The 72089-nt window shown below is 42.9% G+C and overlaps 1 long non-coding RNA gene across 1 annotated transcript; it reads right to left on the bottom strand.

Annotated features, from left to right (window-relative positions):
* Window positions 1-4566: 4566 nt before the first annotated feature.
* Window positions 4567-56845, bottom strand: LOC131752683 (uncharacterized). Its single transcript, XR_010840049.1, has 3 exons — window positions 56767-56845; window positions 48299-48401; window positions 4567-4939 (listed from the first exon to the last, which is right to left on the bottom strand). It is a non-coding gene; the product is annotated as an uncharacterized lncRNA (long non-coding RNA).
* Between the last annotated feature and the right edge of the window lie 15244 nt (window positions 56846-72089).

The raw sequence follows: 72089 nt of genomic DNA on the forward strand, positions 1-72089 counted from the left end.
GGATACACAGGGGTGTGTGGGAAGGGGTGGGGCTCCCATGCTCTCCAGGTGCCACCCTCCCAGCACCTGCACATGTTCACCCAACTTGGGAGCTCTCTGAACTCCTTACTTTGGGGATTTTATGGAGGTTTCATCACATAGGCACAATCCATCATTAACTCCATTTTCAGCCCTTCTCCCTTGTCGAGAGAATGGAGGCAGGGCTGGAAATTCCAAGCTTCTAAATCATAGCTCGGTCTTTCTGGTGACCAGCCCTCATCCAGGAACCCACCCAAAGTCACCTCATTAGAACAAAATACACTCCCATCACTGAGGAATTCCAAGGGTTTCAGGAGCCCTGTGTCAGGAACCAGGCACAGAGGCCAACACCCATTTTCCATGATCTCACAGTCACGTTCCAGGAGCGGGGGAGCTGGCGTCATAGCTTAATAATGGGATGAGGTGCGGAGGGCAGCAGGGTTCATGACTGTCCTGTTTCGTGTTCATATCACAGCCTCGGGCTTCCCTCCGGCCCCTCCGGCCTTAGCCATGAGCATCAATCCTAACGGCACGAGCCTACTGTGATCAGAGTCAGCTCATTTCATCTGTAACTTACCACCCTTTGGATTTTATAAAATGAATTTCCATTTGACAGCAGCCTGGACAGCATCATCAGCACTTTATTTTATTTGTAAACCTAAACTGCCAGTATGCATATTGCTGTCCACTTATTATGAATCATGGGCTTACTTCATTCCCTGAATATATTATTGTAGAGCTCCTTGTAAGCTAGAATCATGTTTTAAATCTTTTTATTTTGCTTGCTGGACACAAATAACGGGTCTTAAGAAATTAATTGGTTGGCAGTGTCAATGTGTACATTGCATTTAGTAAAATCCATATAGAGAGTAAAAACTCAGAAAATAAATAATATAGCTCGATTGCTATCACATCAGCAAGGAAAAAAGGTAGAGGCAAATATAATGAAAATGTTTTAGGCCTTTAAAAATTCAATTCCTGCTGCACGGCCAAAATGTTATGGGATTTAAGTAGCGGGGGTGAGTTTTCATTTTTCATAGACGTTTTAGCCCTATACTGATGCCTTTATTACCTCATGTCTGAATATGTAGCACTTTTAATTTTGGCAATGACGACAGGTTTTACAATAGCTGCAGGCTCCAGATTAAACACTGAAAATTCATTTGAGTTTTGCTATTGGAATGAGTTCAACCAAATGAGGTTTACCTTTGAATGCATGTGAAATGTCGGAGCAGTAATTTGTCATCATTGCTTCTCTTGGTTGTCACATTTGGACCACTTAAAGATACACTGTAAATATCAAATTCAGAAATGAATGGTGCGATGCAGAGTGTAATCGGCTGGGTTGGGGTGTGCTTTTTCTGGAATGGAATCAGGAGGCTTTGAGCTGAGGGCGTCAATGTGCTGAGCGAAGAGGTGGTTACAGCAGATAACAGTGCAGGCATTTTCCAGAGACCTGGGATTTGGAGCCACGTGGAAATCTAATTTAATGATTAACGTGCCTTCAGGCAGTGTCTATGCCTTTTAAATACCCCTTATCACATTACATGGTTCAACTTTTAAACAATTAACTTTCTACCTGCCTGTACTTAATAATACATAATTTGGAATGTAAATGCATTCCATCCTCATGTCAAAGCCGAGAGAGATATTATTTTTTTCTGTTCAACTGGTGAGGACATCGGTAGTAAGGCAATTTATAAAAGTTACTCGAGACTACATATAGCAGATGCATAGGTAGAACTAGATTCCAGAACCATTGCCACATTTTCTAGAAACCTGCCTGACTATGGCTCATGTCTAGCTCATCCCCCTGCTGTGTGGACACAGAGAGAACCAAGGGCTCCCATCCTACAAGGTTCGATTTGCAGAAACCCAGTGGCATTTGTGCCTGGTGGGCTGTGCACTGGCCGCCCTTCCAGAGGGAAAGTGAGGGAAAAGCCACGGGCACTGAACTGTGCTCTCTGACCCCCGAGCTCCTCCCACCACAGAAAGACTGTCCCCAACATGAACATCGCGCCTCCCCCGCCCCTCAGAGACCGCAGCATGATTTCACAGCCGGCTGGACGGTCCTTCACTGCATCCCGATGAAAATGGACCAATTCCTCGACAACCCAGGTTGTGCTCTAGCGTAATGACCAGCCTGTCACACACGCATCGATCAGCACTTCTGAGAACCACACTTTTGTGGAATATGTGTCAACCTTGTCGGTGCAGGCAGAATTCTCAGCCTCCAGGAACGGAGAACAAAGAGGGGCAGCAAGTCCCACTAGGGCAATGCTGGCACACTGCACATCAGTTTCCACTGCCAAACGGAAACGGTGCTCTCCAAAACCGAAAAACGTAACAGGAACATTCTCACGTAACGGTTAATTTTCATGAATTAATTAAAAAAAAAAAAAAAAAAAAGAGCAATTGGTGAAAACCAATGAAAAGGACCCAGACCCATAAAGCTGCTGCAATCATGGCCACAAAGAGCACTTTCAAATCGTCAAAGAACATTAGAATTAATGCCCAATTAATTCTCATCACATTCACACAAGGTAGGTTTTATAAAGATGCAAAGCAGAGAAATTAAGAGACACGCCCAAGACATGCCCGGGAATCATCGTGCAAGTCTCAACCTCTCTAAATCCCAGGCATAGGTGTGCATGCCCCTCCTGAGCTTGGGAGAAGATGAAAGCCCATTAAAGGTGATTACAACACGAATACCTGATGTTTCAGATATTTGTCATAAACTCGCAAATAAAATCCGTCACCCATAAAGAGGGGTTATTGCAGTAAGCCTCTGACAATGATCTGTTTGCCTCGGGTGATGCTAGATAGCATGCCTTTGACACTCTGGGTTTTTAGCAGCTTGTGAAATACAATAACCTTCCTCCAGTGAACGGACGGGAGTGTGATTATTTATACACATGCAAGTTTAGGCCCAAAGCAGGAAGGCAGCCCACCTGCTAAGGATGTCAGACTCAGGTGGGTCTTCCTGACGGCCAGGCATTCAGTGCTTGCTGGCAGTCCGTTAAGGGTACTGAGGGTGGCAAGGGTGAGCCGTCTTTATCAATGGATTATGAGGCAGAAAAGGGTGGCACTTCTTTATTGGCATTTGCCAGTTTCAGAGAAACTCAGAGAAAGCAGGGTGTTTTATGAAACCACAAAGGAGAGAAGGTGACTGGAACGAGGTAGTTTGTTAGGAGGAACATAGGTGGGAGTCTTTAAGGATCACCAGGAAAGGCCATCCATACCTGCCTCCACACCCCACATCCCCCACCCGGCTCGTGGCAGGAGGGCATATGGTGCCTGTTGCTTTCCTGGCCCTCGGCCAGAACAGGAGCCCTAAAGCCCCATCTTTCAGGATTTGAAATTTCCTGCTGGTGTGCCAGCCACTTTATTGCTGTGTTTCTAAAAGGCAGAATTCGAACAAAACCAACTGAGTGACTCCCCATCTTCCCTCCTTTTATATCAAGGTGACTAGAGAGGGACCGTAAAGTTGGGGCTGTCACAGTCGGTTCTGCCTCGCTTGTCCTGCCCGAACCATTCCACCCTCTAAACTGGTGAAACCCCCGAACTGCCATAGACGCTGCTGCTCCCGGGCTTTGGGGAGAAAGTGGGCACAGTGCCCAGGGGGCCGGAACGCTGCCTCCTTGAGTAGAAGAGATATTTCAGTTTTGTCGTAGTTCGTTCAAGCTGCAATAACAGAACACGGTACACTGGGTGGCTTATGAACAACAGACGTTTATTCTCAGATCAAGGCTCTGGTAGGTTCAGGATCTGCCAAAGACCCGATTCCTGGTTCACAGACGGCATCTTCTCTCTGTGTCCTTAAATGGAGGAAGGGGTGAGGGGCTCTCTGGGGTCTCCATTATACGGGCACTGATCCCACCATGGGAGCTCCATCCTCATGACCTCATCATCTCCTGACACCATCACTTTGGGGGTTAGGTTTCAACATGAACTTTTGGGGGACGTGAACGTTCAGACCATAGCAAGTTTCTCGTGGGTCCTGTAGATGCCATGGATAATAGCTAGAATGTAAGCTGTCATTCAGGCCCCTGACAGGGTGTGGGTAGACCATACCTGCTGGGCCGACTGGGGAGGTGGGAAAGATTCTGGAGAATTTCTCAGGGTAAAATGAGACAAAAATGCACATCTAAATAAAATAATACAGTAAAATAAGAGAGGGAGAGAGAGGAGAGCCAGCATTTGTACACACTTTAAGAAAAAAATGAACTTAACGCCTGCATGTAACTCAGCTGAGACTTAAACTTGCAGCAAACACCATTTATTCACAATGATTAAGATTTTGAAGGATGGCATATATTGTTCTGGGAACAGCTAGGGTGGCAAATTATGAAGCAGCTCTTAAAATCCAGGCCCTTTGCTGGAAGTTGGGATATAAAGTTGCTTGCAATAGAGGAGCGGGCACAGGAGAAGGGACGGCTTGGGAGCTTATGTGAGGAGGTCATGGGAACCATGTCCCCTTCCGTAACCCCAAGTCCGAGACGCCACATTTCCCTCTCCAGCTCTGTCTTTTCACTTGAACTCCAGCCACTGACGCAGTCAGTTCTGCTGTCACACGACATATGTGTCCTAATCCTTGCGGCACGTGTCAAATCGGGCAGGCAAAACACAAGGCTTCTGGGGCAATGGGGTGAGGCCCAACTCTCAAACGAGTCATCAGTGACGCATAAAGAAGCTAGAAAACTCATCAAATGTTAGCAGTTTTGCACAGGCTAAATGGCTGAGGATGCATGACTACAGTAAATCAGGAGCTTTATTCTGAAGACGACACGTCCTCTGCTTTTGGAAGTGGGTGTCTCGAGGCTGCAGCCACGACTTAAGGTGAGGTGGGGGGAGTGAAGTCCGCGCTGTATGCATCCTGGGTGGTTCAGTTCAGCTGCCTGCAGTTTTCCGAGATCGCATCCTGTTTTTGGTGGACAAAATTGTCCATAAGAAAACGTGAAATCTGAGAATTCCTGTTGTGCCCCAATTATTCCCTGATGTATCAATTGCACTGGAACAAACCTGCGTTCTCCAGACATTATTACTTGTTTCTGCCAACTCAAAATCTCCTTTGGTTGTTTAATAGCCCTTTGGGGTGTTGAAGATGCTAAACAGAGCTGATTCTCCCCAACCGCTTTCCTGTCCACCCACACGCGTGATCCTGCAGGCCATCACTACAGAGGAAAGATTACGATCGTTCACACAGTTCCTCAGCCTCAAACCTGCTGTTTGTTGGTCCACATTTTTCTCTTTCTCATTCCCTACATCCTCATACCGCATGTCAGCAAGTCTTGTTGGGCCCTCATTCAAAGTATTCTTTGAATACATTCCCCCAATAGATATGATCACATAGTACATACACTGTGTTTATATCCATTTGTGTTTGAATATATCCCCCAACCTCTTGTCAGGACTGTAGCTTCTCTCTGGCCATGTTCTCCTCGCAGCTGTCAGAGAGTTCTATTAAAACATGAACCAGAATATCCCATTCCCATGCAAAATTATCTCATGGTTTCACATACACTAAGAATAAAATCCAAATTCCTTTCAACAGCCTAAGGCGCCCAATGGGTCTGGCTCCTCCGCCTGCCTCTCTGACTTCACATTTTCTTGTGCTTTCATATTTTGAGAGGATATCAAGCTCATTCCCACCTCTGGACCTGGGGAATATTTTTCTCTGGATTGGCTGATATTTCCTTATATTTTCAGGTGTCTAGTTTTTTTTTTTTTTTTTTTCCAATTACTCAGAATTTGCTCTGTGAGAAGCAAGGGTGCTGAGCGCAAGCACATTGGAAAGATGCTAGATTCCAAGGATGAGAAGTCACACGACTTGAACGCAGAGATTTCCACAAAGCAAAGCTGTGAGTGAGATGAAAATCTCCCCATCACCATTTCTACCTCCAATTCCATCTCCATCTCAGCCCCATCCTTAGTTAACAATTCTGTGTGTGCCCAGTCCCATTCCACTGTCACAGCCAACTAACTTAATGACCCTTACTAAAAGCTCATAGGTTAATATCTCACCCTAGACACATATGTGGAAAGATAATGCCTTCCAATAGTCTGGCACATTCCACCCCATGAGGACACAGCAAGAAGATGCCTTCTCTGAACCAAGTGGGTTCTCACCAGACGTGGAGTCTGCTTGATCTTGGACCTCCAGCCTCCAGAACTGGGAGAAATACATGTCTACTGTTTGTAAGGCACCCAGTCTGTGGTACTTTGTTATCACAGCCCGAACAGCCCAAGACACAGCCTTATTTGTATCAAAAGCACTAAGTCTGGCTTCCACATGCAGGACAGCAGGAGCTCGGCTGTGACAAGGACAGATAAACAGAGCCTGCACCAACGTGCTACATGCCAAGAGGACGAGTGAGGATCTAGAGCAGCCTCAGCACCTCTGCCTGGTCAGGGTGTCAGGGCCAGCCAGGAGGCTGATGCTTTCCATGGAGCCTGTGTGGACGTCATCCTGAGTCACGCAGGAATCTGCTGACTGTGCTGTTACTTCCTGCATCTTCCCATCACAGCATCCAAACATAGCAGCATAACGGTGGAGTCAGAGGCAGCATGGACTCCTTGGCTTTCTTGGAAATCAGAGCCAACTGTTAACTGAATGAGGTAACAGCAGCCATAGTTTTTCAAGCACTCATATTTGCACAGTAGTTGCCCTCTGAGGATGTAGAATGTGGATGCATTTTAATGTGCCTCATGCGATGAGGGGTGGATTCTGTAGTCTAGGAAACGTGCCTGGGGTTTTACCCATCTTGAAGTGGTCCATCTCTGTATGTCCTCCCCGTTTTATAGATCAAATTCAGTCCACCTGGGTTGAGTAAATGCGTAGAAAACAAAGCCATACGGTGGTTTGTTAAAAATTTCCCCCCCTGGAAATTTGTCAAACCAGGTGTGCATAACGACTTGTATTAATCACAATTACTGACTTTTCCTGTAGACTCATTGTTAAATTCCTTGCTCTTCACAGGAATTGGGTAACTAGGTATTGTTTTCTTGTTCCTTTTCTCCAATCTGACTGTTTCCACTCCCACTGATATTTGCAGATGGATCCTTGCCGCCATAGAAAAAGCACTGTACTAGTACAAGAAAGCACATTCATCCCATTTCTGAATTTAGCTAACTGTGGGGCAATAAATAAGCAACTTGACTCTTCTGACTGTAATTCCTTCAACTGTGAAATAGAAAAAAAATGTGGAATAACATTCTTTCTAATTTCACTTGCAGCTCTGACATTCTGTGTGTTTTTTTTTTTTCTCTGCCTGTATGCCTAACACTTTACTATTTTAAAATTTCAATCATGATCATAATTCTCCTCTTTCCCAACTTCTCCTCACTCACCCTAAGTCAGATGAGCCAAAACAGGGGTACAGCCCTCCTCCAGTAATTTGAAAAGAGTTAACCAAACATGGAAGCATTACCTTGTGCTTCTGGGGATGCTTTCCCTCCTATTAGATTTTCTATTTTAAGATTGTTTGTCTAACTGTACTGGTGTAATAGACCTGTCATCCTAGAATTAACTTAAGCCTGGTGGGACCTATTTTATGTTTCAGCCTCTTATCTTTTTTGGTGAACTAACTGCATACTAATCATGACACATTGTTTCCCAGACCTTCCTATCCCCAGAACAGAATAAATCAGTTACAGCCATTTCCAAAGGAAACATCACCATTGACGGAACCGTCTTTGCTAAGCAGAAATGCTCACGGGCGTATTTTCACCGCATTTGTTGGCTCTTGGGTACATCAAATAATTATTTGTTTTAATAAAAGTTCAAGATATGCTTGTATAAGAAGTACTGTGAAGGAGGTATAGATGACAGATCATATAATCAGAATAGCACATAGTTTTAATGTCACTATTATGAAAATGATGCTTTACCTGTAATGAATCACAGTGGAGACACTCTTGGTGAAATACAAAGCTCTTTCTCATTCACCAGGTGTCAGTATTTCAATCCTTTAAGGAAAGTGTTCAATGCACATCATATTAGGCACCGCGTAGCCCATCAACCGAAGCCGGTGCGTGATAAAATGACACAGGGCAGACCAAGTGCCAAACCACTATTAACAACTCGTATCTGTATAACTGGATTCTGGGAATTTGCCTAGCAGCCCTCCACTCATTAAAAAAGAAAAACCCCAAAACTGACTTATTTCTTCAGTACCCCTTGAGTTGCCTTGCTCAACTTTCATTTAAAATTCTGAATTCCAGCTGGAGGACACTCAAGGAAATGAGCCTTTGGGATGAATACAATTAAAACATGAAGAGACGAAATTATACTACAAATTGCTGAATATTACAGGCTGACTATACAAAAAATTATGGCACAAATAAGCATAGCAGATTACCAAAAGACAGGAAAAGCACGCTTTTCTTGAATTTGCATTGTTCCTTGTACTTAAAATGCCCACGATTTAGACCTTGAGAACTTTACATTATCTTGATATAAAGTGATGAGGTTTGGGTCCTAATTTAGGATTGGTTTATACTGCATTGAGAAAATATGATTGGCTTTAAATGGAACTGTTACTGAAACAATACAGCGCAGTATCATTATAATCAGAGAGGCTCTCGTACTGAATGGGAGGACTCCTTGGTACAAGGCATCTATTGATTTTTTCTGTTAGGAATATTAAAGAGTTCTTGGCAAATTTTTGCTTAGAACACAGAAGTAATACTTCTTCAGAGAGTAGAGGGAGGGGGCAAGGGTATTTCCAGAACAGGAGGGGTCTGGACGCGACTTGAAACACGAATGGTGGGCTTGCCAGGTGATCAAGGAGAGGGCGGCTAGTCTAGACAAGAGGGAGTAGTTTGCACTAAGTCATGGGTGTGGGAAGCAGCAGTCTGGGTCCTGGAACTGAAAATAGTTTGATATTATCAGAGTACAAGGTGTAAGGGAGTGTGGAGATGAAATGGCAGGTACAGAATAATGGCCAGTCAGATCATACTTTTAAGGAATTTAGGTGGAGACAAGATAGAGCTTACTATCCTAGTGAGAGTCCACAGTCTTCTATTTCTAGATATACCTGCCGTTTATCAATATGGCAATCGATAATTGGAGTCCATAGTGATGTTCACTGACAGATCTGAGAATACTTTCCAGAAGGTTAAAGACAAGTGCTTGATTCCCCCACCTTTTGTGAATGTTTCCTGGTGACTTGATATTACTTTCGGGTGAAGACAACTTCCCCCGGTCTTTCCCTTGCATCGACCAGAAAAAAAGAGAGTTTAAGGCATTTGTATGTGTAGACCAGATGGCTGTATTGACATAGACAGGGAGTGGGCTTCACAGACTATTGGCTCTGAAGTCTTCACCATTATCACTGAAAGGATATAGATCAATCATTCGAAGTACCTTTATCAAATTTGGCCAGTGTTACCCAACATTTAACCGAATGAGTATAGTTAGTAGCTTTATATAGGGACACAGCCACTGAGTGATTCTGACATGCATTTTGCAACCAGTGGATCCTAGAAGGATCCACTTAAAATTAAGTGTCTACAGTGAATTCCTGTGGTCTTCCTTGTCAATTTTTGTTTGCATTGTAAAACTCAGGATGATTCTCTGTCACACCCTCTTAAAATAATCACTGCCCCTTTGCTTGGCTATGGACTAGAACTCTGCATCCTTGGGGGTCCATCAGTCTGTAAGCAAGAGGGGTCCCCATGTTGCTTCTCCAGGACTCAGGCCTCCGTCCCTTTGCCCCCTTGCATAAGTCAGGCATTCAGCTACCTACAGAGCCCTATAGTCCTGTCAGGCACCTCTGCTTTCCTAAGAGACTGTAAATCCAATTAAGGCACATGCTTCTACATTAAGCCAGGGCCAGAGAATAGCTGCATTCTGGGTATTTTCATGGACTCTAACCTGTAGCTGACTGATGCACATTATTTATTAAGAGGTTCACCTAAGAAAGATTCATTGAAAGAAATTCATGGAAAATGGCCTCAGGCATCTAGTCCATCCTGAAATCCAGGATACTCCATGTTAGACTGGGAGGGAGCCGCATTACAGGACAGGACCTTTCACCCTGCCGGTGGCTCTGCACCCCTGACCTCCACCCACAGCTTTTCCTATAAAACTGTGCTTTGGCATCCTGCCCTTGCCGTACCTTGAGGGGCAGGATGAAAATCCCTGCTGTGTTTCTGGGGAGCCTGTTCTTGTGAATAATGTTTTCTATATTGTGTGCTGTCCTTTCTAGGGAGACCAGTTGGGAAAATGTTCCAGTGAACTAGAAATAGATATGTCTCTCCTAAGTGAAAAATTTTCTTTTCCCTTATGTAATCTCCAAATCATTTGACTATCATGCTTCTTATTTGTCTTCATTACAATTTCTAGTCCAATCTGTGGCTCTCCAATATCACGGGCTGGACTTAGGCCATTATGGCATACATTTTATGTACTTCCTTCAACATTTTCTCTCCAAACCATATTTTCCATTGTCCAAATATCATCACTCACTTTAAAAAATAACATTTAATCCTTATATAATGCATATATCTTTATCTTAAATTTGCTACGCAACACTGCATTTGATTTAATTAATACATAAAATGTTATTTGTATACATACAAATAATATATAATAAATGATAGTATAAAATAATGAATTTATTTTATATTACTATATACTTGTGAATATTATTTAATTTTTATTATTGTATTATATTATTTTATTATTTATATATTAATAAGAATATATTCAGTGATATAATAAACTGCCAGTGATATTTGCTATGTAGAATGGTCTCACCATTGAAATTGAATTGAGACTTTTCTGAACCCACTTTTCTTTACTTATATGGATGACTGAGTTTAAGTTGAACAGAAAAAAGTTAACCAGACACCTAGCCGTAATGACTACTGACAAAACCACCCTATGTCATTCCTAAAATTCCAAATTAAGAGAAGATAAAACCAAATGATACAGGCTTAACATTTGAAAATGGAGATCATGGGAAAGGCTGCTGGTCATTTAAATATTTTTTCTGAGATGAAAGGAAGGAAGAAATAAAGGAAGGAAGGAAGGGAGGGAGGGAGGGAGGAGGAAGGCAGGCAGGAAAGATGGATATGGATGATAGATAGATATGTCAGGTAGATAGATTTGTATATATTTACTATATATTTTTCATTCTTCCGTGTCTGTTCCACCAATCAGAGAAAAGCAAATACTCCACAATTTTAAAGTCTTACATACACGATCACACGTGTTCAAATACATACTGCAATTTTGGGGAGCACCAAATTAAAGGTTGGGGGCCTAATCCAAAATGAAAGAAATGGAAATATATTAACTGTCTCAGACGGTGTTTTAGATGTCCTCCAAAGCTTAAGGCATAGAAATCATTATATAGTTTCATCCTAAAGTTTAGTTTAGACACCTAGAAACAACAGGGTGTGAAGTTTTGGGGTTCCATGTGTGTATCACATTGATGGCTCCCCATGCATCAAAAAATGGAGACTGCATTCAGAACAGTGAGAATACTGTGGACTCTGGTGGAATTCTCTTTCATGTCCCAGCTGACTCACTTCACTCACATCCATTCCCCCCCCCCCCCCTTAATAATCATCTGCAGTAAAGATACAGAAGATTCTGCCCACGACCTTGGAGGCATTACATACAGGGAAATAACGTCACCAGGTCCTGGAGTGACTGGGAGAGTTGACCGGTGTGCTTCCTCCCTCATGCACGTTTGTACCATTTGCTTAGATGAGGTGAATCGACTCACCCAGGGGTTGGTATTATACTCCTAGAGACAGTCCACAAGGTAGCACTGCAGGAGGAACTGAAACCATGGAAGAGTTTGCCATCCATTTGAGCAGGCCAACAAACACACAAGAACTATTCAAAGATAATGTAAAAAGTGCCAAAGAATAGGAAGTATTTATATCATCAGATGCTGGCTAAGTCTGAGAGTTCAAAAATAGACTATTTGGACCTGGAGCAGTGAATAATCATAAAGTAATCATAATTACAACTCTTTGTCAACAGCCACCAAGACCACCAAGTCTGGTCCAGAAGAACTCTCTTAGCATAGACCACTAACACCCAAAGACCATATATCCCCATGAGCATGAGATTACTACGGTAAAGTAGACAAAATAAGATAACTTGATCAAATACCAAATATCTTTGGCTTTCTTAATCTCATGTGTCTCAATCACTTGTTTCATATTATGAAGAAAAATAAAAGTTTAATCCAGGTTTTGGAAAATATGTTTTATGGAGCATTCATTGAAAAAAAAATTAATAAATACTACTTTAAAGTTCTTTTGCTAATTACTTCGGAACAAAGTTAAACTGTTTTCCTTACAGTAAGATTTCTCAGAGTCCTTCATATGTTAATTACATCATTAATCTTTTAAAGGAAGGAAGAAGTTTTCATTGTTTCTCTAAGATAGTTAACCAACCAACACTGTTTTTCAAATTATATTAACGCCTCTTGGGAATAATGATTCATACAAGCTTTGATAAACACTGCTTTAAAGTCAGGATCATAGCTCCTACAATCATACACCTGGTCAGCTGGAGGGAGCGGATGAGATGGTTTAATGCAAACTCCTCATTTTTAAGATAAAGGAACTAAATGTATGACCCAAGCCCAGGACGATCAGATACACAGATTGGGAGCCTGGCTTTTCCATATGAATGTGGTCTTTGGCAAATTACTTGACTTCTGCTAACCCAAGTTTTCTCCCCATACAGCAGTGACAGTGACATGATTGTGTTGGTGCATAAGGCCCTCAAAACAGTTCCTGGAGTGCACAGTTTGCCATCAGGTGCTGGTTCCTTCTCGTCCCCATTGTCCCCACATGGCAGAGCCAAGGAGAGAGTCCAAATACCCTCACCTGTGTTCTTCTAGCTGCTAGATTGTAATTCACATTTGAGTACACTTAGAGTTCATAGTTTAAAACTAGGCGCTGGCTTGTTTGTCTTTCTTTCGGAGATAGTGATGCCCACTCAATTGTCCCCCGACACCTGCCACCTTTATACACAGAAGATGACAGATGGATGGGATCTTTCCCTATGCTCCTTGAGAGCTGAATCTCGCCTGGCCCGGGACCATCTCACAAAGAGGCTGGCATATTGTGCCATGAATGCCCTTTGGACAGAAATGTCTCTTTCTTACTAACTGGCTGCAGTTTCTTATAAACGCCAAGATTAATATTCCTCTCCAAGGGTGTAATGAACCATTTCCCTCTGAGTTAAAGCATTTGTAGGATCTGAGAAGAGTTTCCGGTGACATTAGTTATTAACACCTGTAGGGGAGAAAACAAACTTCCTTCTACCCTCTTAGCCCTTGTGATTGGCCTAAAAATGAAACTGACATAAGACAGATTAACAAGAGAAAAGCATACAAATTTAGCTAATATTTTTACAAGTACATGGGAGTCCTCAGAAGGAAAATGAACACAGAAGAAGCCATTAGGCCCCCAAACGTATGTGCCTTTTACACAAAGAATGATAAATTATGGGGATGTGACAAGGCAAAGAGACTTGGGGTAGGGCCAGTAAACTGTGGGACAAGGATTAGGAGATATGGGGGGCCAGGTGAATGAAAGATTGGGCTTATTTTCGTAGGTTGCACAGATCCATTCTGGAATGGACAAGACTGTTCTGCTCTTCCTGGTCCAGGGAGGACACCCTTCTCCTGGGAAATTTGAGGACCTGCTTTACGGTAGAAAGAGGAGGTCAGAGAGCCCTGCCTGCACTTGTTGTTTCTCAAATACCTTCAAGGCAAAATAATCAATATGCCGATTCCACATATTTTGGGGGTAGCGTTTACACCCATTGTCAGTTTATAGCTGCCCCAAGCTCTGGGGGTGTGGGGTGGTGAAGGATATAGTTCAGGAGCCTTGGCCTATTTGGGGAGCAGGAACTGCCCTCCAAGGGTGGGGTGGTGGAGTGTCCTGGGCAGTCGAACTGCTGCTCTTAGAGAGATTGTGCTGAGAGCTGGGAAGGTTTAAGAAGCAGTGACATGACCCTAAAAAGATCTCACAGAGATCCAGTGGAATAAAGATCTGGATGGGTTTTATTAACTGTCGCATGTCAGACAGTTTGAAAAAGCAGGAAATACATTTGCCTTGAATTGGTAGAAGGAGACATTACATGATGGATGTTACACTAGGTAAAGAGAAAGTCTTAAAAATACTCCCCAAAGCCACATTATTTTTGATTTTTTGGTCAAAAGATGATGTAACAGTGTCTTGAGAGAGCCACAGATGTTCGCAGAATGTAACGAAAGTCAGATAGGCTCGTGGTTCTCATGGAGGAATATTCCGGCTCACATTCTGTGCTCTGTCATCTAATGACAGGGGCTAGGATCTAGCATGCTGCAACAGAAGCAAGCAGGCAACAATAACGACAACAAAAGCACAAAGATCGAATCGTCATGCACACTTCGGATTCGTTGAGGTGGGGGCTTTGGGCTACGGGATGTTGTCTTAGCTTGGGCCGCCCTGGCAAGATACCAAGGATGGGGGTTCAACTCTTCACGGCAAAGACAAATCTGGGGGTTTATACTGACAAGCAGAGTGGAGGGGCCGGTGGATGGATGTGACTAAGAGGGGACATGGGGGTCGGGGGGATTCTTGTTAAACCAGCTCAGCAGGATTCTTGTTGAAGGCAGGCCATAGGGACCAGGCATCCAGGGTGGGGAATGAGGGATATGATTAGATACAGGGGGTGATCAGATGCCGGGGCTGGAGGGATTCTTGATAAAGTGACTTAGCAGAATTCTTGCTAAGGCCCAGCAGGGATGGGGGCCAAGGTGGAGGCCCAGCTGAGAAGAGGCCCAGAGGCCCTGACGCTCCTCTCCTTTGGTCCAGGAGAGGGTCTGTATCATGCCTGAGCTTGGGATGAAAACTTGACCCGGAGGTCCCAGGCTGCCCTCCTGATGCTGAAAAAACTGAAAGGTCCCCAGAACTTGAGTCCCTGATAATAATACTGGGCCAAGGGACTCCTCACCCAAAGACCTCTCCAGATGACCTGCTTTGCACTTTTTTTTTTTCTAACTTTTAATCTTCTACCTAAAGTAGATTTTGAACAACTCTGAGTAGGTTCAAACCCATCTTTCCTGCGAGTCCCCCTCTTCCTCCCCCCATCTTCATGCCTGAATTAAGACATCCAGCTCTTGGGTCTGTTATCTGAGCAAAAAGACTTGCCAATTTTAAAAGGTTATGACCTTTTAACAGCCATTTCTGCTGTTTTCTGCACACTTTCTAGTTTCTCGCCCGCTTCCCCTGGATTCGATGCTTGATTTGGACACAATTCAGTCTTCCCTCCTTCTAAAGACAGCTGCTGAATGAATGCTTCAAACTTAAATTCTGCCTTTAGCTTACACTTCTCCTGCTTCCTTAAAAAAATTTTCTAGAAAGCATATACAATATATCCTGTGGTGGACTAACCTGTTTTTTTTTCCCCCTTAATCCTTTGACCTGCAGCAGAAAATTGCTTCCAAGTGAGAAATTTCCAAAATAGTTACATTTAAAATACATTTGTTTCAGAAAAGGCACTGAAAAACCCCAAATCATCAGGAGAAGACTCCCTCTGGTTTAAATCTTTTGGTGACTAAAGCAATTTGCCTCAAAGGACTTTTAAAGCAGATCTTACACAACCTAAGGACCCTAGATAAGTCAGGGTGGAGAAGGCAGTGAGCTTCCTGTTCGGTTTTGGTCCCTCCCTGCCGATGTACTGAGTGGTTTACACACTACACTTCATCAATTCTCCCAACCATTCTGGAATAGTCCCATTTTACAGAAGAGAAAATGGAGGCTATGAAATGTGACCCAAGCTGTTCAGGGTCACCCAGCAAATAAGACAAGAGGCTGTCGTCCAGGGACAGAAGCAGTGCTTCGGAAGGGCAGCTGCCAACACTGTGCACTCTGTGTTACTGGGAGATGCGGAGTTACGGTAGGATTCTGGAAACTGGGGTTTGGGGAAATGGGGGATCTCAGAAATCACTGAGTCCCGAGGTTTTCAAACTATGAGTACAGAACCCGGAGGCCTCAGTTTACAAATGGAAAAGGGTCTGCAGCACAATTCATGTGAAAACTATTGACTTCTCCACAAACTCACACTTTCCAGGTGGGGAGACAAGGTCAGAAAGGCTCCTGGGATGCTTCTGGTCACACAGCCACGCAGCTGTGGAGGGAGACTTCGGGGCTGATGCTCTTGCCACCACACTAAGATGGTACACGATTCATTAAAAATATGTTTGAGATCAGTTTGGTTTCCAGATTTTTGAGCTTCTAGTTAAAAAAAAAAAAAAGAGGAAAGCGTGATGTGCTAATCATTTCTCCAACGGCAAAATCCCCTGGAGGCAACCACGGACACTGAGATAAAAAGTGCCCCTCAGTCTCAGGGCCACTCAACAGAACGGTGGACTGGGTCCTACCAGGAGGACACCTGGTGGGCCTTCCGCTGCTACAGGAAGCCCTCAGCACTGCCAGGCACTGGGGTACAGTAGCTGGCAGGTGAAAATAACCGTTCAAAGTTCACCAAGGGAAAAACTGGAACCCAATGCAAAGTAAAATCCTGTTCTGGCCTATTTAGAGAAAAATACAATGTCTCAAGGACTTTCAGTGAAAAGCAGGGAATCGTGGAGAGCAACTAGGGAGAGGAAAACTCCAAGATAATCAGAAACCCTCTTTTGCATGCGGATTTTAGAGTAAAATCAACAGCTTTAATTGGCTCCAGATGTTAATAGGTAGCCAGGGGCATATTATGGAGCACAGATGAAGAGAGCTCCGTGTTCTGTAATAGAAATATTTTGCTTCAAGTGTTGAACTGCTGTAAGCACAGCTGCAGATGTGTAATGGCTAATGGTTTTCCTTTGCTTGTCCTGGGGCTGCCCCTTCAGCTCTATCTGTTACAGAGGACTTTTCCTCCTCTTGGTGTGTTTTAAAATCTAGGAGGGGACAGATCCAATTATTTTTTTGTTTGTTTTGGGGTTTTTTTTGTGGTTCGCGGGCCTCTCACTGTTTTGGCCTCTCCCGTTGCGGAGCACAGGCTCTGGACGCGCAGGCTCAGCGGCCATGGCTCACGGGCCCAGCCTCTCCGCAGCATGTGGGATCCTCCCGGACCGGGCCACGAACCCGCGCGTCCCCTGCATCGGCAGGTGGACTCCCAACCACTGCGCCACCAGGGAAGCCCCTAGATCCAATTTTAAAGATGTTTCCTTGGGTCAGCTTTAGAGACAAGTAAGCAAGGTAGGGCTGGAGGGCCCACCTGGGCCTGCAACGGGGAAGGAGGCGGCCAAAAAAAGTGCCTCAACAGGCCTGAGGGGCCCTGTTCCCTGCCCCATCAGCTGTCTGTCTCCTCTGCTGCTGGCAGCTGATCCCAGCCCCCTGCGGGGACACAGCCTTTGCCCAAATCCGAATTTCTCTCAGACTGACCTTGGAAGTCAATTGCTATGGACGGGCTACTTGAGAGCCAGTTAATGACTTACTCCTCCCAAAGTAATTTTCATCCGCATAAGAAGTTTTCCCAAAACCATAAATCCTTTCATACCTGCAAAAGAATAAGTCTATAGTGTTGGAATTTCCCCCATCTGTGAGAGGGAGAGAAAGAGAGATTTGGGGAACAGCTAGCTTCCACAGGGCCTCTTCTCAAGGTCGGCGTATTGTCCCAAGAAGTCCCGTGTCGTGCAGTTGTGCAGCAGGTGCCCATGGGGAGAGCGTCCTGCTGCCGGGGCCCCAGGCGCACCGCCCAGGGACCAACGTGTGTACAGCCCTGCTGTGCCCTTGGAGCTGATGCCCAAGTACCGCTCTGCCAGTACCCTTTCAGAAGGCGTGGCTTTCACCCCCCGTGGGAAAAGAGCTGTATCCCACAGTCCTTATCTACAGCGATACTTTCCCCCTCACTGTTCCTAAGCAGCTCGCAGGCAGGGCTCGCTTCCCCACCAGCCGTGGTCCTGAGCCAGCAGCCCTGCACGTGGAGGGGTCCAGAACACGCCAACCACCCCCCAAATACGCTGATTTGACGTATTGAGTTAAAGGTTCTTGAAAAACAGCAGGTGCAAGCAGGGCCCTCTGACCTCGTTCTTCCTGAAAGCAGGAGCTGAAACTGCCGAGTGAAGGGGCACCTCCTGTACCGGGAGGAAGAAAGCCCAGAGAAGCAGCCAAGCTTGGCAAATGAACCCCATCTTCGCAGTGACTAAGTCACTGTCAACTGCCCTGGCCTGGACCCGTTTCCCTTGTCAGGTTTTCACAATTACTACTCTTCGTCCAACCTGGCATAGAAGCGTTCAGCTCTAACTGCTTCTTTGGGTCTTCATTTCCTTGTGAAGGCTCCTGTATCCAGTAAAACATATTCAATAAATGTGTAGGCTTTTCTCTTGTTCATGTGTGTTTTGTTAATGAAGCCCCATCTAAGGACCAAGAAGGGTAAAAAGAAACAATTTTTTTTTCCTTCCCTACAAATGGTTAGGGTGGAACCCTTTCCCTCAGCTCTGCCCCAAAGGGCATCACATCATAGCAGCCGTTCCCTTGATTTTGCACCATCCATGAGTGAAGGGGAGAGACCCTGTTTGGTGTCCCCGGTGGCAGGACTTCACCCGCAGGGTGGCTGGGCTCAGTCTGATGCCCTCCAGCTCCTCTCCAAGCTCCCCTTCATTTACTCTGACAGCACACATTGGAGTCCTCACGTCCCCCCTCACACCCGCGTCTAATCCACAGCAAATTCCGCCTAACTTCCAGAACACGTCCACGGTCTGCCTACTTCTCCCCATCTCTGCCGGCACTGCTCCGGTCCACGCCACTGCAACGTCTTGTCGGGATCACTGCACGGCCTCCCAGCTGGGCTCTGGTTACGCCCTTGGTCCCCACAGTCTAATCAGTGAGTTCAGAGATGCCAGTTCTCTACCCGAAATATCCCATGGCTGCAAGCCCCCTGCTTCCCCTAAGACCGCATCTCCACCGACATCCTCACTGGCTCCCGCACTTTGGACTTGCTCTTCTCTCTGTCCACCTGGAACGTTTTCTCCTGGGATTCACTCTGCTCAGGACTTTGCTCAAATGTTATTTCCTCTCTGGGTCCTTCTCCTCCTCACCCTTGTTTAAAAGGGGCCCCTCCGCCCAGCAGGAACCCGGCAGCAACCTCTATCCTCCTTCTGCTTTTTTTCCCCTGTAGCACTTACTTTCATCTAATTTCTTATACGTTCCATTCATCTACATCATTTCTGACTTTAGGTACCAAAATGAGCACCCTAGAAAGGCAGGGATTTCTGGGTGTTTTGCACTGCTTTATCCCCACTGCCCAGGAAAATATGATACTGAGTCAACATTCAGTGACAATTTATCCACCAACTGGTTGAATGAAAGGGCCAGCAAAGCCAAGCTCTCGGCCCTTTTCCCTGTGGGCCAGCTCCCCAGTTCCTGTCTGTGTACCTGGGTCTCCCTCTGGCAGAAGCCTCCACGTGGGTGCAGCCTGGTCCTGTGCCCTTGAGGAATATGCCCGCTCCGTCCACCCCAAGGAACCTCCTGCCTTCCATGGCCCGTCCATGATTGAAAGCAGCCATCCGGAGCACTTCATCTTCCATGCAGGCAATTGTATCAATATAAATCTCCATCATTATCAGAAAAAGACATTAGGAGGAGGACATTCTGTTTCCTGAATTACCCAGGATTAGATTTTAAAAGTTCATTTATTATTAAACCAAGCTACCATAAGACAGGACTGGCTTATGGAACACTAAATGATTCAAAAAGACTGTTAACCCATGCATCCTTTAAAAAACTCAAAATTAAAAACACTGTGAAACTCTTTTCAAAGAAATGAAAGAGGAGTATAGATGCCATATGCTTAAAACATTGGAATTAATTTATGACTTTTTAAGGTGAAGGTCCTCTGTATAAAGGCATATATTGGGGGTAACTGCAAAAATCTCTGAAACGCAGTTGTGTTTATCTACCCTCAATGACTAAACGTGCTGGAAGCTTGCCCACAAGGAAAGGGAGCAACCAATTATCCGTTCCTCCTGCCGGGCAAGATTATAGATCACTCTTCAGGGCATGGGTGCCTGTTACAGGCTGTGATGCCACTGGCTTTAACACATAAAACTCAGCAGTGTGTCTAGTAAGGCCTGCCTGTCACAGGACAGCTGGGCATCCTTATATGACTGAAGGAAGCCCAGTTGTTCTAAAGAGAGAGACAGAGACACTAAATATGGTTGGACTATAAAAGGAAATGGCCTTTTAGCAGTGACCCTACAGGGCCTACACCAGCATACTGAAGGCATGTTGATAGCACCATCAAGCAGAGGCACGGGGACGGCGTACAGAGTCAAAGTGAAGACACTTGGCCGACACGGAGAAGGCTGCCTCTCACACCGAGCCTGGGCCTCAGCGCAGGCAGGCGCCCGCCCTCCCTGCCCTCCGCTCCTCTGACTTCACGTGACCTGGGGTCTCATCACCTAAGCAACCTCCACCAGCACAAACCAGACCTCCACAAGCTTAAACTAGCATTAGAAAGTGAAGTCTCCAAGCCGCCTCCATCTGAAATGTTGCAGCTGGAAGGAAGCAACCTCACCTCTCAACTGAATCCAATCTTTAAAATCCCATGAAATGCTTAATTTGGTGAGACCCATTTGTGTATGTAGCCACACCCTTGGATTGAGAGAAAATGGCACAAAACAGAATGGCAGCTTCAGCTCTCTAGAACAGTTTGGGCATAGGGCTCCTGCACAAACAGAATTAATATTGACCAGGGCGCTGCTTGAATCCAAAAGAAGCCGACCAGATTCTGAAATTACTGATCTTTAGAAATGTTTTAAAATATTTCCTTCATATCATTTATGATTTAATATTCCACCATAGCTACCAGTTCAACGGTAGACTGAGTCCTTAAGGGATCATACAAACCTCGGGAATTCCCTGGTGGTGCAATGGTTAGGAATCCGCCTGCCAATGCAGGGGACATGGGTTTGGGCCCTGGTCAGGGAGGATCCCACATGTCATGGAGCAACTAGGCCCGTGTGCCGCAACTGCTGAGTCTGCACTCTAGAGCCCACGAGACACAACTACTGAGCCCAAGTGCCACAACTACTGAAGCCCACGCACCTAGAGCCTGTGCTCCACAACAAGAGAGGCCACTGCAATGAGAAGTCCGCTCACCACAACTAGAGAGGGCCAGCGCGCAGCAACAAAGACCCAATGCAGCCAAAAATAAATAACTAAATTTATAAAATACTTAAAAAAGAAAGATTATACAAACCTGGAGAGGCTTTCAGGAATCATGTCCAATAATGAGAGAGATGATAAATAGATAGGATGGATAGGAAAATACATACCTACAGAGGACGGATGGATGGTTGGATGGATGGACAGTTGGACGAACGTACTGGATGTATAGATGATAGACAGATGGATAGATAGATAGATAGATAGATAGATAGATAGACAGGCATAGATGGATAGGTAGGTAAGTGGGTAGGTAGGTAGAACATAAAGGAGAAACATTTACCTGCCAGACCTACAAGGATGTCAGACACCCACCTGCACTATCATCCTCCAAGCGGAAATTCTCACTCTCTCTTTGCACGTCTCCTGTATATTTACAATTCTGTGCCTGACCCCTGTCCTTCCTTTTCCCAGAACGCCTTGCCCTTTCACCGGTTCCCTGAACTTCACGTTTTACAGTCTTCTCGTTCTTCAAGACCCAGCTCAATACAAGTCTTTCTCTTCACCTGCAAGCAAAATTATTTATCTTTTTTCTGCTCCTTAATACTCTGCAAATATTTCTATCACGGCAATGAGCATACATTAAATATTCACTTACAATTATAAATTAAATTTTGTATCTTTAGGAGATGTACTGAATGAAGCACAATATTAGGTTAACGATTTAATAGGTATGATCGTGCCGTCTTTGATCATCTTGCCCACACCTGTTCCCTGGGTACCAGCTTAACGACACAGCCGCCTCTGTGCACTATACGTGCTTGTTCCTGGAAAACCTCAAGTCACCTGTGTCTATGTAACTTGTTTTAAATTCATTCGGTAACCATCATTAAACAGTCATTATATGGTGCTGTATTTTGTATATTTTTGGACAGACTGAAAAGCAAAGATTATTTTATTCACTTTTTAGCTTCAAAAAGCCTGGCATAGAGTGAGTGCCCCATGTGTTTGACGTGCACCACGAAAACTTGAAGATCATTTGCGGATCTGAGAACTCAGCTTGACCTAAGACAACCCAGGAGTTATCTGGCTGTCCTTGAAATGCCCTCCTCTGTTTGATAGCAAAAGCAATTTTCCACATCCCTTGAAATACTGTTTGATAGTGTCTTAAATCTCTCTCTCTCTCTCTCTCTCTCTCTCTCTCTGTCTATATATATATATACCAATTATTTAATACTGCTATTACTATTAAAGAGCTAAATGGTGACTTACTCTCTAAAACATGCAAATGTAAGAGCCTTCTATGTAGTTCAATAATATAGGTGTATCTGGGGGGATTCTATGAGACTCGTCACAGTAACTGCATTATTTCAAGTTTCTAGTAACAAAGAACTCGCTTGCATGCCACCTGTATGTCAGGTTGAAATTCCTCAAAAGCCAACGGGTTATCTGGATATCTATGTTAAATCACCTGAGAGATGTTTAGACTGCATTTTGCCTAAAGACATAGCTCAAGAAGAAAACTGCTTGGGAAAGTTCTAAACAAGGTATTCAAGAATCTGGGAAATTGGACCCTCCTTCCAAGCCCCGCAGATGGTCCTGCCGGGAGACTGGTGCCCGCCAGCCACTGCACCCCCCTCTTCAGGAGTGAGGGGCTCACGTTCCTTTGGATGGGGACGCGGAGGGGTAGGAGAGCTGGCACGTCCCGGTTGTGCAGAATTCCTCCTGGGCCTAGCTGGCAAGTAGCCTCCACTCACTCCTACAGAAGGCATCTGTTATGTGTCAGCTGCGAGCCCCGGAGAGTTCATCTTCAAGTTAAAGTCTGGGAGACGTGAAAAGAGAGAATCCCCAAGACAGAGCAATTTGGCCCAAGTTTTGAGACAAGAATTGGCATGTAAGGTATGCGTAGCTGAGTGTCAGGAAGTGACTCAGAGATAACGGCCGTGCTGCTTATGAAAGGTCTGAACCCTGGATGGAGGCAGGAAGCCGCAGAATATTCTAAGACTCCGTGCCAATGGGAAGTGCTGCTGGGGCCGTGACCCATGGAACAGCCTTTCCAAAGTGGTCTCCGTTCTTGGGCAAGTCTAGAAGTAAGCGTTCCCACTCATGCTCTGCGGTTGAGAGTGAAAACTATCGGGCCAGATCATCTGTTTTTAACCTGGAGCTGCACAGCGCTTGTGTAGTGAGGGTTCAGAAGCTGCTTTTCTGCTCTGTTCCATTTCGTCTCCCCATTTGATCGTCTTTCCTTGAAAAGGAGGAGAGGGCATTGGCTTTATGTAGGCGTGGGCATGCTTGTGTGTTTGCACGTGTGTACAGAACAGTCTGGGTGGTGCTCTCCTGCATGTGCAGGGCAATGGGGAGAGCCTGGACCCAGCTGCTGGGAGGCAAAGAACACGGAGTCAGGCCGACTATGAATGTCCCCCAAACAGCTCCGCGTGTCTTTTCTCACCAAATCCAGTGGCCAGTTGTGTCCAGCTGTCAATCAAAGAAGTCGGTAAGGAGCCACCTGTGGTCATCGACTCAAGGTAGTTATGTTATTTAAAGGAAATAGTCATAGAATATATTTCATTAAAATTTTAAATGACCCGAGTCATAGCAGTAATAATGACAATAATCCTAGCTCACTTCTACTGAGCTTTTATTTTGCTCCTGGCATGTTTCCAAGCTTCTTACATTTCTCAGTCCATCAACCTCTCAATAACCCGATATGAGTTTTTTAAGGCTGCTGTAACAAAATCCCACAGACTGGATGACTTAACAACAGAAACTTATCATCTCTGAGTTCCGAGGCTTGAAGTCCGAGATCATGGCGTCAGCAGGGTGGGGTCCTTCTGAGGCTGCCAGGGGGAACCTGTTCCTGGCCTCTCCCCCAACTTCTGGTGGTTTGCTGGCAACCCTTGTGGTCCTTGGCTTGTAGACACATCATCCCAATCTTCGCCTCCATCTTCGTTTGGGGTCTCCTGTCTGTGTCTGTTTCCAAGTTTCCCCCTTTTATAATGACACTGGTCATAATTGGATCAGAGGTCACCCTACTGACCTCATTTTAACGTGATGACCTCTGCAAAGACCCTGTCTCCAAATAAGGTCACATTCTGAGGACTTTGACGTATGAATTTTTTGCGGGGGACACTATTCAACCCATAACAAACATTATGAGATAAATTCTAAAATTGTTCCCAGTTTGCAGATGTGGAAACTGAGGCACAGAGAAGTTATGCAACTTTCCCCAGTTAACAGATAATGAAGTGGCAGAGCTGTCCACCAATCCAGCTAAATTATACACTGAGTACTACTCTCTCCAAACCCCCTGTTGGTCCCGGGATTAGGATTTTAGAAAACTGGCTAAGAGAGTAAAGGTTTATCTTAACTAAATTTCTCATCTTTTGAGCTCAAAGTTAGAGAGAAAAAAGCTGAGGCTGTTTGAAGACTTTGAACTTAATGAAACATTGGTCTCATTTAATATTATTTTTAAGTTCTCTTACTGTACCCCATAGTAACTACTTTAAAATGGTTAAATTTGAATAGGGATTCCTATTTTGGGTTTGTGTATGACTTAAGATTTCTTATAGAATTGAATATCGTCTCAGTAATAAGGCTGTGGTTTCTCCCTCTCTCTCTGTCTCTCCCTCCCTCCTCTCGGTTTTTCTTTATTTCTTTCTAGAGTATCTTAAAATGTAAAAGTCGGGCCAATTTCATATATTCTAGTTCTGGGGCTTAGACATAATTAACAGATGCACAAATTTGCTGTTTCACTAGTTCATTTATGCCAACTTGGGATGAACACAGGAAAAAATGAAACAATAAGAAACACTAGGGAGTGTCTTTCAAGTTGTGCATGAGAAGCTGTACTCTGTGTGCCTTTCAAACAACTGATGTTAGGGATAAATTCTCCTGCTGTGTCTGTAATTCCCAAGGAGAAGAAAGAGCCTGCTGACTCTTCCTGAGTTTTTTTATTTTTTTATATGTTGTTCTGAGTCTCATTCAGTAATCCACGGTCGGTCCAGGGTCAAGAAGAAACCGACTTCCTGCCAATCCTCGGAGTGCTTTCCGTTTTTCCCCTTTTCTGTGACCTCCTTGTCGTTTACTGCATTTTAAGCACATCTTACCCACTCTGAGCTATTCTGCTAAGATGCAAAGCTTGTCTGAGGAAGCAAGCAGGCTTTGCTTTGCAAATAAACCGGAGTACCTAGCGCCTGCGTTCTGTTGGATGTTCTCTAAAATGGGAGATTCTATTTTTAGACTGTGTGGTGAGAGCCACCCATTCCATCTCTATTAGATGCCAGAGACAAATTACAGAGTTATTTTGAGGGATGCAAAGACAGTCCCAGAGATCAGCATGAGAGGCATTGCAGGAAAGCTTCTGATTTCAAATCTCAGCTTGAGCATTTGCTGTGCTGGTCTCAAGTCCTTCATTTTTCCAGCCGCTGAGGGGAGATGAAATCTTTCCACCATCAACTGTTTCTCTCATTCATATTCTCAAATCCGGAGGCAGACACTGAGACAATGGACTTGAGCAAACCTGCCTTCCACAGGCTGAGCTGCTTTTTCCAGCCAGATTCACAGCTCTGAGATCCTATTAATAGGTTTCACATAAGCGATCCTGCACTAAAAAGACAGCACCGCCTTAGCACCATCCTTTAGTTGGTTATAATTTGGGCTTTTATCCTGCCCCTGCCCCACCCATGTGTCCATATCACATATTCACCCAGGTCATTTCCTTATTCCTCCAACCTTTTTTTTCTCAATCATATCTTATCTGATTACATGCAATTCAGTTATTCAACAGAATTCACTGTGTTCATAAACATCTTCATTGTTTGCACAGAGTGGAACAGGAAGCAAAATGGATCACATACTTCTTACAAGCTCATAAGAAGCAGTTGATTTATTCTAATGTACAGTCTCTTTCCAATGGGAGCAACCATCTTTTTCCAATTACCAACTTAATTGCAGTGACTCACAAAATGGGAACTTTATATAGATATGAATTAGAATTATTTTAAAGGATTATCATAATCGTGTATTTTGTAATAAAAATGTTGACATATTTAAGAGTGGTTCACTGGATACAAAACAGATCTAATTGCATATCCTTAACTAATAATCTCATTAAACATGGTTATTTTAATGTTTCCCCCTAAAGTTACAGGCAGTTGTGGATGGTCAGATTTAATCATCGAATGTTCTTTTCTTGAATAGGATGTAAACTGTGTCTGTCTTTTGCCTACTGGTAAGCCCCTAAACAGCACCCATTAGAATCTAAAATTTCATGTTAATGATGTTATTCATTAACATACATCTTTTAAATGAATGCCATTTTAGATATGCAAATACATGGGTTAGCTCCAGGACAGAGTCAAGAACACACATCTTGATAGCCAACTGAATGGTCCATTCCACTAGAAAGTGTCATGAAAATCCTCTCAAGCTAGTGCACACCTCAGTCAGAATTTAAGGAAACGTTTTATCCCTTACTCCTCCTCCAGCCTGAGTCAGCTCACACAGAAAGACAACAATGCCATCCTGCATGGTGGGGTCCAGCTGCTCCACTCAACAACTCCTGGAATAACTGATGATTGTTGGCATTGGACCAAGAAGAAGGAAGGGAAAAAAACCAGTTAGAGGTGCTCTTAATCAACTTTACGGTTTTGCCCGATCTTTAAATATGCATTTTGGTTTTCTTTCATGTTGATAAAATGGACAGTGTCTGCAAAAGAAAAAAAAAAAAACTCATCCATCTTTCTCCCTAAGATGAATCTTTGTGAGCTTTTATATTTTGCCCTCCCTAAGAAAGGAGAACCAAATAGGCATAAGATACATTTTCATTATGTGTTTTAAACACCACATTTCACATTTTTCACGATCAAAATAACCATCTTCCAAACATGGGTGATATTAAAGATTCAAAAAAATAAAAATGTAGTGTTTGAATTTGCCAAATTTTAGAAGTTGTGTTAAGATTCACTTGTAATTTCCTAGTATTTCACTTTGATGCTGGGAGTGCGGGGATGCCTGAATTCAGCAGGGTGTTCTCCGTGCTTCATGAGTGGAGACAGTCGTAGGGGAAGGCAACTTGCCAATATTATGCAGCAAACCGACAATAAATCCACGACTGAATCTTCCCTCAAACATTTATGGAAAACGTCTTCTGGAGGAATCCCTGCCTAAGTGCACATGTTTCTGATGCACAGACAGCTGCAATTGTCGTGGGGGCATGTTCCCTGTCATGCTCAGGGGCCTTCGTGCACAAAACCAGGCTCTGTCTTACAATCAGAAGCTTCTCTATCCAGTGCCGCCAGCTGGCATTCTCTAAGTCATTAGCTTTTCTGGGTCAAACACATCTCATTGACTTGGAAGCACCTTGGCCATCAGAGATCAGTCCCCTTCAACTGTGCTCCATCATTACAAGCTTTCCTGGGTCATTATTTTCTGACCCTTGACCCGTGAGTCTGTGCAATTGTGATAGAGAGGAACTTTGCTACCAATATCAGGTGATTTATTTATATTGTCCTCCGGGTCAAGAGAGAAATGATCGTTTCCTGGTTAACCTTTGGATTTTTAAGCATGCGATTTACGTCTGATGTTTTTGTTTATGCAGTTGAGGCCTTGAGCTGGATGCTTCTGTGGGTCTGTGCCGAACCCACTTGTGAGTTGGAGGAAGAGGTCTGTAGCTGGTGCTGCCCTTGTCCTGATGCCCGTGCTGGAGTTCAGGGTAAACACCAGGACCTCCCAGCTTAGGAATGGCGTGAGGGAGCTCACCTGTGCTTTCTTCTACTGGGGGCTCAGTCAACAAGAAGGAGGGAGGCCCTTGAAAGTCTACACACAGACCACCCGTGCCCGCGGTGAGAGTAAAGCGGTGCCAAAAGTTCTCACCATGAGGGAAAATACATTTTGTCTTTTTCTTTCCGTTTTTAATAACTGTACAAGGTGATGGATGTTAACTAAACTTCTTGTAGTAATCATGTCCCAATATATGTAAATCAAATCATTATGCTGTACACTGTAAATTTATACAGTGATGTTTGTCAATTACATATCACTAAACAAAGAAAAAATATATATACATGATTTCTATCTTTAAAAAAAAAAAGCAATGGAGGAGGACTGCTTGTTAGTACTCTGCCTCCCTCTCTCATTTTCCCGCCACACACATCTCAGGGTGAGACAGTGCTACGCTCCGGCCTTGCCTGGGTCCCCAGGCCAAGCAGCTGGCCGCTCAGGAGAGCCTCACAGGTATGGTGGCTGTGAGGTGCCTATGCAGTCACTGCCTTGAGCCCAAGGCCACTGTCCACTTGGTTGCTTCCAAAAAGCCCCTTATTGCTTGGCATGTCGTGTAGAGATTGAAACTGAATTTTATCAGCTACGAAACGAAACCAGCTTTGTTTCAATCTTGATAACCCCCAAAGGGACTGGCAGCAATGAATTAATGTCTTTAAGCCTTCAAGTTCACTTTTACTTAGATTTTCCGTTTTAAACTGTTCTCAAAACCCTATTTTTTCCCTCCATTTCTCTATAAGAATATTACTTCTTCTATTGATCCATTTTCCCCTGAAACATAATATGGAGGGGACTGATATTTAATCATAGGGCGGATGTTGTAAGAATTATTTAGTTAATATTAGTAAAGATATTCAAAGATAAGATATCCATTTGAGTACTAAGCATGCCTCAATTATTATGCATGATTATCTTTAATATGTTTTCAATTGACACTTTACAGGTGTCTACTGGAGGCACACAAACCCGTATTTGTAGGCAGTTTTGTTGTAATCCCAAAGGGAGACATAATCTTTCACTCTTGTTTGCTGGAAGTATTGAAAGTCAATGCAAACTCCCTATCTCTTTTCTAGGCGTCTTGGAGAAGAGAGAAGCTCATACAAGCTGTGTGCTTTCCTGGGAGAATTTTTCCAGGGAAAATGACAGGGATGTAAGCTTTCCTTAACAACTAACTCATAAAAGTTGAGTGAAACCAGTGCCTCTCTCCTTCCTCTTGGACCCACTGAGTATCTTAATTAATGTGTGCCCCCAGTGAATGTACAGGTAAAATGCTGCCTGTTGAGAAGCTTTAGTTTAATACAACAAACTGTATTGTTATATATCAGCTCGTATTACTGTGAGGTCTCTAAACAGCAACAGCCATCATTGGTTATAAAATAGCATATGGAACAGGACTGCAAGGCATTGATTTTGGTGGGAAGGAGACAGGTAATGATACTACTTACCGCCAGGAGTCATTTTAGAGAGGTGTGGGCAAGGAAGAGAGAGAAACCAGGTAAAAAAAATATACAGGAAGAGTGAACAGAGGTTGTGATTGCAGATGTTTATTTCCTTCTTTATCTGTTCAGGAAGAGATTATTGAGTGCTTATGTTGTATCCTGCACTATGTTAGGTTCTGAAAAATAAAAAGAGAAAGAGAGAACTAAGTCCCTAATATTAAGGAGTCCGCCTACTGGTCATTGGGACAGATGTAGAAACCCAGTGGCCAAGTTGAAATAATATAGGATCATATACAGACCATGGCAGGTTAACAGAAAAGTTGAGAGGAAGGAAGGAAGGAAGGAAGAAAGGAAGGGCAACTTCCCAGGGGGCCACTGTGATGTTTGTGCCAAAAGGAAGCAGAAAGGGTCTCTAGCTTGGTTAGGAAAATGCTGTGCTGAATTTGAACGTGTGAGACATGAAAGTGAGACATTCTTCTAGAAATACTAAATTGACACTAAAATATCGATACTCAGGTGTGGGTGGATGATCCGGATTAGAGATTTCACTCAAACGGTAGTTGAAGCAATGAGCGTGCATATACTTCCCAAGTGGGAAAGGTACAAAGATAACAGCTGTAGGCAAAGGGTTATCAGATGCTGGGCAGTGGGGAGAATGCACTTTTAAGTACCAGAAGTAAAGGCTTGGTGGGGACATGGGGCAGGCTTCACATGTAAACGGGAGCAAACAGGGCATATCTGATTACAAATCCTCTTCCTCCATGTGCGGAAAATTCAGTGTATTTTTTTAAGTGCGTAACTAAAACTGACTCTGGTTGATTAACTGGGTTACAAAGCTCCTACCAAAGGTATGAAAAATCATTATGATTTTTGACAGCTTCCTTGGGTAGCAAGGCTACGTTCCTTAATCACAGACTCCTTTTGCCAGAAACATCCTATAAATTCTTTGGAATCACCTGACGAGAAGGGACAGGCATGCATTCATCACAACTAATGAAGAGAGTGATTCAAACCCTGGTGATGGTGGGTCCACAGCTCCACATATGAAGAATATCATATTTAAAGCCAAAATAGAAGGGAAGCTTTGTGTTTTTTTTTTAGTTCATATATATATATTTTTTTGTCAAAGCAAGCAAACACATGCACTTTGATGCAAATATACTTGTTAGGTATTGCTTATCTATAAAGTTGAAACTACAATTGTAAGTTTAAAGTAGACTTCAGAAGGGATGAAACAAAGATGGAAAACTCAAAGGCAATGAAATTTTATCAACTGTCCTCAGAAAAGACTTTTTTTTTAAATCCCAGAAAATAAGTTGGTCTGTTCCTGCAAATGAGCTTTTGTAGAGCATATATGATTCATTTATTTATTCTAAATACATTGAGACTGTCTGCCTTTTTAATGCTTTATCTTTGTTTTTATTCAGCTTTCAGAGAGCATTAACAATATTTTACGCATTCATGTGTGGATCAAAAATCAATTGATTAAATGTACATCTGAGGAAATATACTAATTTCTGCTTGAAATGAATAAAAATACTCACTTTGCTCCATTTTATTCTTTGTTTCCTGAGAAAAATCAGGTACTCAGAAAAAAACCCATATGTTAACTATTTGCTTAGGATATGTAATGATTGTAGCTTCAATGCAAAAAAAAAATCCAAAATTCCATGGGAACAAGAAACTTGACTGACCTATTCTCAGTGCCTAGTATGTAGTAGATGCTCAATAAATACTTTTGAAACAGTAAATTTTTAAATGAATGAACAAATAACATGATATACTGATTGATTCTGAGCTTTCTGTCTGAGTGCATGTCTGTATGCAACATTTCCTATGGTGGCCAAAGCTTTTCTTAATCATTCATAATTCAACTAGGCTAAAGAGAATAACACAAGGCAAACACATCGTTACTCACCAAATTGCACAACAGCACCACTAGAGGCACCCTAATGACCCGGGGCTTCATGACATTATCAAGCTCCACTCTCTAAGATGGGTTTTCAGTAAACGGGATTATTATTGTGAAAAGTTAAGGAGGGACTGAACAAGGTTTTCCAATATCTACTTAGACATAAGCCCAAGCAGGGATGAGAGACATGCCCGATTTGGCACAGATCATGGCATTAAAGGAGAAGCTTGGGGCAGTCAAGATCTTTTCTTGGCACTAGAAATTTGAGAGTAAAAAGGATACAATTATCAAAAAAGTGCATGTTGTATCCATACCTTAAAGAAGAAAAGTTGATTGAACTGAAGCTGGATTAAACTACACTGACATTCCTCTTATTCATAATTTTTTTGGCTTTTTGTTTTCAATAATGTCTCAGACTAGTCATTTTATTTACTTTTAAAGAAAATTGTCCATCAATCATGGCCTAAGTTTTTAAATGTATTACCATCTGCCACTCGCCCTCCTTTGACGTAACCAACATCAAAACCTCATTTCACTATTAGGTTCTACCAGAAAAAAAGAAGAAGCAAATAAAAATATGTTAGATTTCCAGATGTTACCCAAAATTCCAAGTAGAGGAAGATATTTTATAAACAAACACTAAGCTACAGAATCCATCTAAGGAAACATCAGCATTTTTGTTAGTGTGGCAACAGTTCATGGAGAAGTTACCATGGATATGGCATAAATATCACATATACAATGCACCATTTAATTAACAGAAGAGCCCCCAATATTTCATATTATTTTCAATTGAGTCTTGAATTTGAAAAATTTTGTCATGTGAGACAATATATGTAGGATGAACTCTAGAATCCATCAAAGGGAAATGATTAAACAGAAACAGTAAATTGGAAGAAAACTGACAAATTCATCTAGAATATGTACCAGAAACCAAAGCTTATGGCCACTGACAGCAGTTTTTGTAAATAAAGTTTTATCAAAACATGACCAACTCCACTCATTTATGCATTACTTATGGTTGTTTTCACTCTACAATGGCAGAGTTGAATAGTTGTGGCAGAGACCTATGTGACCTAAAAAGCCTAAAATATTTACTATTTGGTCCTTTACAGGAAAAAAAAAAATAGTGACCCTTGGCTAAAATACAGCACAGAGATTCAAAAAGACACACACACAAAAAAAAAAAACACAAAAAAATGATCAAAAGGCAAAAGATGTGATGGATACATTGAGAGGCTCTAATATATCACTAGGAAGCAAAAGAGAGCAAATAAATTCATAACTATGATAATAATTCTGAATAAGCATGGACTATGAAATTCAACAATAATAGCAATGAATAATTTGATGTCCCTATAATGAAGTGGCATTAAAATATCTGACTAAAGTAACATGTAAGACGAGACTGAAATGATTGACATAAAAGTGGTCTATCTTGTGTTACTCAGGAAAATGATACATATATTATTTAACTTTAGCCATTATTTAGATAAGGATGAATATTGATATGTAAGAGTAAATGCAAACAGATACTTTTAAAAGAATGCGTATAAAAGCTCATGATAGGGGACTACAAAGGAGAATGACTGTACTGAAACCATAGGGAAGAAAGATGGCAAGTAAAGGTGTCTGGAGCATTCAAATGAAGAAAGGGAAGAGATAATAAACGGAGAAGAGAAACTGAATAAACCATAGTGGTCCTAAGGTGACAGCAATAAACTATTAATAAGCTGTTACCCTATGGATCATAAATTTACCCTTAGTCATAATGTAAAAAAAATTAAAATCTGACTAAAGGACAGAAATTCATAGCATAGATAAGAACAACTCTGATGGCTAATTTTATGTGTCAACTTCACTGGCTATAAGGTAGCCAGATATTTGGCCAAACATTATTCTGGGTGTTTTTGTGAGGGTGCTTCTGGATGAGATTAATAGTTTAATCTGTAGAGTAAAGCAATTGCTCTCCATAATGTGGGTGGGCCTCGTCCAATCAGTAGAAGCCCTGCGTAGAACAAAAAGCCTGATCCTCTTCTGAGAAAGGGGGAATTCTCCTGCAGATGGCCTTGGAACTGGAACAGGCTATGCTATTCATCCATCTACCCTCCTATCCACCCATCACTCATTCATCTGTCTGCTCACCCATCTACACTTCCATCTATCTACACATCTGTGCCCTCCCAACCTCTGTGCATCTACACCCCCCTTCCACCTGCTGGTTCATTCCAAAAATATTTACTGAGCAGCTACTATGCTCCAGGCACTGTTCTATATTCTGGGGATGTGTTAGTGAAGGAAACAACGAAGTCTTTGCTATCTTGGGCTTTATCTTCTAGTGAGGAAAGATAGGAAAGTAAATTGATGTACCTATAAGTGCACATTTACCTGCTTTGGGTGTAAAAGATAGAGGGCAATGGTTTCTGGTTAATTAGTTTCTTGGACCTGAAAATTTAGTCTTGATTAGGTAGTAAGCCTCTCACTACCTTGCTTAGAAATCTCACAACTAAGGTGCAGAGAACCCCAGTATTACAATATAGAGAGACTTTATCCCCTAACTTCTAAGCACAAGTAAAATGAAGTGTCAAAATTGTGTTAACAGGAATATTTAGAAAAAATATGTAGATTTCTTCATTAAGAACAGAATATTGATCTTATAGATCTTAAAAGGTCTCATCACAAGGAAAAAAACTGTAACTGTGTATGGTGATGGGTGTTAACTAGACTTGTGATCATTTCACAATATACACAAATATTGAATCATTATGTTGTACATCTGAAACTGATATGATGTTACATGTCAACTATACCTCAATAATAAAAGAAAAGACCATTGATATAGGTAGTTGAAATACTTAAAAAATATGTTTGTGATGGAATGGACTGAGAGTAAATATATGAATTTAATTTTCATTAATCTCCATAGCCCACCTATTTCCTTTCTCTTGGCTATGGGGCCTGGATGAAGCTCTAAAACTACACAGCTGGTCCATGAAGAAAATATTTAAAGTGAGGAAGCAGAATTGGATGGAAGAGGGTAGAGTTAAATTGAGTAAGGAGCTCAAAATAATATGATGGATAGCATTTTAAATATTTATTGAAGCCAGGAGATAAGTACTTCTACCCAGTTTGACACTGATTAGCGCTAGACATTTTTTCCTAATTATTTGAAGCATGAACCAATTCTTTCCTCTTGCTATTTTCAAACATCCCCAACTCTATACACCACTGTATTCAACTCCCCCACCAATTCTTTCTCCCGATACCTCCTGGAGAAAGACATTAGCAGTTTTTTCACAATAAAACTTATTAGTGACTTTCAATAATTTTAATTGCTTCAATTTTGACTATTATTTCCTCAATTAAAAACATAAACAGAAGAGGAGTAATTAGATATGACAAAATAAAACACAATAGATCTCCGAGGGAAATAACAAAAGCGAATAATTTTAAATAATACTCAAGGTACTACATTTCTGTGCAAAAATATTTTATCCTAACACTTTTACTAATATTGGCAGCTGTATGCTTACTTACACCAATTTGGTATTGTCATGCTTAAACCTGGATTTGAGGTTGGAAGGATCTGGGTCAGTTGTTTAAAATCCCTAAGCAAAAACTTTTATTTAAGCAAAGGGGTCCTGTCCTAGCTTCTTCCAAGCAGTATCATTAGATAAAACATCAGTTAAAATGGAAATGGGGACTCCGGATGGAGATTTAGGGACCTGCCCACCCATTCTAAGAAAATGTAGTTAAACTGAACACCTCCAATCTGCTGCACATTTTGGAAAAAACATAGGAAATCTTTTTCCAAATATTGTAAACTTAAAGGGAATAAATGAATGAGTGAAGGAATGGAAATGCTGGTATATTTTTTGGTACATTAAACAAATCGAGATGAAAGAAAATTTGAGTTGCCAGTGGTGTCTTTGAACTTTATTTCATGAGGCTTCCAAGAAGGGATTTCGAGTCAGAGGTCAGCAGTCTGGTCTGCAGGCTGGACTTAACCCCACGTGCATCCCTCTACTGGAGGCACACAAGGGTGACATGAGTCCAGTTTCCGCCCAAGGGTACCCAAGGCTTCCTTCTAGAAGACGGCGGATGGATCACAGTCATCGTTCCTCAACAACCATGCTGATGAAACCCATCCAAGGTCACTCAACATACCTGATCTAGCACCAAAACCAGAACACCCATGAAAGCCAAAGCAGCACTGCCTTCCGAGTAGGAGTGGATTCATGGGCCTCAGTGCAACTTCCTGGAAATACCACTTGAAACAGCTGTCATCTTTGCTCTCCACACATGTGTCAATCACACGTCTTCTTCACATCACCCTTAAGTGACGGAAGTTGAGAAGAACAGCCATTTTCTCAGGAATCTCATTCATACATGTGAATCTAGACTTAACTATTTCTCAGCAGAGCCAAGGGAAATGATACAGTGAAAGACTTAAAATAAGTAGGTGTTAGGTTACACCTCACATTCTTAGATGATTTGCTGATGTTCTCATTGCTAACCTTATGTTTAGGTTGCTTCCTGTTTAATGAAACTGGTTTTCTTAGAAACTGTTGGGAGGCCATAGACATCAGCATGGTTACACGTGTAAAACTGAATTAGAGGCACTTTCCTGCCTGGGCCCAGACCCATGGTCCAAGAAGCATTTGCCACATAAGTAACTTAGTCCAAGGGATTTAATCTCTGTGGGCTTGAGCTTCTTCATTTGTGAAAACAAACTGATTTAATAAATCCAAGGTATGTGGAACATCTACCATTTGCTCCTTGTTCACTGCATTTGGTGTTTGAAGGATCAACAAAGTACCTGAGAAAATAGTTTCTAACCTAAATTATAAATCATCCATGTCTCAATGAGCTTGCTCTTCCTGCAAAAAAATGTCCAATAAGATATTAAATAAAAAATAGACGTATTTGTTCTTAGAGTACACTCTTTGAGGGCATACCGGGCTTTCCCGATGCTTTAGGACTAAGCCAACGTCATTCTGAAATGTCCAGAGGTGCACTGCATTACACAGACACAATTAAATTAACCTAACCTGGAATTTATTTGTAGACACATTTAATTAAGCATTGCCTTTTATCTTGCTATTTTTTTTCAGCCTTGTAGCTGCAAATCTGACATGGCTCCAATCCAGTAGTTTGTGTTTCTGTGTCCTGGAGGCATGAGTAATTTGAAAACTCATTGGAGATTTATAATCTCGTTCAGACAGGTTTTGTTAATATGCCTTACAGACTATACCCATTTATTAACATGTCATAAGGTCTCTTTAAGCAATAATTTTTCTCATCAATTTAATGTGACAAGACCTGCAGTTCCATAGTTTCATATTATCCCTAAATCTGATTATACCACACAGGTATAATGAACAAAGACTAATTATACAATTAGCTGCTGTCCTGTTGCATTTGAGAAACTGTCCATACTACATTACCCCAAAAAGTTTCCCTTAGAATCACAACAACATCTTCCTGTTTTAGAACGGAACATTATTTTTGAATTAATTTTTCCTTTTTTTTCTAACAGAAAGTTTTCTTTTTTTTCATTACAGATAAGTTTTACTTTTAATTACATGTCTACTCTATAAACACCGTTTCCCTCCAAGCAGCTCTGGGGTTATGACTGGGGCTGCAGAACATCTCCCAATAAGATGTACTTGCCTTTCAGAGTCTAACACATTGATTCACTAGGGACAGGACTGTGCATGGAAATTTCTCCTTTTACAAGAAAGCTTCTATTCTTTGTTCTTACAATCCAATTTCTCTGTCTCTTTTCCAAGATGGTGGTCCATCTACAGCGTTTGTGATTCTCAATGCACTTTGAAAAAGCTAAAGGTATAAAGCAATAGCTTCCATCCTTTGATCATCATGATTAAACATTTTTATGTCATATTTAAGAGGCATTTCACGAAAAGCTTCATGTATTCAAAATAAAACTTAAAATGTGGCTGAACAAAAGTATGATTTTTTTTTTAATGAAAAGAAGGATTTTGTTTTAAATAGTGAGCTCCTTCAATTTAATTTAATGAGAGAACTAGAGAAGAAAATATTTGAAGTTCAGGAAGCTAGGAGGTTTTAGCCTGTTTAAAAAATTCACCAAAAAAAGGGAAAACCATTGGAATATAGGTCAAAAGTGTTGTTTTCTTAAAATATTATGCTACTTGTCAGCATGAATTTTCTTATACAATGAGATGCACATGTGGTGTGGAAAGAAATGGAAGCATTTCAAGTGTTGTCTTTTCCCTTAGTGCTCACAGACATAAAAAGTTTGAGCAGATCCTGCAGCCCTGCACTCAGTGTAGTAACTGGTTGATATGTTTTAGTTTCTTGGTCCATCCCAAGTGTCTTTTTGTTTTTGTTTGTTTTGTTTTGTTTTTTTAACATGAATTCCAAATCTCAAAAAAAAAAAAAAAAAACCCAAACCTATTTCAATATTGTTACTATTTGGACTATTTCGCATGGGTGGACTCAGCCTGACTCTGTCCTGCTGCATGGAGGACACGCCCTGACCCCCGTGTTTCCCAAGAATGGTGGGAGAGCCAGGCCCTGTGGCTGATGGGGGTGCCCTGGTCCTGCCCCTGCTCCTACAGTGAAGGGAAGCAAGCATTTCCCATCCTCTCCAAGGAGTGCCCTGTGTCTTGGAGAACAGCAGTTACATCAGATGAATGCAAACACGAGTGATAAGGAGATGGATTTTCTTGCCCCCATCCCCAATATTTTATTAACCCTTTTCTGATTTACTGTTGCTATTAAACCATTTATGCATACAGGAAACATTGTACCACAAGAAAAATGTATCATCTGTTTCTGGAAAAGGGGATGGGTAAATGTAAACTATCAATAAATGATTTTATGTTCTTTAGCTAAAAATGAGGCATTTAAGTTTTACAGGAAGAGCCTACCTTGTGTGAATTATAAATAATTTGTGAATTATTCCAAATAGAAAACCCTTGGTGTAACATAGCTTATATTTATCCCGGAGCAAATTATGTGTTGGAATTGTATTAGCAAGTGGGAAATAGAATTTTATTTTTTTGAGGGAATTTTTTTAAAGACTGTTTTAGAATGTAATACACTTCAAAATAATGTTGTTATTATTATTCACTGTGGTAATTGTATGGCTGCATAAATTTATTACCATGTCAGGAACCCAATTCTGTCTACACGCAGACCCGGGTACATGTGGCCCCCATCGCACACCCAGCGCTGGGGGCCCAGTGAACACTGGAGAAGAGCGGAGGGCAGGACGCAAGCAGGGCAGGGGCTCGGGGACCGATAAAACATCTTCTTCTGATCCAAGCAAGCAGGCATCCTTGTTGCCACATTCCTCGCATTCAAATGCTTCTGACCAGGTTGCAGCCCGTGGCGCGCGGCTCTGGGGTCTTCAATGCACGGCTGTTGCCAGACAGCCGCCCTCTTGACCCTCACGATGGTTTCACATCAGTCTGAGAGCACGGGGCTCAAATCTTGGCCGAGGAGTGCTTGTCTTGACAGGTGGGTATGTTCCACCTGAAGAAACAAAAACTGTGCTCACGAGCTGTCTTCACAGGGTTTATAAAGCAAGTGGCGGTTCAGAAAGTGTTTTCGGGTCTCTGGGGTCTTGGACAGCATGGTTCCCTTAGAAGGTGTATAGCCGGCAGGGCTCTGGGTTTTGCATGAACAGAAGCCGCCTCGTTGGAATGTAACCTTGGGATAGTTCCAGTTGGGCGAAATCTTCCAACCCACATCGTGATCAGGAAGGCTAGTGGGTGTGTGTGTGGCTGAGTCCTGCCACGGTCCCCTGCACGAGCGGTGTCGCCCGAAGTCTCCAGCCCTGTCTGCCGAACGTCTCTGCTCACAGTGAAGAGAGACGCGGGCGGTAGCCTGAATCCTCCTGACAGGCCTCCCTCTACCAATTTGCCTCGGTGAGTCTGCGACACGTCCCCCGAGCACCTGTTTACCCCTTTCCTAACAGCGTGATACGCCAGATTCTGTCAGGAGCCATCGCTAATCAGGAATAAAAACACCCTGAGTAATAATGCTAACAATTACAATAAACAGAATGCACTGAACTCTTCATGTTGCGTCACAGGCGAGAAACTGTCAAAAGAGGCAAGGAGATTTTACTCTCTAGGAGGGTAGTTATATAATCAAGCAGAAGTCCTAACAAATTAGAAATCATGGACATCTTCAAGTGAAGCATGTGGTTTAAGATAGAAGTTTTAATTTAATGCCTTTATTTTAGTAAAGACATTTACCTTCATTAAAGCCTGTTTAAAAAATGACAATTGTAAATTATTGCCTTCTTGAGGGGGAAAAAAGTGATGCAGAGATTATCAAAGTTCTTAGAGATCAAATAAGTGATTATGGAAGATTTTACAGCATCAATGAGCTTTAAAGACAGTCTCAAAGAGCTTTACCAATTTTGACAGTTTTCTTTCCCAGAGAAGGTGGTTAAATTGATTCCTAGTACTTAAATATTTCTATTTGATTATGAAACTGAGGTGCACATCTGTATCTGCTGAGAACTTCTTGTGTTCTGAGATTATATCTCTCTATATACATCTGCAAATAGAGATATACTCACTAGGTCCTCAAAAAACTAAAACTGGAAAATACACACAGTTATGTCATAGTGGTTTCAAATTTAACCATAAAATTAAATCTATGCTTTTATTGTAAAATCATAAGCAATTGTTCTAACCTCATTCGCGTTATAGTTTCATTCTATGGAAAAGCACACTGTATTTAAGAAAGAATTTTCATGTGATGTAATATGTTTTTAGCAGGCAATAGAAGCAAAATAAGCCATATTAAATTCACATTTAAATATATTTACATATTTTTTGCTATATGTAAAAAATATTTGTGTAGCAAAGAAAATAGAATTGAGAGAACTTCTAAAATTATTTAAGAAAAAACTGATTTAGAAAAAGCATTTTCAAGAAAGCATTTACTACAATGTATTTAATTACAAGGCATTTTTATCTGTCCATTAAGAATAAACCTTAAGGTTTTTACTAAGAAACAATTATTGGGCTTCCCTGGTGGTGCAGTGGTCGAGAGTCCACCTGCCGGTGCAGGGGACACGGGTTCGTGCCCCGGTCTGGGAAGATTCCACATGCCGCGGAGCGGCTGGGCCCGTGAGCTATGGTTGCTGAGCCTGCGCGGCCGGAGCCTGTGCTCCGCAACGGGAGAGGCCACAACAGTGAGAGGCCCGCGTACCACAAAAAAAAAAAGAAAAAGAGGAACAATTATTGCTCAAAGAATGGAAAAGCAACATTTGCCTCTGATTTCAGTATTTCGGGTTATTTTTTCTTTGTTTATTCTAGATTTTTTTAAAAATCAACTTAAAACTCTAAAGGTTTCTGGCAGCATATAGTTTGATTCTAGGCAATTATTATTTATAAAGTTTATTTTTAAAATACCTGTACTTTTAAGAAATACATGGTATTTCTTAATATTTATGCTTGATATGTAAATACATATAAATGAATATTTACTTTACTTTGTGGCAAACTTTTGAGATGGTGATGAAATGAAATAGATTGTATCTGGTGAGGGAACTTAGGTTTTCTAAGTGTCTACCAGGTGCCAGGAATTGTATGTCTGTTAGTGCATATACTCCCCACCTCCCAGAGTCTGCCCAGTCGGTCACATTCACTAAAGGAGACATCAAAGCTGAGAGATAGTATAGACAATTCCCAACTGACAGGACTGGTCCCTGGTATGCTCTCTCTCCCCATTGCCCCTTTATTCTGGAGTTAATCCCAAGTACAGGGGAACCTTGGTGATATCTTGCCCCAGGAGATGAGGTTAAAGGAAGGACCCCCTGCAGATGGAAAAGGTGAGACTCTGGACCTTCTTTACATAGACGCTCTGATTAGATGTGTCCTATAGTTTTCACATTTGAAGAAATGTACCAGAGGGACTTACAGCTTTGGCATAATATAAAGTGAAACTTTTGAACAATCAGGGATAAATCTTAAAAGGTTATTGGTATTATTTGAACAACTTAAACCATGACAAACTACTAACTACTGCTAAGCCTCAATTTCAACGACAATGTGAGAATAACATGGAGCTTTCAGGGTCAATGACAGAATTCATAAAACTCATGTATCATATGGGTATGAAATCCTTTATTGACATCTGCTGTGCTCTTTTCCAGGTATCTAATGATAGGTAAATTATATTAGTCCTCCCACATGGAGGTAGAATTTTGGTGAGTTAAATATTATAATGTATTTAAGAAAAGATTGATCTAAAACAAACCACCAAATAAATATGCAATTGGAAATCTGATTACTGAAATAAAGAAAAATGACAAGATATCATCATGATGGAGAAACATACCATTCAGCCTCTTTGAATACTTGACATTTGAACTGAGGTCTGAAGAATAAAAGAATACAAATGGATGAAGGTGAAAGGATCAAAGGATGAAATGAAGCCAGGCAAATGGGAGCATTTCCTAGACAGAAGCCCCACGACGGCAAGAGGCCCATCACACTGGACGTGACTCAGTGCAGAGGGTGTAAGGGAGGGCGAGCTTTGCCAGTTCATGGGGCCTCGGGGCTGTGGCCAGGGTTCTAGCCCATAACCTCACTGAACTGAGGAGGCACTGAGGAAAAATGAGTGAGGAAGCTGATGAGAATCGGGTTCTGAAAGATACCTCTCACTCCACAGGTGGGGGATGTCTGGGCAGGTTACGCAGAATAGCTGTGCAGAGCCCACTAGGCTGCGCTGACAGCGGCCAGCGAGAGGTGGGATGACAGCTGGGGAGGAGAGATGAGGAGGAGGAAAAGGTGTGAGGGACATTTCAGAGGGGAGTGACCAGGCTGCATGTGAGGCACAAGAAAGGTGACAGTGCTGAGGATGGACCCAAGTGGTCGGGCCTGTTCGTTTTCATAGCAATTTTTTTATGCATAAAATACCGACTGCATTATCTCCATCTTGTTTTATTTATTTATTTTTTAAAACTTTATTTTATTTTATTTATGCGGGATCTTAGTTCCTCAACCAGGGATCGAACCTGTGCCCCCTGCAGTGGAAGCACAGAGTCTTAACCACTGGACCACAAGGGAAGTTCCTATTTCTTTCTTTCTTTTACATTTTCTGTTCCTTGAATTAGCTTTGTTTTTCTCCAGGTTCCCACTTCTGTTTATTCATCTTGGTCCTTCTCTTTAGATACAACAGTTTTCCTGAAATATCCATATTATTTACCTGTCTTTGTGAATCATAAATTCCTTGCTTTTCTGTTTTTTAAGAAAAAAGGACTAGGAGTCTAACACTGGACAGCTGAAGAGGACTCCTTCTGCAGGAGTGTGGTGGGGCAGCCTCTAGTGGCCTCTCCTGACCCACATCTGACCCTGGGGTCTGTGTGTAGGTCAACGGTATTGGGCAGCAACCGTCACGAGGCGGGTGTGGGTGCAGAGGAGGCTGCGAGGCGTAGGCGGGACCCTCTCCCTCCACACTGTGAAAATGAAGAGGGCGGTGCTGGGTGCAAAAGCCCATGCCAGGACAACTTCCTTCTTCTCCCCAGCTTGTCATTTCCTCTGGTCACTGATGGCTGTTTTTAGACCGAGGGTGCTGACACTTGTTCTGGCTTCTGCATCCTTCTCCAGTTTCTCTTCTCTGCAAAACTCCTGCTCTGGTTCATCTGTTACTACCCTCCCATCCTCTCGTGAGGCACTAGATTTTTGTAAAAATGTCTGACAGACTGATACCCTACTCCCGGGATTCTCATAAGTTTAATGATCACATCAAGGAGACTTTTTAAGGGAGAAAAGGTAAATCTGTGTGAAAGCTTTTGCTCTATTGTTTATAATTTGTTCATCAGAATGTTCTAATGTATCCATTTTATGCAACAAGAAATTAGCAGGGTTTTCTAATTTCCTAGGAATATCAAAAGTGTTGTATCATTCAGGGTTCTCCAGAGAAACAGAACTAATAGGACAAATGTAGATACATAGAAAGCGATTAATTATGAGGGATTAGTTCATGTGATAGTGGAGGTTGAGAAGTCTTCTGATCTACTATCTACAAGTTGGAGGCCCAGGGAAGCCGGTGACATAGCCGATGGCTTGAGAACCGGGGCAACCCACAGGGTAAGTCCCAGTCCAAGGGCAGGAGGAGATCTATGTCCCAGTTCAAGTAAGTAAATCAGGCACGAAGAGCAAATTTGCCCTTTCTCTGCCTTTTTGCTCTATTCAGGTCCTCAAGGGATTGGATGATACCCACACTTCTTTACTCAGTCTACCAATTCAAATGTTAATCTCATCCCTAACCAGACACACTCAGAAATAATATTTAGCCAGCTATCTGGGCACCCTGCAGCCCGGTCAAGTTGACCCATAAAATTAACCATTACATCCCCACAATCTAAATGTGAACGCATACAAACAAAGCCCAGGTAAAAGAACAATTCTTGGGAAAGGGTAACCGGTGGCTTCAGAAACTCATTGAAGGAGAAAGGGCAATCTTATATTCCTGAACTGAATGACTTGAAATGTGGGGATCTCATGGAAATGCTCTACCTTGTCTGGTTTTGATCTGTTGCAGACAGTGTGATTCATGATATTATGCAATTAATACCAGAATCTCTGATATAATGAGATGCCTTTGGGGTGCAAATGAGGATCATTAAATGACACGGAAAGAAAATAATCAAGGAATAGAAGAAGCTAGACTAGATAAGGTTAGAGACATTTCTATTAACCACACCTGTACTTGCTTTGTCAATTCTTCAATAAGAAGAAATGAAAGTTAATATCAAATATGTACCATATATCATTGCAGTCATTACATTTATAGCAAAGCACAATTAAAATAAGTGGTAGGGCTTCCCTGGTGGCGCAGTGGTTGAGACTCCTCCTACCGATGCAGGGGACGCGGGTTCGTGCCCCGGTCCGGGAGGATCCCACGTGCCGCGGAGTGGCTGGGCCCGTGAGCCATGGCCGCTGAGCCTGCACGTCCGGAGCCTGTGCTCCGCAACGGGAGAGGCCACAGCAGTGAGAGGCCCGCGTACCGCAAAAAGAAAAAAAAAAAAAAAGTGATAAAGTTATTTTGTAGTGTGAGTTCAGGAAACTCCATTAATTCTTCTTTCAATATCATATTAATACCTCAAATTTAAGAACATACTTTTGTATTGTGCTGGATCAAGGCAGAATTCAACTTGAAAATTACAGGTAAAATGCTGGTGTTCAGAATGAGGAGACAAGAAAAGTGGTGCCCTAAGAGCATATCTATTTTTTTTTTAATGTATTGCCCTCTGACTCTGTCTCATATTTGATGCATGGATAATTTAATAGTCTGATGTTTGTAACCTTGGATTCTCATGGATCCAATAGCTAGATGTACAGCTGATCCGGCTTCAAAGAGCCTCAAACCGTAAGTCAATTTTTTTGTGGTATTCTCTGGGCTTCGCATTTTTCGCTAGAGTCTGCAAGGACTCTTACCCCAGATAGGTTTAAGAACCTTTGTGGTAAAAATTTGGGAAAAACGAGTTAAGAGATTTAAGAGTGGGGAAAAGGGATTTTTCTTTTAATTAGCAGCAGCCCTCAAGCACCCCGAGGCTTTTGCTCACCTAGCTCTACAAATGGAATAAAAGGGCTATTTTGAAACATGTAAGAAAAGGAGGAATGAGCAAGGGATACAGCGGGCACTTGTTCTCCTGTTTCTCTTGCATCCCACTTGAAGGGGCGGGGCAGGGGATTGGCCGCCCTCAGCCTGCTGGACGCAGAGGCTGAACACTGCAGAGGCAGCCGAGGACGAGAAGGGGGAAAGCCAGCCCCAGGCAGGCAGCACGCTAGGTGGACAGCGCTGGTTCACGAGCTTTGTGGACTAGAACCCTCAGTGTGAAACAGCTTTTAATTCTGCAGTGCCGTTACCACCCACTACAACACCAAACTATAATTTCACTAATTAGAGTTCAACTTAGTCTGCAAACGCACACTATTTGCTATTTTGCCTTATTTATTTATTTATCTGTAAAGACTTTGATTCTACAATACCATTTGGATCTTGACTTCCACTTTGGAATCGGGCTGACAGTTTGATAAATATTATCTCAGAGGACCTCACAGCCTGATAATTCTCCTCTGGAAGCCTGAACAACTGTGTTAGTCTTAAATGCAAATCAAACCCAAGAAGAAGGCGTGGGTTGACACTGGTTGGCGTGACACTCCGCCTAACAGCTTACTGTGCCGAATCTAACAAAGCCAAAGAAAAGAGCCAACGACAGGAGAATTTAGAGCCAACATCCCACACTGAAGAGCACAGTGCAAGCCTGGTTCAGCCCTGCAGCCCCGGAACTCTCTTCCTTTATAAGATTCCTTGATTTCCTTCCATCTACATGGCGTCTCTCTGCCCAGGTGACAAATGGGTTCTGATGTGGAACAGGGTGTGGGTATCTAGTCCCCTGGGAGAGAGATGACAGAATGCCTGGCTCCACCACCTTGCCCTGGTTTCCCGTGAGCAGTTGTATATTTATGACTCTCCAGGAGATCTTCACACTGACAAACAAGGATGTTTATTGATGGCTTACAGAGGAGTAGTACCACATTTCACTGAATCTAAGTCGCCACCTGCTGCAACTCGCATCCTGATTTTAAACATGTTGCAAAGTAAAAATATGTGCATATTTAAACTGATGGAGAAATCCAGACATAGGAAACTCATTCAGGAAAAGAACAGACTAACTTGGTGATCTCAGATCCACAAAAAATGAATGTGTACTAGAATGTTACTCTGAGGTTCTTTCAGTTCTATATGTATAACATATAATATACCATCTAGAAGCCCATCTACAGGTAATTGGTAAAAATAAATTATACCACACCTGGATTATGGAATAGTATGTAGCCACTACAGTATGAATTAGATCTACCTGCAGGGCATCTGAATTGCAATGGTTATATATATAATGTTCTTTTGTTTGTTTTTGTTTTCCTTTTCTCCCCAGCTTTATTGAAGTATAACCGTTATACAAAAATGCACTTAATGAATGTATAAAACTCGGTGAGTTTAGACATATATATGCACTTGTGTTATTATCACCACAATCTAGTGGAGAACAAAATAGGTTTCAAAACAGTATTATGAGTATTAAGATCTCATTTTTATAATATTTATAAATGTCAGTGCATCACACACGTCTGGGCGTATAAAAATTAAATAGTCTGCAGTTATTCTTTCTGAGAGGTGGCATGTTTTTGGGTGACAGGCAGTGTCTATGTTTGAATTTACACTTCTGTGTGTGTGTTTGTTAGACGTTTTGTTTTTCATGTTAAGTATAGATTTCTTTATAATTAGCAAGAACGGTAAAGGCATTTCAGCTGTGAAAAAAAATCTGTAATCTATATCTTTAAACTGTTAACCAATATGCAATTTATGTGGATATAGTGGTGAACAAAAACAAACAATATCCCTGTTTTCTCAGAGTCACAGTTAAGTCTGAGACAGAGCTGCGCTGAACACATGGCGCAAACCCTGATGGTCTGACGGCAGAGGCGGCCTTGGATGGAGAGCCTGATGGAACCTGGCCCGAGGGAGGGCGGGGGAGCTGCGGCTGCTCAGAGCGGCTTCGGAACCCAGGGCATTTGGTGGGGGAAGTGGGGAGGATCGAGTGGAGGGAGGAAGGCAGAAACGCCAGATTACGATTACGTCTGGGGAGCTGCGGTTTGAGGGGCCCTGAGACGTTCAAGTGAGGCGTCTGACTCTGAAGCTCAGAGGACCGGCTTCAAGTGGACAGAACATCCGGATCCCATAGGGAGGGTGACAGGGGACTGTCCTGGGGCGGCCGGGAAGGGAGAGGGGGCTCCGGGAAGCCTCTGAGAGGTGTCCTGGGGGCAGGAGGGATGACACAGCCAAGAGGAGGAAGGGCAGAGCTGGGCCCAGGGCGGGCGCTGCGGGAGCTGGGGTGACCTGGGCAGACGCGTTTCAATGCCACAGGCGGTTTTGGTCGGGGTGCTGGGGGCGGAAGCCACCACGTTGGGGGCGAGGCAGGGGGAGAGGATGAGGCATCTCTCCCGAGGCTGGACAAGAGAGGGGGACCGAGCCGAGGGAGGCTGTCTTTTTCCCTCCTAACCTGGGAGAGACTGGCCAGGTATGAAGCCTTGTGACGATGTCCTCCCATGAAGCGACTGCGAATACAGGACAGGAGGGGCGTGTCCCCGCGGCGGCGTGCAGGAGGCAGGAGAGCCAGGCTCCCAGGAGGCTCCCGGCGGGGGCGCCCCGCCTGCAGCTCCGCTCCCGGACTTGGGCCCCAAGGGGAGCCCCTTTACCGTGTGTTCTGAGGATTCACACCAAGCTCCCCGCTTCTGGTGGGGCACCCGGGATGCCGACGAAGGACACGACCTCAAAGACACGGCGACTCGGGTGTACACACTCCCCCCACCCCACCGCGTGAACACACCTTTCCAAACCTTTTACGGAAAGCTGTTGTCTTGGAAAGGCCCCGAGTTGAAAACACACACGGAACGTGCTCTTTATCTGTTGCATAAACACTTACTGAACACCTGCTGAATACAGATACTGCAGGGGCTACGTGGAGACACGTAGCGACTGGAGTTCAGGGGCTCCGTCAGTCCCCAAAGCCTGTGCTGCAGGAAGAGCGGGTGCCTGAAAACTGGCCCTGCCCCACCCGGACAGCAGCGCTCAGAAACGTGCATGAAAGCGTGTTTCCAACGCTCCGGACACGCGAAGCAGACTGAGGACAGCGCAGATGGCCCTCGGAGCTTCCTAAGGAAACCTTTATCAGGAGGTGTAGAAGGTAAAACCCAGCTATGGAGCAGAAGCTCCCCATCTACTCCGAGAACTGAGAGCAGGACGGTTTCTGTCCCTCGCACACCGGGAGGGGCCCACTCTCCCCATTCCCACTCACTGGAGGGCTTGTGAAATCACACATTCTAGAGGCTGGACCACACCTAGGATTCCTGATTTAGTAGGTTTGGGGGTGGGTGGTTGGGGCCAGAGAATCTGCATTTCTGACAAGTTATGTTGCGGAAACTGCTTGTCCAGGGAACCCTACCTTGAGAACCATCCCAGGGCATTTCATCATTTGCAGGGTTGAAGGCTGGTGCCCCACCATCCCAGACTGCAGAGTGGACGGGGCCTTGAGCATGGCAGCAGTTCTGGTCCTGGGGGAAGAAGACATTTGATGAGCAGCTAACTGTGGCCTCCCATGCCAGCCCCAGTACCTACAGATGCCAAAGCCAAGGGAGCTCACCCTCCCAAAGCAGAGGGCTGTGAACCACAGTCTAGGGGCCAAGTACTACCCATCTTGTTCCTGGAAGCAAGTAAATAAAGTTTTATTGGAATGCATCCACACTCAATCACTTTCATGTTGTCTAAACTGCTTTTACATCACAGGGCAGAGCCAAGTAGTTGCAGCTGAGACAGGAAAGCCCATAAAACTGGAGCTATTCCTATCCCTAGTACTTGTGTTAATAGCAAATTTTAGCCTTATTATAAGCCCTGAAGGCCCCACTGTTTCATATGGTAGATTAGACAAAGCTGATAATAGTAGTGTAGATTAAATCCTACTTATGGGTCTTTGGATAGAATTTACAATAAAACCAAGGTATACGGTCATCCCTCAGTATCCAAGCGTGATTGGTAATGAGACCTCCCCTCCCCCACCCCGCCCAGATACCAAAATCCAGTATCTCAAGTCTTTTATGTAAAGTGGTATAGTATTTGCATGTAACCTGCCCACCTCCTGCCGTAAATTTTAAGCCATCTCTGCACTACTTATAACACCTTATACAATGGAAATGTTATGTAAATAGTTGCCAGTGCATGGCAAATTCAAGTTTGGCTTTTTGGAACTTTCTGATTTTTTTCTGAATATTTGCCACCTGCAGTTGGTTGAATCTGTGGATGTGGAACCCACGGATATGGAGGGTCGACTCTATTTCCATCCTCATGGCCAGTTCTGGCTGTGGACCAGGGTGATTCTGGCATCCCGGGAGCCTAGGATTTCCCTTCTTGGAGGACACCTGGGAACTCCCGGCAGAGTGGCCGGTGGTGACTACAAACAGAACGGCTCCCCTAAGCACTGCGTGCCTCGGGCTTTGGCCTGGGCACCCCTGCACCGCAGGCAATCCTGCCGAGGGACTGACATGTGGAATAGGGGCCGTGCGCAGCTGTGTGAGGGGAGCACAGAAGGGCCTGAACAAGGGGACAGTAAAGAGCTCTAAACCTGATGGTGGGTGTTGTTTCATGTTTTTGTTTTTGTTTTGTTTTGTTTCTGCTGACTTTACCTTCCTGCTACTTAGTACAGGCAGGCATGTTATAAAGATGATGTAATTCTGCTTATCACATTGTGAGCTGTGTCCTATTCCTATCAGCCACTTGAAGATTCTACTCTGGATCTCAGGGATTTACTTGTCCAGGAATAAAGGGCCGACAGCAGCTGCAGTAGGCCTTGAATGCCGGCATCTGGCCACGTTCCTGCTTCTCCCAGCACCGTTCCCGAGGCAGGTGGGCTGCAAGAGCCATCTGAGGACGAGGCTGGTGGCAGCAGGACTAACCTTCAGCCAGTTCACGCCTGCGTATCTTTGCTGCTTTTCTATGGCCTCCGCCATCATGGCTGTTAAATAGTTTTTGATATTATTTTAGGATATATCGTCTAACTTTTAAATGACAGTCACAATGCGATTTGAGTTAAATGAGAGTTACGAATACACGTGTTCAGTGATATGTGTTCTGATTGTTCAGATTGACAGAAATTGTAGGACGTTTTTATAATGATGCATTATAGGTAATGGGGGTGTCAGTCTGACATAGAAAGTCATGAGTTGTGTCTGTTTTTTATCCATTCTGCAAAACTTAATTTTATATTATTATAATATATAAAGTGTACCTGAAATTATCATCCTTGATATTAACCCCTCCCACCTTTAGAAGTCTGTTCTTTGCCTGCTATAAAATGGCAGATATGCATTTTCCTTTCATCCGAAAACAAGCCGGCTAAAATATAGGTCCTCAGAGGAGAAAAACGCTGCCTTGCAAGTTAATAGAGAAATGCCATCACTGCAGCTGTAAATTAGGCTGCACACTTTTGTACTGGTTAGAGGTGGGTTTTTTTGCAGACAGTTTTATATCATAAATGCCAAATTAACTGCTGTAGATTATGGTACTGATCTTTATTGTTATTTTATACGAATAGACTCTCATAAAAATTCACCCGATCTCAAATGTAAAAATAGATACTCATAAAAAGTCAGAAACCTGGGCAGGGGAGAGGAAGGATGGGTGACGAAAAGCCTATTTAATTCTTGGACTGCTCTGCAGCGTTAATTTATATTGAAATCTTGGTTTTGCCTGAAGTAGAATAATGAAATCAAGTTGTGGGGTTTTTTTAAAAGTTACTTATTTATTTAATTATATGTTTATTTATTTATTTTGGAGCCTATGCCTGTCTGAGTACTTTTTGTTCTAATCTAGAAAAAGACGTTGTCAGAGTCAGAAGAACTAAAAATTCTTAGTTCAGAAGAACTAAAGTCAGAACTAAAGAATCTGGAGTGAATCTTTGCTTGAGACTCTGTGCCTTATATTTTTCATAGGAAATACAGTTTTAACCAGTGGTATTTTTTTAATGCTTTGGTATAAATTCTCCATTTTACAATTATATGCCATTAAATGCATGGTAATAAAACCCTCTGTTCTGCATGGTCTTTAATATGAAGAGTGTTATCTGAAGTTTATTTCAAATGTATTCAGACAGTGACTACTGAGTACTGTGAAGGTCCATTAAAAAGTGCTTCTCTTTGCTCTATGTTCAGTTTTTCTCCAAGTCAGACTATGCCTCTTGTCTGTCTAGTGATATATGATATGTCTCTCTTCAGATAATGTAACTACCACCTTTATAATCCATGGATCATGATTATAAACAAAATGTGTCTTTTTTTAATTTCTGGAATTTATCCTCTAGCTATATTGAACTTAGACTTTTAATGAGGGTATCAGAATTATCTACTGCAATTCCTAGACTAAACAATGTGTGTTTGAGTATCAAATAGTATTGTAGCTGTTAGAGTGTAGATGCTTAATATACACTTTAAAATGAATGGGTTAATGAAAACAGACAGTGTCTTCAGTTCAAGGCTTTTAAATGTCTTGAAATCCCTTATTTGCAATTGTTATCATCTGCAGAATTTGTCTTATTGTCCTGGTTCATTTATTTATTTTCTTAAAAATTATTAACTCGGTCTTCAGCCCTCACATTAGATAATTTGAATTAATTTTATGCCTATGCTTAAAAACTTTGAGGTGCTGATTTCTTTTATACCCAGGTGGTGGGTGATTCATGCCGATAACGTAGATCGATCTCCAGGTGTCTCAGTTACAAAAGCCAAATGTTTCTACTGTGGCTTTGAGGTCTGGGCCATTGCTGAGTCCCAGGGGATATTCACTGGTTTCCTAGAACCACATCTGCTTTAAGCCGTCAGCCAGAAAAGAAAAAAAAATCAATCAAATCAAAAAGTATGTGTGTGATCTGTGAAGATATGTCCATGTACAACTGTGTGTTAAAAGGGCCAAAGTTTTCAAGCAACGAACTGTAAGAGCCCACAGAAAGTTTCCCCATCACTTCTAATGCTCACATTCCTCCCTTGGTGTGTGGGATCCTCACTCGGGTGAGCTGAGTCATTTTGCTGAAGATTAAGAAGCCAATTGCAGACTCTTCCATGCTGACCATTTTAAAAAGAATCATATCTTTATATATATATATATATATATATATATATATATATATATATATATATATTTAACATCTTTATTGTAGTATAATTGCTTTACAATGGTGTGTTAGTTTCTGCTTTATAACAAAGTGATTTATATTTCAATAGCCTGAATTTTTAATTTTGCTACCAAAATGCAACAGCAAAAGAGGAAATAATGCAGGAGAGCGTGAAGAAGAAGTTGAGGGGAGACCATATGAAGTCGGGCCCACCCAGGCAGCAGGAGCGACAGTGCCTTGCGAACAGCAGGGCGGTCATCGTGTTGCAGGAAACCATCGCTTCTGCCATCTTTTTATGGCTGGTAATCTGTTAACAGATGTCGCACATGGAGTTATCACTGCCCAAACTTCACAAATGTAAACACATTTCAACCTATTTTTAGACAGGAATTGGCTGTGCTATTATAATGCTAAAATTTAACTGGAATTTAAATGGAACTAAAATGCTCCATGGAACTTAGGACTCTGTACACACACACACACACACACACACACACACACACACACACACCAGTGCACACACAGTGTGTTTTGTTGGAATAAGAGAGGAGGTCAAATAGATAACTAATGAGAACCTGCTGTATAGCACAGGGAACTCTACTCAGTGCTCTATGGTGACCTAAATGGGAAGGAAATCCAAAAGAGAGGGGATATATGTATACGTATAGTGGATTCACTTTGCTGTACAGCAGAAACTAACACAACATTGTAAAGCAACTAAACTCCAATAAAAAAAAGAGTGGAGGTCAAAACATGCTCTCAAAATTCTGGGGTCAAAGTATACTCTTAAAACTGTGTCCTCCATATTGAAACAAAATGCATTGACAGGTGTAATAGCAGGAAAAAACAACACGATATTTGAAAGGGAAATTTATGACAGCCGCAACCTTTTTGAGTGGAAAGACCGTAATGCTTTTCTTTTCATTCTTCTTTGCCTGCAAACAGCCAGGGCCATGAACAAGTGTAGCAGAAAGCCTCCTGGTGCTGGGAAAGGAAGGCGTCTTGTTCTTGTTTGGGCATAAAGAACGCGGCCATCCTTTTTTTCTACCTCCCTGTTTCCCCAGCATCATTAAACGCGTGTTCTCTGTTCTAGTCATTTTGAGTCAGTCACTAACTGAACTGTCTTTTGTGCTCTGGCAAAGATAATGTATCTGGGTTTCCTTAGTGATATTCTAAACACATTTTTTTTTCTGTGCTCCCATACAGAGCACATAGTTTTGGAGGAATTCCTGTTGTGTGGGAGGCCAGCTCAGCCCCATTCACACACTCAGCCTCCCAGATGTGGCCCCTTGGGCTTGGCCCTATCTCGGTTCCAGCATCCTTGTCGACAACCACAGTGGCCTTTCTTCATTTACTTATTTACTTTGTATTTGTGTGGTGTACTTCAGCTTTTTTTTTTTTTTTTTTTAATCTTCCATTGAGTACGTTAGGATTGTGAAAAAAAGTTTGCTCCAGGAAAAGGGAGCTGAAATGCCCACTGATTCCTTTAATTGCATAAATGGGGGGGTGGCAGGAGGTGGGGGAGGGCAGGTGGAAGAGAAAGGAGAGGAAATCAGCACCCCGGATCGTCAGATAAGATGCCCCTCTATTAAAAACTCCAGACATGAGACCGGGAAGTTGGCACCAGACAGGGGATCGCTGTTATTACAGTTCTTGTTAAAATTTGACCCGCAGGGTGAGATTTTAAAAACTCAGCGAAACAGGGTACTGACCTCTTCAAAACTCTCAGATGTGCACAGGAGATGAGACCCGAGATAATATTTATGGTGCTTTTTGACTAAGGAAGGTCACTGTGTGACAATTTCAGGGGGACACCTGCAGCACGGCTTTGTCAACAGGGCCTTGAATGCGAACAAAACACACACAGTCATTTCCCACCAGGATGTGACATCCGGGGCCGACCCTGAACACAGGCACATCTGGAGGATGACTATTTCGGGCAGCATTTTCTCCTCTGGTCTGTGACTTAATCTGTCGGGTATCTGGGAGGGGGTCAGAGAGAAGATCTGCCTTCAAAGTGTGAATGTCTTCAAGTGTGGCTGGGGGAGTGGACCAGGGGCTAGGGAGCCTTGAAGCGCAGGCACTGAGCTGCCAAAGCCACTATTCTGAGGCTGATTTAACCAGAACAGTGGGGGAATCAGGGCTCTCAAGTAGGCCAGGGCTTAAAAATGAGTGATATAAATGTTACTCATTGTACGATTGAGGGAAAGCCATCATGCACAGGAAGCGATTACAATTCTTTATCTTCTGGGCCCCGTCGCTAAGGAAACTCTGACTCAGTGCATGAAAGACAGCAGTCCCTTTGGAGTTCAGGCCAGTTAGTCATGATAGCTCCGGATCCTCTGGTATTAATAGCAATCACATCGACCAAGTGGACAGTCCTTAAAGTCTGAAGAAATGTCCACATGTATAAGCCTGCTTTATGCACATTAGAAGTCAATGTTATTCATCCTCATTTTTCAAATAAAGAGATTGAGAGCTACAGTCTGGCAGGAAAAAAAAGATTCAAATCCAGGTCTTCTAAGTTCAGGTTTAAGCTTCATTGTCCTGCTACGCTAGAGCTATTCTGCTTAAACACACAGGTCTTTAAGCTTTTGTGCAGAATCCCGCAAATGTCAACCAGATGCTATTGCATGATGCGAATGCAGTATAGACTGGTGTGTACGTGGGAGGTGTGCACTTTCATCTCTCAATTTTTAATCAGAAGAAAAATGCTGACTTGTGCTTGACTTTTACCAAAAAGTTTTCCTGGTCCTGCAGAAGGAACTGTCTTCTGGCATAATTAACTCAGAGGAAATATGTGTCTCTTGGGGCTGAAAAACTTGAGGGAGGTCCTAAATTACATGGACATCACATACTTTCATAAGCTACTTTGTTCTTTTTTAAAAATCATCTCAGGAATCGTTTATTTTTTGGAGATGGCAGTCTTATTTACACTGAATAACAGTTTTATATGGGTTATCTTTCATTCATGGTGAGGCGATGAGAAAAGAAAGCAAAATTTGTTTAGAGCTCCAGTGAAAAAATAATTGATTGGATGGTAGGTTAACTGTCAAAATCAGAACTTTCCCATACTATCTGAGGAATGAAAACACATCCTGATTAGTAACCCTCACCAAGTTCGGAAGGTTAGAGGTGATTCAGTCTCCATGAATGTGGTCTGGTCTTATTTTAAGAAGGGCCTCTGAGTCATGTGGAGTTGTGTCAAAATATGTGTTATGTTATGTTATTTTAAAAAGGCAGCTTGGAGGGAGGAAATTGAACCATCTTTTTTTCCAAAAAAACTCTGCCCTTTAATGGAAGAAAAGGGCAAGTCAATTCCCACACATCTCACTTACTCTCTGTAATGCAGGATCTGATGTATTTTACCACAGATATATTCTAAATGAGGTTTGCTATAACCTTACTTACTTAGAGCATTTTAAGTTTGTAACTTGAGCTGTTCTTACTTAATATTTATTGTTAGATATGGTTACATGCACTGCTTAGAATCGAATGAAATTTACTATTCATCTATTACGATCTTGACTGATTAAGTATCTGGAATGATGGTTATACAGATACATGTACTATTTTAATCAATATAAAATATGCAAAATTTTAAGTGAGCTTCAGTTTTCCCAACCAGAAATATAGGAGTAGAACCAATCTTGCCTATATTCCTGGGCAAGCACATGGGGTAGGGGCATCAGAGGTGTGTCATGAGAAGGGGACTGACCTTCTCAGGCAGGGGTGAAGAAGGCAAAGAGGCGCCAGAATTAAGGGATCAAGATCCCTAGCTTCATAGGAATTTGCTCATATAAACACATGCCAAACGTCCCAAGCCCATGTCTTTCCAATAAATGTCCTAAATTTAATAAAAGAGATGCTGTGAATTTGGGAATTCAATTTGGGCTGCAATTCACCACTCCTAAAATGAGGGCTTGGGCTTAATTTTCAGCAGTCTAGGCCCTCTGGCTACAGGAGAGAAGATTTCTTACAGGGCCAATCTAGGAGCTTTTTGGTTCCTTCTGTAGATCTTAATCTAGGAATTTAAAGCCCTGAGCACATCATTTTCTTTTCCTAAGTTGTCTAGTATAGTTAGAAGCAACCAACCAACCTGATTAGACTCCTATTTTTCACCAAAATGTTCAAACTCAGTAAATACTTGGCCACCCAGAACCTCATCCTCCATAGGCACGTAAGCGCAAGTGTGTAAAGGTAATCATCTGAGTGACTGCTTTGCCACCACAGGTTAAACACTCCTTTACCACTGGATATGGGGTCCTTTGTGTCTTAAATCTAATCAGATGAGAAAACCATCCCAGAAAACCCAGAAACAAGAGAGCTCATCCTTAAGATTCTGTCCCTCAGGAAACACTCTCAATACCAAATTCTATTTCCGGTTTAAATCAGACAAGCAGAGCAGATCTACAGCTCTGTGTTTGGGTATCTGACCTTCTGAGCAGTGAGAGCTGCTCAGGCCGACTCTGTGAGGCTGTGGTCTCTGTGTCTGATGCCGGAGCCCCAAGCCCTGGGAGGGGAAGGAAGACGGGTGTGGGGTGGAGAGAATAAGCTGAAGCCAAAGCCAGACTGAAACCCATGTCAGCCCTTGTCACCTCTGACCTTGGGCTACATGGAAGACTCTAGGTGCACTGTTGAAGGAATGTCTGAGTACTTTCTCCTAAGCTTTTCCAATTGCTTCAGCAAGACTGCCTCACGGCTATTCTTAAGTCATCTAGAAGCATTCTTAAAGGCCAGCACTTGGTTATTACCTTTCAGTTCCTCTTCCACAAAGGTTTTTCAGAAGCTTTCTTCATCATGTCATCAACGACACGATATTTGTAAAGTAATAGATGCATAACACACGTCACGCAAGGGCTATGGGCGAGCTCCGCAGGTAAGAATCTCCACTGGCCTGCGGTGAAGACGATTTCACTGTCAGAAGCGCAGTGTAAGTTTCCCTGTCTGCCTCCTGCTGATTCCAAGGGCGCTCACCCAAGTGATGAGTAACTTCAGATGATGGGGTGAGTCACTGGACACTGCAGTTTGAATTGAGTGGTCAGTCCCCTCCTGGCCTGTGGTTGGGAAAGCATTGGAATAACGGAACTGAGGGTAAAGAAGATGCAGCTGGGTCTTCTCAGGTCACAGCCCGAGGACCTGGGAGGAAAGGACACCCAGGAAAGAGGGAAGCCCAGCCAAGACGGATGGGTGTGCTCCGTGCTTCCCTGTGCTGCTCTTGCCTTGAGGTTGAACACAAAAAGCTGATAGACTGTGAACAGTCATAGACCAATTATCTAAGCTGTGACAGCAAAATGCAGAGCTGCTCACTAATGATCCTCAAGGAAACATGGCCGGACTCGATCACTTCCCACCACCAGCGTTCTGAGGAGGGAGGGTGTTTAAAAATCTGCTCCAGGGCTTCCCTGGTGGCGCAGTGGTTGAGAATCCGCCTGCCGATGCAGGAGACACGGGTTCGTGCCCTGGTCCGGGAAGATCCCACATGCCGCGGAGCAACTAAGCCCGTGAGCCATGGCTGCTGGGCCTGCGCGTCCGGAGCCTGTGCTCCGCAACGGGAGAGGCCACAACAGTGAGAGGCCCGCATACCGCAAAAAAAAAAAAAAAAAAAAAAAAAAAAAAAAAAATCTGCTCCAAGAAGATATGAATTTGCACAGGTTACGGAGCAGAATTTCCCTGGACAGAATCTTTGCCAGCAACCGAGATGCAAAGCAGGACACCTTCTCCTGGAACAGACGATGCCAGGGCTCAGAGTGTTTGTCAGGGAAAAGCAGAAGCAATGATGTTGAAATGGAAAAATGACCCAGAGAGAAAGTCTCGAACTTATTGCTCAGAAAATGATTATTTTGGGGGGAGACAGGGTTGGGGTCAAACATTTAATATTTTGGTAACCAGCATCTTCATAGCATGTGGTTGAAACTTCTGTCCCATATTCATCGGCTTCCCTCACTTGGATCCTCCTCATTAATGTTTAAATGTGCTCAGGTCTCCCCCCATTTTAGGAGGACCCCAAGGTTACATGTGTCACATTAAGATACATGAAGAATAGATGCTCTGTAGTAACTTAAAGAGGATCCAAACCTCCCCAAGTACTTAATTGGGAGGTTAGATGAGTCTACATTTTAAAGTCTGTTTGGGGAACACGGTCATATGCATCAGGCTCTTTTCTCAGATTTCCTTTGGGGTCTTGTTGGAGAAGCAGAACCTGGGATCTGTACAGTCAGCTCCTTGCCCCGGTCCCTGGCTCCCCATCCTTCAGGGCCCAGGTGCCCCAGTAGCATCTGATTCGGGTTCTGGATGCGTCCCAGTCCACAGTCCTGACTTGGTGGTTTGCTTAGACTCTATTAGTTCTGCCTCGGCCCTCCTGGTCGCTGGGTGCACCCTGAAGTCCAGATCTTTCTCCCAGTCGGTCTACGCTGCCCTCCCTGTGGACCTTGGCTGTTTTGCCTCAAGCCCTGCAGGCAAGTTCCACAGCCATGCACTCAGGAGGAGTTCTGCGTGGCTACCATGCTTCAGAGGACGCCAGGATATCTCAGAGAGAAGCCCCTGGGCTCTTCTCACCTCGCCAAGGGGCTCCATCTCATGTGCTCTGTGTGACAATAACACAGCGGTGGCCGAGTAGAAACCCGTGATCCCAAACAGACAGCTAAGCGGAAGCCCCTGCCTCCCAACTTTCCCTCCAAGCGCTTCCCGTCTGCAGGGGCTGGGGAGCACGTGTCTCCATGCTGCTGCCCCACTGCCCTCTGATCTTTTTCCCAAAACAGACGAAGAAGCCTGTTCCTCCTCGCCCCTCTTCAGGGGCACCTGCCTTCACCCTTTCCTGAGGCTGTAAGCATTGAACATTGTAAAGCCGGTGAACATGCTTTATTAGAATATGTGGGAAAACATATTAGCTTAATATTCTCAAAATACATCTCTATTATGTCCTTTGAGGAAACAACCCAAACCCTTACTTCCTGACTGTCCCCCGTCCCAGGGCACATGCTCAAAGACATCGTCTAAACCAAAAACTCCTGGTTTCCGGTCCCTCACCCTCTCCCACTCCTTAGCTCCCTTCAGCCTGATTCCCACCCCTCCCTCCACTGACACATCCTGTAGAAGGTCAGTGACCCCCATGCCAGCAAAGCCAAGCACAATTTTCTTACATCCAACTTGACTACTCGAGGGCATTTGTCACTACTGGTCAACCCTCACTTTGTGAGACCCTCGCTTCCCTTGGTTTCACTCGAATGTTCTTCCATCACTGGTCTCCTTCTCAGGTTCATCTTGGGCCTGGATCAGCCTTGCCTTGGAGTCACGTGAGACCAGGCTTTGTTCTCAGCCCGGGCTCTCTTCCAGTCCCTCCCATGCTTTCAACAGTCAACCGAACATCAGTGAATCTCTAAGGCACAAAAGTAGCCCAAACATCCCGCCGCACACCTGCAGCCTACAGCCACTGCACTCAAGGAATCCCATATTTAGGATCCCTTTTAAGGGATCTTTTCCCTCCACATGAAGGTAAGCTCGCTGGGTTTGGGAACAGGACTACTGTGGCTAATCAATATCACCCCAACATAATACAGTGCCCTAGGACAGGTGGTCAATGAATCATCTTTCGAATGAACGAATGAATATTGGAAAGAATAAATAAATGAACTACAAATCATTTGCTATAGTAAATAAAATGATCTGGTAACCAAAACATAATGAAATTACCTAAAGACAAATTCTATTGGCTCAACCAAATGTTTCCATTCCATTATCTCAGTATTATTTCTGCTTCTTGTAGGTTTCCCTTGTAATTTTTTTAAAATTTAATTGTGGTAAAAAACACATAACATGCTGTTCCATTGATCTATATTTCTGTTTTTGTGCCAAAGCCCAGAGATAAACCCATGCACATATGGTCACCTTATCTTTGATAAAGGAGGCAAGAATATACAGTGGAGAAAAGACAGCCTCTTCAATAAGTGGTGCTGGGAAAACTGGACAGGTACATGTAAAAGTATGAGATCAGAACACTCCCTAACACCATACACAAAAAAAATCCTCAAAATGGATTAAAGACCTAAATGTAAGGCCAAGACACTGCAAAACTCTTAGAGGAAAACATAGGCAGAAAGAAAACTCTATGACATAAATCACAGCAAGATCCTTTTTGACCCACCTCCTAGAGAAATGGAAATACAAACAAAAATAAACAAATGGGACCTAATGAAACTTTAAAGCTTTTGCACAGCAAAGGAAACCATAAACGAGACCAAAAGACAACCCTCAGAATGGGAGAAAATAGTCGCAAATGAAGCAACTGACAAAGGATTAATCTCCAAAATTGACAAGCAGCTCATGCAGCTCAAAAACAAAAAAACAAACAACCCAATCCAAAAATGGGCAGAAGACCTAAATAGACATTTCTCCAAAGAAGATATACAGATTGCCAACAAACACATGAAAGAATGCTCAACATCACTAATCATTAGAGCAATGCAAATCAAAACTACAGTGAGATATCATCTCACACCGGTCAGAATGGCCATCATCAATAAATCTAGAAACAATAAATGCTGGAGAGGGTGTGGAGAAAAGGGAACGCTCTTGCACTGTTGGTGGGAATGTAAATTGATACAGCCACTATGGAGAACAGTATGGAGGTTCCTTAAAAAACTACAAATAGAACTACCATACAACCCAGCAATCCCACTATTGGGCATATACCCTGAGAAAAACCATAATTCAATAAGAGTCATGTACCAAAATGTTCATTGCAGCTCTATTTACAATAGCCAGGACATGGAAGCAACCTAAGTGTCCATCATCAGATGAATGGATAAAGATGATGTGGCACATATATACAATGGAATATTACTCAGCCATAAAAAGTAACAAAATTGAGTTATTTGTAGTGAGGTAGATGGACCTAGAGTCTGTCACACAGAGTGAAGTAAGTCAGAAAGAGAAAAACAAATACCATATGCTAACACATATATATGGAATCTAAAAAAAAAAGGTCATGAAGAACCTAGGGGCAAGATGGAAATAAAGACACAGACCTACTAGAACATGGACTTGAGGATATGGGGAGGGGGAAGGGTAAGCTGTGACAAAGTGAGAGAGTGGCACGGACATATATACACTACCAAACGTAAAATAGATAGCTAGGGGGAAGTAGCCGCATAGCACAGGGAGATCAGCTAGGTGGTTTGTGACCACCTAGAGGGGTGGGATAGGGAGGGTGGGAGGGAGGGAGGGATAAGCAAGAGGGAAGAGATACGGGGATATATATATATATATATATATATATATATATATATATATATATATGTATGTATAACTGATTCACTTTGTTATAAAGCAGAAACTAACACACCATTGTAAAGCGATTATACTCCAATAAAGATGTTTAAAAAAAAGAAAAAAAAACACATAACATGGGACTTCCCTGGTGGTCCAGTGGCAAAGAATACTTCTCCCAATGCAGGGGACACAGGTTCGATCCCTGGTTGGGGAACTAAGATCCCACATGCCACAGGGGCAACAAAGGCCTTGTGCCACAAACTACAGAGCCCATGCTTTGGACCCCGTGCACCACAACTAGACAGAAGCCCACAAGCCATAGCAAAAGATCCCACATGCTGCAATGAAGATGCCATGTGTTGCAACTAAGACCCGACACAGCAAATAAATAAATAAATAAATAAATTTTTAAATAAAAACAAACACATAACATAAAATGTATCACCTTAACCATTTCCAAGTGTACAGTTCAGAAGTGTTAACTTCAATGTTGTACAACCAATCTCCAGAACGTTTTCGCCTTGTAAAACCAAAACTGTGCATCTAAACACCGCCTCCTCTCCTTCTTCCTTCCCCCAAGCCCCTGGCAACCACCATTCTACTCTCTTCTCTGTGAACTTGACTTCTCTAGGTAATAAATTATTTTGCGGGCTATAGATACCTTGTTGACAAGTGTTTTGTATTTGAAAGTACTGAGAAAAGAGTGTCATGTGTCTAAGCGGCTATTGGATCTTGATTCTTTCATTTCAGCTTGAAAAGCTAAACAATTGTTCTTCTGTGGCCTGTGCAGGAGGGGATGGTGGAGGTGGAGGTGGAAGTGGAGGGGACGGTGGAGTCATCTTTTGTTCTAGTCCAGGTACACAAAGCCCAGATAATCGTTTTAGGCTGTTTCAGAAGCAACTTTCTGCTTAAAGTATTTCCCTTATTTCAAATTATAGAAGAGGTTCAAAAGAAAGGGCTTCTAATGGATGGATGGAAGTAGGCAAATAGTCTTGAGAGTATCAAAGGGATATGCTCAGTGGAGGAGATTCCTCACGAGGTTTCCTCATTCTTCCTGGGCACAGCCGTGCAGTTAGACGATCATTCCCAGACTGCCTTGTGCTCTGTGATCAAGTTTTTCTTGGTTGAATTTGAGCATCAGTAAAATCTGTATGAGAATATGTTCAGCTTACCCCTAAAGGACCTCTCTTTCCTCCTGGCCGGAGGTCAGCTGTAAGGACTGGGGCACCTCGGGAAGATGTGTGTTAAGGACGGCGAGCTGCCCAACTCGCATGGTACCAGATGTGACTCTTTGGGGCAGAGCTTGTCCACCCACCCTAGACTGTCACTGAGAAGAAAGACGCCTCTGTCTGGTGTGAACCACTGCGTTTGGAGGGCACCTTGTGCAGCAGGGTGTCCTTCCTATTCACACACACATCTCTGCTCTTCATTTTACACTTGCCTGAGTTACTTCCTCGCAGATCTAAACACGACTTATTTGTTGAAGTGGGTATGGCTCACTGGAATGTACAGAACAAACATGGTGGACACTTTCCCTGACCTTGAAGAGTTTGTTATTTTTGTGTTAAGAAAGTCAAAATCATGTACATAGGAAACACATAAATAATTAAGAGCCTATTTGAATAGTACTGACAGTTAGGGTTCTAGAATCCTAACTAGAAGCTTAGAACCTTCTAGAAAGTCAGAGAAGATTGGAGAAAGGATCAACGGAAGGTTGAGTGGCCCTGCAAGGTTTCCAAGAGGAGGGGGCCTGAGTCAGTGTGTACAAGGGTGGGGGACCCACCTGCACCTGGGTGCTTCACCATAGGCAAAGGAAGTGTCTCTCCCTTCTCTATTTCCCCCAGGGAGAAGGCGAAACGACCAGCCTAACACACCCGGGCTGTTGGTCGCTGAGTTCCAAACTCTGAGGGTCATGTATGAGACCTTATAAGAGGGACACCTTCATGGCGGCACCTGTGGGGTTTGCTTAGGACACTCCTCCCCACGCTTATCTTGCTAGCTTCTCCTGCTTGGATGCTGTTTCCCTGGGAACATCGCCAGGCCCTGAACCCAGGTAGTGTGCCTTTCACATAGTAGCGCACTGACCTGCCGCCCCTTCCCTGAGAGCACCAGATTTCAGTTCCCAGTTAACTGAAGGTGGCTTCCGTGGAACTGTCAGCTGTACGTGGACCTATGTCATCTTTTTTCAAAGAATCGCTCCCAGTGCTTCAGATAATGTCCAGACAATTATCAATAAAAGTATTTTAAATAAATGAGCAAATATTAGTGCTTATTGAATGATAAATATTGGACAAGATCAAAACAAGGACTGCCCTGCACTGTAATCTATCCCGTGGTACATGATACTGAGTGTCTTCTCAGAAAAGTGTACATTTTTCAAATGCCAAGTTGTTCTATTAGCAATATGTGGTCATATCGGGGTTTGCTAAATTCTTCTGTTCTTTTCTGGGAGCTTAAAATACAAAATGAGTTCACAGAGGTAGAATAGTTTCAAGCAATAGAAGACCAAGATTAAACTGCTTCTTATTTCCCCTCTGAGAAGGAATCATTTATCTCTAGTGGAACTATCAGAGTCCTGGATAAAAATAAAAATGTGAATTTTTAAAATAGGGCTCACTTTTTGAACTACTTTTCCAAAATGAATCATGCAGTTTGGCCTTTTTATTTGAATTATTCTGATGCAGTTTTCCCCACAAAGATGTAAAGTATATTAGAACCGGTTCCTCAGTTGGACTGAGGAATTTGGAAAGCTCTTTTGGGCTTGCAAAAACGCAGCCTCATCTGTTGGATATTGAATAGATGAATAGTCAGCTCTCAGCCCTCACTTTGCAAATGGAGGGAGAATTCACAAAGTTAAGAATCCAATGGATGATTTCTTTGGGCTCGTGGCAGTAACTCATTAAAAAGTAGAAAAGGAAGGCAGGAAATGTTCTCCTGTCCAAAATAACTCCCTCCATCACTAGAAGCACCTCCTGTACCAGTCTTTCTCAACTGGGGATGATCCTGCCTGCCACCCAGGGCACAGCAGCAATGTCTGGAGGCTTCTTTCATTGTCACAGCTGGGGCTGGCATCTAGTGGGTGGGGGTCAGGGATGCTGCTAAGCATCCTAGGTGCCCAGGTCAACCCCCCGACACAAGCATCATTGGGCCCCAAAGTATCAATAGTACGGAGGGTGAGAAGCCCCATTGTGTCCTCTGAGGAGCTTCTTGCATGCTAGCCAAGCAGAAGAACCCTGGTAACCTGGCTTCCACCTGGGTCCTTGCAGTAAAGACACTCCGCAACACGGCCTCCTTCTACATAGGCAACAGGGACTGGTGACCCCAGCTCAGCGGAAGGCCACGCCCTCTGACCTTTAGCATCACGTCTTGGGTCTGATGACTCCCAGCTTGGTGGATCCACCGTGTAAGGTAAGGCAAAGAGCCGACCCCGCCGAGGGAATCTCACACCCAGAGAAGCCGTCCCAGCGCATGTGTCCTCTTGGCTGCCAGTTACGTTTCTGTGTCTCGTCTCGTCCAGCTCTGGGATCAGCGCCGTGATTACAGAGGTGAACCTTTTGTTTGAAATCGGATCCGGACCGTGGTTCCAGAGCGGCTCACTCCACTGGTACAGCAGCGGGGGTGCTGTCAGAGACTGAAATCCTCCTCTGAGCTGCAGGAGAACCGAGGAAAGGATGTCCGGTGCTGCGTATCTGCGGGGCGGCCGGCTCCGCGGCTGGGCTGGGCATGCCCTCGAGATGCCACGACAGGACGCCGAGCGGGCGGGGTCAGGGCGCTCCAGCCTGGTCGAGGTCCGAGCTCAACAAGGGGTGTTCGAATCACCCTCCTCACCTCCGTCTCATAGTCTCGGGGGCAGACACGGTTATCATTTTGAAACAAAAATGTGATCACTGTATATATGTGCCACATCTTCTTTATCCATTCATCTGTTGATGGACCCTTAGGTTGCTTCCATGTCCTGGCTATTGTAAATAGAGCTGCAATGGACATTTTGGTACATGACTCTTATTGAATTATGGTTTTCTCAGGGCATATGCCCAGTAGTGGGATTGCGGGGTCGTATGGTAGTTCTATTTTTAGTTTTTTAAGGAACCTCCATACTGTTCTCCATAGTGGCTGTATCAATATGTACAGTGGAATATTACTCAGCCATAAAAATAAACAAAATTGAGTTATTTGTAGTGAGGTGGATGGACCTGTAGTCTGTCACACAGAGTGAAGTAAGTCAGAAAGAGAAAAACAAATACCGTATGCTAACACATATATATGGAATCTAAGAAAAAAAAAAAAGGTCATGAAGAACCTAGGGGTAAGACTAGGGGTAAGACGGGACTAAAGACACAGACCTACTAGAACATGGACTTGAGGATATGGGGAGGGGGAAGGGTAAGCTGTGACAAAGTGAGAGAGTGGCACGGACATATATACACTACCAAATGTAAAATAGATAGCTGGGGGAAGCAGCCGCATAGCATAGGGAGATCAGCTCAGTGGTTTGTGACCACCTAGAGGGGTAGGATAGGGAGGGTGGGAGGGAGGGAGGGAGAAACAAGAGGGAAGAGATATGGGGATATATATATATATATATATATGTATAACTGATTCACTTTGTTATAAAGCAGAAACTAACACACCATTGTAAAGCAATTATACTCCAATAAAGATGTTAAGAAAAAATGTGATCATGTTTCTTTCCCACTCAGTGATCTTTAATTGTCACTCCTGCCCCCAAAATAAAGGTAAAAACTTGACAGTGACAGCAGAGACACGTGATACCACATTTCTACCAGCTGCTTTCATCAGGGCCCGAGTCCTCGCCCCTCTCCCTTCTCCCTACAGACAGTCTGTGCTTCAGTCATGCAAGCAAATGCAGACTCCTCAAATTAAAGTATCTCCTTTTTTATAGGACGGACATTTCTGGCTCACTGGGTCAATTCCCGGATAGAATGTAAGTCATGTCAGCGGCTGTAACAAACAGAGACAAACATTTTGGTGTTGAACACAATAAACGCTCCTTCTTCCTCATGAGGAAGTTCAAGCTGGCATTCCTGGTTGTCCGGAAGCTGCGTGAGGACTCAGGGCCGCACTTTTGTTCCAGCTTGTGGCTTCGCCCTGCCTGTCCTCTACATGTTGTTGGTGAAATTGATAAAGAAAGGCAAGCCCACTTCTGTACAGCTGGGGCCTGCGGAACACATATCACCTTGGTCAGAACTCAGCCACATGGCTGCCTGGCCTTGGAAGGGAGGCTGGGGGAGGTAGTGTACCCGTGTGCCCCAGCCATGGGGCTGGAGCCATGGGAGAGCAGTGCACCTTTGTTGGCCTAGGCTGTAGTTCTACAGGACACTCCATTTTGTGGCAATTCAGCAAGCTGTTCACATAACCTGTTCACTTTCCTCTAGGTATTTTTACTTCAATAAAAGTTTGATAAACACACAGAAAAGAGCATATAGTCCCCTTACCTTTGGACAGTTTCTCAAATGTTTTATAACTAATTAAATTCTTTACATTATATATTGAATAGGACTGTTATTGCTTTGACTATGTATCACAGATAACCCAGGTCATGCGAGCTCCCACTTACAATTTTGGTTACAAGTCACACTGATTCATTTGTTTGGATTCTTCTCCTGTTCCCTTTTCTTATAGAATTTCCTTTCTTCCTCACTCTTGGCTGATAAGTACCTATTAATTTTCAAGACTTTATTAAACATAATCCTCTTTGTGAAGCCTGTTCTAAGCCTCCCATGCAGAACTGACCATTCTATTGTCCGTGCTCTTAGGACACAGAGCGCATCTTCTGTCTAATCCTATAGCATTTTAGTAAACTTATCTGATTCCAATTCCTAGATACTAAGCTCTTTTGATGATAGAGATTATACTTAACCATCGTTTTATGCCTATTCCCCAGAGAACACAGTAAATGCTTAATAATTCTTTGTTGAATCAAAGTGCACACAAAGTGTAACTGTAACATAATTCTCAATCACGGCTCAGTGAATGTCGTATTTTATAGTAAAAACACGTGATTTTAAGTGTATAGTCTAACATCCCTTAACTATCTGACAGAAGTAAAGGTAATTTTAGGTATCTGGTTAATTATTTTAGTGTGGGTAAAGCAACAAGATTCAAATACTTGGCTCCTAAGAAATATTTTTATTTCTCTCAATATCTATTTTCCTCCCCATTAGTTATTTATGATGCAAATAACGTTAAAAAGCACAACTGCCATTTTTGAGTGAAGGAAACCCAGATCTGAATCTCACTTTACTTCCTATAAGCTATGTGATTGCGGACAAGTAGTTTAATTTAAACCTTAGTTTCAGGCTATTTGCTACTGGAGTCAAAAGCCCTAATTGTTAATTTACCCATAGTCTGGGTGAGGAGAGAGGCCTTCAATCCCGAGGTCACTGCCAAAGGTGCTACTGCTGCTGTGGGTATCTGGGTACAGAGAAGCCAGGGCCACCTCACTGTTATTGTTGTTGTTATTACTATTATTATTATTATTGCTTCCAATTCCATGAAGCTCCTCTCTCAAGCAGTAGTTTCACTATTTTAAAAAAAAACCTTTGAATGTATCAATTTTCTTCACCAGGATATTCTAGAAGCACATGAGTTACACATGTGCCCTTTTGCTGCCACACTGTCTAAACCTTGACAGCCTCCCTCCCTTCGATCTGCCTGCCCTGGGCTGTTAGAGCAGGACGCTGCCTCCCAATGTATTACCCCAACAGAGAACAAGTGTGCAGCAGTAAATATTATGGTTTCATCTAATGCTTCCACTGTGAAAACAAATGACAGAAAATGTAGTCACGGATACGGAGGTCAAAACCTATTGGTGCGGATATTTCACGGCGACTATTACAATACACTTTTCATGGAGGGCTTATTTATGGGAACCTATTATGAGTCATAGCAACTCATAACACGACGTTCTATGGAAAATTCCATTCTCCACTTGGGCTAAATACCAGACATACAGCACTCACTTTTGATGAATGAGAGTCATAAACATACCCCAACAGGTATAATACAGTAGTTTACAGCTTTAACCTAAATTGATAGATATATCTTCTTCCTCATAAAACAAGAAAAATGGGATAGAATAAGATCTTTGCAATTCTCGGCAGGACAGTTAACAGACCGCAGCCTTGCAGGTGCTATCTCATCACTTGCCTGTCAGAACAGGGTTTCCTCCTGCACCGTTTACTCACTACCTGTACTGCAGTGTCTTAATCTAGTCTATAAATAGCTTTCTAATTTGAATTAGGATAATGTGCTGTCTGTGCCTGTTGGATGTGGTGCAACGTTGTTTGTACTCACTTTAAATCTCACGAAGTCAGAGAGCATTTTTGCATGCCAGATAGAGCTAAAAATATTCACCCATTAAAATAGTAATCATCATTAAAATTAGCTTGCTGATTTTGCTGATTAATTTCTCAGTAACAAGTATGCTTTCTAAAAAGTTTCAACTGAACATTTTTTGACAAAACTAGAATTTTAAAATGTAAGCATGTAAAGAGAAAGAGGTAATTAAGGAACTAAAAATAGAAAATTTAAATCTACTGTAATTTTTAACGACTTTAAGAAAAAGTTGTTTTCAAAATAGAAGAGTGAAGAGGATGGAAATGGTTGCTATAACTGTAATGTAGGACTGAGGTCCCTACAGCTTAGTTCTGGACTGTGATTCTCATACCTTGGGAAGGTTGTTCATTTTTGTCTATACAGGAGCGGTGATCCAGTAGGCATAATAAGTGTTCAAGTGATCAGAGCCACTCTTGTAAGATTTAAATATTTTTTGCCTGTGTTCTAGTTTCATATGCAACAGGCAGGCTTCAAGTTCAGAGGAAGGTTGTAAATCAGGAACAACATAAAGGAGCAAGTTTAAATGCATGGATGAAACAAAGGGCTCTTTCTTTTAAGACAGCCATTGGTGCAATTTTTTTTGTCTTCAGTATCTTTATTTTAGTTGGAGTTAAAGACTTAAACAAGCTAAAATGTAGTTTTGTTCAACGTTATTGAAAACTGGGAATTCCCTGGTGGTCCAGGACTCAGTGCTCTCACTGCCACGGGTTCGATCCCTGGTCGGGGAACTGAGATCCCACAAGCTGTGCAGCACGGCCAAGAAAAAATAATTATAAAATAAAATAAATTTTAAAAAAGAAAATTGAGGAAGGGGAAATATGTGTTTTCATTTTAATCCTTTAAGAAAATCAACCCCTCACTGTAATCTTAAGAAAAGAGGCCAGTACAAATGCCTCTGATTTTAAAATACATAAATACGTTTTAAACTAAAGAAAGGAATATTAAATATAAGACAAAAGCCGGTTGAGAAAAGTTTATAAGAGAAAGATCAGGAGAAAGATATCATGTTCAGTTGTGTTTAAAATAATGTCTGTATATCATTCAGTACTAATTAAGGCAATGAGATATTCCTTGGCTGGGAATATTTGACGTTTCATATTATTTGTAGTGGACATATGTCATAAAGCAGTAGTGAAATCCAGTATGTCATTGATGACCATCGAATAGTAACTGCCATGGAAACCTGTGACCTTTCTCAGATAATGAGTATCGGCAGATCTAGAGAAAGACGTAGATTTATTTCAAAAAGATCTGGTGTGTGGCAGGCAGGAAACAGCAGCAGGTAACCCAGGGCTATTCATAGTTCCATGAAAACACACTCACACACATTCCTTTTCTGTTTGGAAGACACAGATCCTAAGTAGTTACATATTTATTTTCAAACATTAAGCTGTAATGGAATCCAGCCGGCTTTAATAATGTAATTTAGCCTAATCTTTTACAGAGCTTTGGTGAGTTATTTTCTAAAATGTTTTTAAGAAAATGTCATTTAAAGCACACATATTTTATTATATAATCTCCTGTGCAGGTTTATTGTAAGAGATATTCAACCAAAACATTCATAAAAGGTCATTTTTGTATTCTGTGACAGTATGTCTGAGATGTTGAGCATTTAAGAAAATAAGGTCATCTTGCCTTCTGTAATTTGAAATGTAAACCTGGTTTAGCCTAAGGTGGGATTCCATGAGTAATTATCAGAATAAAATAATATGTTTCTGTGTGCGTGTGTGTGTGTGTGTGTGTGTGTGTGTGTGTGTAGACTGGTAGATAGGTAGAAAATAGATAGATAGATAGATAGATAGATAGATAGATAGATAGATAGATAGATAGATAAATAGATAGAGATAGAGATAGATAGATAGATAGATAGAGATAAATAGAGAGATAGAATAGATAGACATTCAGAGTATCTCAAGCGTCATATATTGGTCTTGGTTCTTAATTAAATTCAGAAGCATAAAAAAGTAAAGGGCTTGAACTATTTTAAAGCCTCTCTATGTGGTATCTCCCAGCTTTCACCTTTCTGCCCTTGCAAACCATCTTCCCTTTAGTTTCCAAAATAATTTAAAAATAAAATAGGAATCTTTCTGGCCCTCCATAGCACCCCATTGAGCCCCAAATCTGCACCCTCCACCACCCACCTCTCCCATCTCCTCCTGCACCACTCTCCCCTCACTAAGCTTCCGCCCAGGCCAGCACCCTCATCCCTCCCTCCTTAGGGCACCCCATTCCCCTGGTCTGTGCATGCCAGCTGTGCTCCGAAGACAGTCCTCAGTGTGTCCGGGGCCAGAGCCCGTGCGGGGAAGCCCTGCCTCCTCCCTCCCATGGAGCCAACTCTGAGGGCCGCAGGGTCTTGACAGCACCCCGAGGAAACAGGCTGAGCCTGGGACTTCTCTGAGCATCACCACTTTCCCCTCCAGATTTGACCCCTCCCCTCCCATACTGGCTCTGCTGGGAGGAGTCTTGAATGGGTACTTTCCCCAGGGGATCCCCATCTCCAGGTGTACCTCTGGGAACCTGAGCTAAAAATGAAAGGCCTGAGCACCTCAGATGCCACCTGCTACTCCTTGCTCAGAGCCCTATTCAAGAGATTTGCATGTCACATGCCCAGGTCCCCAGGGAATATAGAGTGGCACCCTCAGAGCTGACGTTTTATATCCCAGGCTTTATTCACGGGGTGCCTGCTCCCCAGATTTCCCTGGGAGAAGGCGGGGGAAGTCAGACAGCAGAAAGTTGAGCGCTTGCCTCTCAACTTTTCACCATTTGGTGAAGGTTTGTGATACAATATGTAGAAGAATGGAAGTCACATTTAACTTTCAAAATCTGTATCTGAGAGCACATGGAGCTGTAATTAATTCAACAAATATTTTCTGGGCACTTCCTATGTACTAGGCACTGGCCTAGACATGGGGCTATAAAAGTGAGCAAACCAGACACACGTTTCTGTTCTCATTTAGTTTACATTCTCGTTGGCTGAGAAAGACAAAACATCACCCCAAACTGCAGCAAATTGGGAAGCGTGATGGTGACAGGGCTGCGTGGGGCCGCGGTGGGGGCAGTGAGGTGCAGCACGTGAGGGGGTACCCTGCCAGCACCTGGGAGAGGAGCGTTCCACGGCGCAGAGACAACGGGAGGTGAGAGGCCCCAGGCTGTGTGGAGCTGGCAGAAGAACGGGCAGTAAAATTCCATGAACTGCGGGCACATTAGCTGCTGGCTAATTACAGGGCCCTGGCGCTTTCCCTCAGCAGCCAACAGAGTAAAGGGCCGTCGATTTGCAAAGGTAGGTAATGGCTCTTGACCTATGTTTCCAGCGGAGCCCAGTAGCAGAATAGTACACGGCATCCAAATAATAGATTTTTGTTATAGGAGCTTTTTGGTGAGTTACAGATTTACCTGGGGGCAACATCAGAATGTGAGGTTCCAGAGACTGACAGTAAAGTAAAATTTA

This window comes from Kogia breviceps, chromosome 3 (assembly GCF_026419965.1).
Source record: "Kogia breviceps isolate mKogBre1 chromosome 3, mKogBre1 haplotype 1, whole genome shotgun sequence".
In the NCBI taxonomy this organism is placed as follows: domain Eukaryota; kingdom Metazoa; phylum Chordata; class Mammalia; order Artiodactyla; family Physeteridae; genus Kogia; species Kogia breviceps.